Below are 68,641 nucleotides of genomic sequence, written 5' to 3' on the forward strand. Positions count from 1 at the left end.
TTATTTTGATAAAAAAATAAAAAAAATCATATGCAATCACTATTTTTGAGTTTTATTTTTTTTGATCAAAAATAGTGATTATTGGTGAAGAAAATCATAAAAACCATTATAACTTCATTAAAACTTGATTAAAAAAAAATAAAAGTGACATAAGAACATGAAATTAAAGCTTATAAAAACATTTAAACTTATTTTAATGAAGTAGAAAGCATTTTAAAGTTAGTAAACAGGTTATTTGAGTGCTAATATACCCTAGAAAATTTTAAACAGGATATATGCTTGTATTAAACCTTTTGATTCATATTTTCAACTTGTAATACTGAACAAATTTAAAAACTAATAAAATGATTAAATTAACTTTAGCTTTTGAAGAGTTTCGCTCATTATGTGTAACTTTTCAATTGCAAAATATTTTTAACAAAATAATTAGTTTCCTTGACTTTTGCTGTTTCGATTGTAAATTTCTTTCGTTTGTCTTGAATACAGCGTATCTTCAAGTTGTGCGTATACTTAACATATTGTTGCTTTCGTGTTAAAAATGAATTCTTTTGAACACCATTCTCCTCTCCATGCGGCGTTCAGTTGGTTCTTTGTCTTGTCGCACATGAGCTGCTGACAAAGATGACAGACTGAATGACAGTTGGACGGACTACAGCTGCCTTCAGCTTTTTCTGTAAGGACAGCTGACCACACACAAGCACATGTGCTTGAGTGTCTGCGTGTGTGTGTGTGTGTGTGTGTGCGTGTGTGCTTCACTTAACCAACTGGAGCCACGGGGAAGTAACTGTTTGACATTTGCTGTCATTGTCAACGTCCTCGACAATTGTTATTGTTGCTGCTGTTGTTATTGTTGTTGTTATTGTTGTTGTTGTTGCTGCTCGTGGTGTTATTGTGACCGCCTGCGTTGCCCTTGTGCAATTGCCGTTGTTTATCCAGAACCTTTGGCTAGCATTGCTATTGTATCTGTGGCCTTTGCTTGTACCTCATATATGGAATTTTAACCACCCCCTGTTTCTTTACTTTTCCTTAGGCTTTGCACTTTTCAATCGATCCCCCAACAACAACAAAAAAACAGCAGTAACAATAACAAGTGCCGCAGGCAAACAAATTCATAGTAGCAGCAGAATAACGGTTCGCCCAGTGTTGAAAGATGTCTGTTAAAGTAACAATTGTCTAGATTTTCTCTGATTGTTTTTATATTTCATATTTTGATGTTTCTTTGTACAGAAATTACTCATGTTTGATTTTTTTATATAACATTCTAATAGAAACCACATTAAAAATAAATATTAAAATTTTTGTGTATTTAAACGTTATATTGCATATATTTAAAAAATGCGCAAAAAAAAATGTCATAATTTCGTAACTTTTTTCAAAACATTAAGAAAAAGAAATACACTAATAAAATTGACAAATGTAATAAATACTTTATTAACATATTAAATAAACAGTTGATTTTAAGTACTCAACTCACTTATACGATTTGGATTTTTATATTCAGAACAAAATACTTTGAAATTAAATAGTTTATCATTTAAATTCAATATGCTGAAATTTTATTTTTAAACTTGAGTGTTAGTTATTTGGTCGGTGAATGTACTAAGAATGAGAGAACTACTTAAACTATGAATAAACTATGACGTCAATATTCATGACTGGCATCTCTAATTAATTTTGAATGCAATTTTTTTTTATCTTTGCAGTTAAAGAAGAAACAAAAGAAGAGTGAAAACCAGCAGCTAATCATTGCAATTGCTTCAAAAACGGAAACGGAAGTGACGTGCCGTCCGCGTCAAAAAGGGACAGAGTTGTCAGACAAATGTTGAAAAATGCAAATTAAAATACAATAAAATGTAAAACACGATACTGACAACGACAACAATAGCAGCTGGAGCAGAAAAGACTAAACTGTTAAAGACAGACAGAGAGCGAGAAAGAGGAATAGCAAGAGAGAATTGCAGATGGAAGCATGCGAAATGGAAATGAGACACGAAGTGGCGGTAACTTTTCCACTGAATTGATTTGAGCAATCGGCAACGACGTCGTCTACGGTCACAGGATACGGTATAGATAGCAGCATTAATTTGCATAATTTTCAGAGCATTGCAAGTCATAAAAAGGCGCCAAAAACAAACATAAAACGCATAAAAATAAAATTATAAATAAAAACAAAAAAAAAAACAAGGAAGTTCAGTAAATAAAAAACAAACCAAAAACAATGTAAGCAAAAGGTTCTGTTAACTGAATGCCTCTCGCAGTTGTTGTGCAACAACAACAATAACAACAACTAGAACAACTATAACAAACATCATTGAACTGGTCCCAACGAAAAAGCGCGAGCAAAACGCGCGTGAAACGCGAACAAAACGCGAGTGAAACGCTACATTTACGTGAAAAAAACGGACGCAAGGGTTGCCTATAAATGTACCAGGACAGCAGCTGCAGCAGCAGTAGTCGACGTGGCAGCGCAGCAACAGCAACAACAACAGCAGCAGCAGCAGCACTAGCAGCGGCAGCAACACCAACTCAAGCAACAACAACAGCAACAGCGAGCGATGAGGAGACGTTCGAGGCGCTGACAATAATTACAACAACAACGATCACAACGACAGCTGATGCTAAAATTGGAGCTGCCGATGCGACAGCAACAACAACAACAACTACAGTAATTACAGCAGCATCAGGTGCAGCAGCAGCAGCAGCAGCAGCAACAGCAACAGCAACGACAACAAACGCTACAGCAGCAACAGCAACAACGAGTGCAACTATTGAAAACGCCGCCAACAGCAGCAGCAACAATAACAGCGACGACGACGACGACGTTTACACCGACGCAGACGCTTACATTGACGTCGACGTTGACGTCGACGTTGACGTTGACGTCGATATTGAGTGCACGACAGCGCACGGTTCGCGTTTGCCATCATCGAACAGCAGCGGCAGCTGCGGAAATGCAACAGCAGTGTTGCAACAGCAACAGCAGCAACTATCGCAGCAGCAACAGCAACAACCACAATCCCAATCCCAGCAACAACAACAACAGCATAAGCAATTGCAACGGGCCGCCGCATCATTAAACGCCGATGTTCGGTTGCTGCGTAAAATTGGATATATTGCATCACGAGTGCGTTGCCTGGCAAAATATTACGGCGATTTTCATTTGGTTAATCCGTACAGTGCACAGCGGCAACGCCGCCAGCTGCAGGAGATATTGTTAAAGCACTCCATTTTTGATCCAGGACGGGAAAGTGAACGGGCGCTGCTGTTGGCCGCGGCAGCGGTGGCCGTTGGTGCAGCCTCCGCAGCAGCAGCAATCACAGCAGCAACAGCAGCGACAGCAGCAACAACACGCAGTCAAAGTTGCAGCAGTTGCTTTGAGGAGCACGAACAGCAGATATTCGAGGAGGAAGCAGCTGAGCCAAAAGAAGAAGAAGAGCAGGAGTTGGCCATTGCCACGGTGACAGCAGCGACCACAACAACAACAACTACAGCCACAGCAACAGTGCGACGCAAATCGTCGAGCAGCTCAGCAAGTGCAACAGCCACCGCATCCGCATCAACATCCGCATCCGCATCGGCAAGCGCATCCGCATCCGCATCGGCATCCGCATCGCTTTTAAACGCCGCCACGCCCATTGCGCTGCTGGAGGAGTTGCTGATACAGTTCTACGAGGATCAGGATCAGTGCAGCCATAAGCTGACTGTCATCAGACGACGACTCGCCTGCACCGATAACCTTAACAACAACAATAACAACAATAGCAGTAACAACAACAATAACAACAACAACAGCAACAACAGTCAGAGCAGCAGCAGCAACAACAACAGCGGCAGCAGCAGCAGCAGCATCATTAGCAACGGCCATAGTCTGACCATGTCCACATCCATGTCAAACATGGTCGAAGCAGCAGCAGCAGCAACAACAGCCGCCGCCGCCGCCGCGGCAGCAGCAGCAGCAGCAGCTGCTGCAGCAACAGCAACAGCAACCGTTGCCGGTGAGACGGCCAGCGGAAGCAGCAACCTGGCGGCAACTGGACAGCATCAGCAACGCCACACGTATTTGCAGCCATCAATTGATGCCGATAATCCACGTCGACGTCGTGCCAGCGATTGTTCAGCGGTGCAGGCAGCTGCCGCATTATCAAATCAACTGCATTGCATCACATTAAAGAACAACAATTGCACATCAGCAACGGCAACAGCAACCGGTAAGCTGCCATTTCATCGCGGCAGCTGCGGTGCTGCCGGTGAGCATCTATTGGCCGCCAATTCGATTGCCAATCGTGCCACCATCATTTTAAGTAAATCATGCAGCAATGTCGATGGCGATGCCAGTCTGATGACACCGAATGTTGTCAGCACCAACAACAAATTGAGGGCCAGTGCCACCGACATTGAAAGCAATTCGAATGCATTGAATGGTGCCAGGGATGCGATGACAACCATTGCAAATGCGGCCGCTGCTGCTGCCTCCAATAATGGCAACAATGAGTTTAGCATTCTTCAGTTGAACAATACGATCATCCAGTGTCATTTTAATGACGATGATTTTCGCGCCCTTGTCAAGGATCTCAAGTGCAAGGTTGAGTACACGGAGCGCATGAATTGGCTATGTAAGTATCATTTACATTTCTAATAACTAGCTGCATTTGATTCCCTAGTATTTATAATCTCCGAGAAGCAGCTTATAGTCCCAAGTGGTACTATAACTTTTCAGAAACCTAAAATATTTAAACTAAATTTTGTGACAATTATATGAAAAGTATTCAAAGCGTTATTTCCCCATCGTTTGTTTTATAAGTTGAACTAGTCGGAAAGGCTAAAGTCTAAATCCCGACCATTGGATACCCGTAACTTATTTTTATATATATATCAAAGTACTTTAAAGAAATTACTACCCAACAAAAACTACTGCATACTTTTAGGTGATTGTATTGAAATAATAACTTTATTATTAACTTTGGTTAGCTAATACTCCCGCTCTACTTGTCCGATCTTTCTGAGATTAAGTGAGATTATAGATAATATTAATAGATAACGTTATTTACCATAAAAACTGTATTATTTAAAAAACTGTGGATGTGGTGGTTTTTCGCGATTTCCGTTGGCGGAGGGGGGTGTTACTTACATTTGAAACAAACTTGATCTACCTCTTTTAGTCTCTGAGATCCTTTTGTTCATACAGACAGACAGACAGACGGACAGACGGACCTGGCTATATCGACTCGACTATTGATACTGATCAAGAATATATATACTTTATAGGGTCGGAGATGCCTCCATCGAACATTCCCTTTTACTTATTTTTTAAATATCGGGTATAAAAATGTCGAAGCGAATTGCAGCTTAGAAATTAAAATCAGAAAAAACTCAACACTTAGTCTTAGTCTGAGAATTTGTTATGTACATTATTTCAAAAACTAGAGAAAAGTGGCATATTATGGGGCTATTATGAAAAGGGGTTATTAAAAAAAATGGAATATGTTTTTTACTGACAGCACATATTCTTCGGGCTGGGAAGTATAAAAGTGAACACTTAACTGACTTTTTAATATTCCCGAAACACTGTCAGATGTAACTATTTACTTTGTGATATCAACTTGATTGACAAAAATCCATGAAATATACAAATGAAAAAGCATTTAATAAATGTTAAAAAAATATTCAACGGGCGTAAAATGGGCGTGCCAAGCTTGTTAATATAAAATATGTAAATTCTTAAAATTGAAATCGATAAGACCAAGTTCATTTTAAATATGTAAATTCCACCTAGTCAACACTATGGTTGATATTTCGGCATAAGCTTAAATGCCATCAAAGTTTTAAGAATCAAACTGCTTTAAAAATAAAATAAACATGAATTCATACAAAAAGTAAAATGCATTTGTATAACTTGCAACTGCATTTCATAGATTTCTTTGATATATTGTATACTCAAAGAAATAAAACCATTAATTATTCTACAATATGTGACAAACAAAAAATGTAAGGAAATATGAAAACCAAAAAAGAAACTCAAATGCAATTTGTATAACTTAACGCTTAGCATTTGTCAAGAACATTTCTGCCAACAAATGACCGGTTAAGTTTGATGCGTAAATGCCTCAAATGATCCGTAAGCGAAGTCTGCAGCAACCACAACAACAACAGCAACCACAGCAACAACAACAACAGGGAACAAGCTAAAAGCAAATGCAAAATTTTTTAAATAGAACTACAATGAAATGTAAAAATCATTTCAAATTGTGTTGTGCTCACAATTGCTAAAGGGGTCGCCCATTCGTAATCGCATTCACATTCGCATTTACTCGGTTCGCTGCATTCGGTGACCTCGTTGTTACCCATTTTTCGCCCACCCGGTCGGAGGAAGGCATTAAGCGATTTAGATCAAGTGTTGTCCCTGCATAAAATCATGCAAAAACCACTCTCAAATACGAGTTAAATTAAGCAACAAACTATAGATGAGATGTGACTTTCAGTTGAGTTCAGTTCAGTTCAGTTCAGTTTTACCCGGTACACAGATAAAAACAAAAAAATTTTATTTATATTTCAGCATGTATTTCATAAGTATGTGCTCAGAATATAATTGTCGAAATGGCGGATGTCAATTAAAAATTATAATAAAAGAAGTACTTTCGATACATAACTTATTTGAACGTATTATTTTTTGTCAAACAATATTTATTTGCTTATTTCTTCAACTCATGTTTTTTGCTAGTTTGTTTCTGCTTCGACGATGGTAATGGTAATGGATATCTCTCAGTCGGTCACACTCGAGTATAGCTTGCTTAGCTTGCTTGTTACGTGAACATACGTGAAGTTTCGATTACACAATTATTAGATTGAATCATAAAATAGATTGATTAACATTACATTTATGCTTCGCCTTTAAATTGAATTTTTTTCAATTAGTTACACAATTGCATCGTTGGTTTCACATAGAGTATGAAACCGATATGGTACATAGAAAGAAATCCAAATATGTTATTTTATACTTCTAGATAAAATGGTATTTTTTTATGAGCTACAAACGTGACACATTACTTTTGACCAGGGAATAATACCGGAACGCTACAATTATAAAAACTTTTCTTTAAACTAGTAAAGTCAGTACAGCTCGAAAACAATTATTATTTTTTCGAAAAATGAAACCCTATATATTTTCTGGGTTTTCGGTTGGTTTTCAATTGGTTACATTCGTTTAAAATAATTTGTATTTTATAATTTGTATCTAAAAACAATAAACTATTTTCTTGTTTATTTAAATTTGAGGTAAATTGCATTTAATGTGTGTTTGTCCTGTGTAATTTTGTCTGGAGAAAATGGTATCCTATACGTGACTCTTTTGTGAAGATTATTTTATGACACGATTTTCAGATGAGAATCTTTTTTCAAAAAATCACATTTTGATCATATGCATGAGTCATTTTAGAGACTTTGTTTAAAAGCCGCCTTAGATTAATCTGTTCGAAAAGTTCCATCCTGGTAATATTTTGTTGTTAAGCCAACCAGAAAAATTTACAAATATCCCATAGTGCAGTGTCCAAGTCTTTGTCTATGTCTGTGAATCCAGAACTGTGTCTATGCCTGTGTCTAGGGCTTGGTTCTCTCTGTCTTCTTCTTGTGGTTGGCACATTTTGCTTTTACTGCTTACGCCTTTTATGTGTTCACTGTACTGTATCCCATCACTGTGTATGTATGTGTGTGTGTGTGTGCCTGTGTGTGTGTGTGTCTGAGTTCATCCAAGGACAACGACAACGACAACAACTTTGTTGAATGGCATTAAAAGTTGTCTTTGTATCGACGCGCGACTTTTGTCGTTTGCCACGGTTTTTTTTTTTTTTTGTATCCTTACGTCCTTGCAATTGGCTAACATACATATATATATATACTTTTATTTATATATATATACATATATATATATATATGTATATTTCACAGAAAATACATATGCATGTATACTGCATGTGTGTGTGCTGGCATTTTTCCACTTTGTCGCATTTTAAACATTTCAATTAAATTGCCACGTTGCCTGGTTTTTTGTCGACTTCGGCTTTTGGCTTGCAACTGGAAAAGAAACTGAAAAATTGCGGGCATTGCAATTGTGTTGCCTACTTTTTGGCGCCTGTTGATTGCTTTCCATTCAATTGCTCAACAATATTTGCCCTGCCACATGACATTTTAATTTTGCCATCTCACTCGCCCGCTCTCCCTTTCTCCCTTCCTCTCTGTCTCAAATTCTTTCTCTGCCTTTCATTTTACATGCTCTACTACTCATCCCGCTGCCTGTCTGCTTTGATTTTTATTGTTGTTGTTAATCTCTTAAGTTGATTACGCGCTCAAGCGTATGACTCGCTTTACGTGTATGTGTATGTCTGGATGTGTGTATGTGTGTATGTGTGTGTGGCCACACAATTTTCTGAAAGCTGTTCTGGCAATCATCGACATCTTTACTTCGTTTTCTACTTTCTACTTTCTGCTTCCGCTTTCTATTGGCCTTGCATAATTTTATAGCCCGTTTTTAACTGTTTCTTATCCCCTTTGCCTACGCATACCCTTCCACTCACCATCCCTCGCCCACTGCCTTCACCAATCACGTCTTGGGTTGCATTTACAACCTAAAAGCTGCTTTCGGATTTAACAGTTAAGTCCAAAATACGCTCATCGCTGGAAAATCCGCCACAATTTTAAACAGCCAACTTTCTGTTTTCTCTTTTTAATTGAACAGTGTTGAGTCATAAATTTGCTAGATTTTATCGCGTATACGTGATTATGCCTGTGCATGGATGTGGGTGTGGGTGTTTTACAACACTGGTTCGTTTACTTTAATTACTTAACAATACTGCACGCAATTAAATTGAAGCAGTTACTATTTCTTCTTACAATTACTTTTATTGAATGTTGTATCTACAGTGCTCATCAGAGCTTGAAAATATCACTCAAATTTTAGTTACTGCCGAACACATTTAATGAAGAGAATTAACTGTGTCTGTTATCTGATTTCTGCTGTCATTGGTCAGGCAAGCCAATTTTCTTCATTTATATTATTTTTTTTTCTTTATAGGTTAAATTTGCTAGTCAGTGAGTTATCGAACTAATGTCATTTCTTTTATGTTCTTAAATTATTTATATTTTGTGTTGACTGTGAGTTGTGGCTTTAAGAGTTCAAAACAAGACTATCTTTTCTTCATTACAACCTCAGTAAAACTTAAAGAAATCACATAAATGTAATAGAAAACTCTTTCCAGTACAAGATATATCTGCCAGATCTTCTAATTCATCTCATTCCTTATTATGTCTTTAAGCACCTGCTTTATTTTGTTGACTTTTAATTTGCATTCAACGCAGCCCAAAGTAAATTTCAATGTCGATTTTCATATGACCGAAAAATGAAGTCAAATTTCACAGTATTCTCATGCGCGGTAAGGGGATGTGTTTTTAAGTGGGTCAAGCACGTAGCTCTGTGGTCTAGTCAGCGCTTTGTGTCGTAAATCAAAACACAGTTATACACGCACGCCGCCTTATTGTACGGGTATGTGTCAAAGGTCGCAAAACCTTAATTGCCGTGGGGGAAAAGGAAACGAGAGAAATATTTAAACAAAAAAAAAGCCCCTAAACGTAAAATGGCCATAAATTCAAAAACTCTAAATGGCTTGGCAATACTTACAACAAGCGGCCACAAAAATTTCAACACTCTGGCATCAACACAAAGAACGAAAGCAAGGAAAGGAGAAGAGCACAAAATGGTACAAAGCACGAAAAGATGAAGAAGAGAAGAAAGCATCCCCACGTAACACAAATGACAAATAACAAGAGGCAAGAAATATGTCGGAAATCTACTCGAGACAGCCGCAAGCCTCCAAATGCCAAACGCTAACCGCCAGGCATATCCCAACAGTCATATCACATGGCCAATAGGCACTTAAGGCCAACAGCTGAATGGGCATATAGAGGGGATGGAGAGCGAGCGGGCTGACTGCGACAAAAGCAATGGCCAAATGCTGAACAGCAAGCAAAAATCTAATAATAATAAAATACTTTATTGTTCGGTTAACAATTCAATTGTTTCACTTAACAGGACTTGGCTAACATAGCAAGAGAGAGAGAGAGGGGGGAGAAAGAAAAAGAGAAGGGCAAAATATGCGCAAATGAAATGAGAAATAAAAAATAAATTGCCACAAAACAACATTAAGTGATAAAGTGTTTGGCAAATCAAAACGAATGACTTGAATGACTGCAATACACACAATCACAAACAAAGTGAGTGAAAGGGAGATAGCATCAAAAGATTCTCAAGTAACTTATAACATGTGGTTGATAGACGGAAAGAGAGAGAGAGAAGTGAGGTAGAGTTTGGTAAAGCGAGTGGCCATTTCATTCATTAAAAGAAATATCCTTAAATGTCAGCCAGCAAAGTGAGTGTTGATTCAACATCAATGCGAACCATAAGAGCTTGGGTTTGAGATGCAATCGATTTCTCTGAAATACCATTTCACATGCTTAACTCAGGCCAGAACCTTGCCAAGTATACTTGAGTTGGATCTCTCTCAATGTGAAAGGTGCTCGAGGTGCTGTTTATTTCATTCCATTTCTTGATTGTATTTCAAAGTCTAAGAGTTTAGCATCTTTTTGAGTACTCAGAAAGAATGCAGATGGCAAACAGCAAAAGAATTACGTTGAGAATCGAAAACTCTACAACTTGCAGGTAATCGCCTTAACTAGCTATTGAGTGGACTTTTAAATGTTGCATTCGCTAATAATTTACTTATCTTTTGCATTCTGCCATTAAATAATACATATGAAAACAGTTTTACAAGCACACAAAGCACTTGTCAAGTGTAGAGGTTTTAAATAACTCACCTTGAACTTATAATAACACTTTGATCCAACCTCACAAAATCAAATGTGCTTAAAATGATTCAAGCGATGTAAATGCAATAAAAAATAGTAGTTAGCTTATTTAAAGCTGCTTAACATACTGTGTAAATAAACATAATGTAATTTATATTTTACAATTGTGTTACAGCATTACAGTTGTAATATTTGCCATTTCCTTTGCAGCTATTTAACATGTCCTGTAAAAGTTATAAACAGCCTATTTCCTACATCTATTTAACATACTTTCCAAATGTTAGCAACACTAACATCTACTTAGTTAGCTTTTTTTAAGCTGCTTAACATACTGTGTAAATAAACATAATGTAATTTATATTTTACAATTGTGTTACAGCATTACAGTTGTCATATTTGCCATTTCCTTTGCAGCTATTTAACATGCCCCGTAAAAGTTATAAGCAACCTATTCCCTACATCTATTTAACATACTTTCCAAATGTTAGCAACACTAACATCTACTTAACGTGCCTCGAAAATGTTAATAACCGCACGTCTTTTCGAAATGTTTAACATAGCAGCCAACATTTGAATAAATGCTCGCTTTTTATACGAGTATGCTTTGGGGAAATGTTAATGCTACTCATAAATAAATTTCCATTTCGGTGAGAGAACTAAACAGCTGCAAGATGGAAAATCTGCTTATACAAATATACATATTTTTATATCCTCTTCAGGACCTAATCAACTGCGCACTTTTCGTATTATATTTCGTTTTGGCAGACTTTATCCAACACTGCAAATTTGTGCATTTTGCATGTTTCGTGTTGCATTTATTTCACGAAATTGAGGAAACTCGAGCTTATAATGAATGGAAAATGAACACATTTTATTTTTTAATACGACTTCAGTTGCCAAGCAAAAAAATGGGGGTTTTTTTTCAAAGTAAAAGCTGTTTATAGCTCTGAGCTCTCACTTTCTCTCTCTCGATTTTTTTCGCTCTCTCTCCACTGTTGTATTTTACGCTATATAACATATTTATCTCTATTTTACTGGCATGGACGTGTGTATATCTTTACGCGTGGCATTTAATGCATCTACAAAAGGCGCATCAACAGCAAAGATACGAGCAACAACAACTATTTATGCACTTCAGCCTGCAGGGTGAGTGACGAGGGGTGTATGAAGAGAAAGGAGGAAGGCAACTGACAGTAGAGTTGGTATGCAAAATATTTGTTAACAAAGCACAAACATATTCATTTTATTATCTTTGCCTCTTTCTCTCTATCCCAACATCGAGCCTATGGCCTGACACTATACCCATCTGTCTCTTATTCTCTCTTTTACTTTCTCCCTTTCTTCCTGCCTGATGCCGCGCTGAAAAGTATGCAATGAGAAAGTAAAATGACATTGCATATTGCGCTTTTATTTTGTCCGTGTAAAATAAATATTTGACTTGGCATCGTTTATAAGAGAGACTGCAATGACTGTAGTTGCCACAACGATGGCAAAAAAGGTTGCCACAACGAGTTGAACGCACTTTAACAGCTAGTTTAAGTTGCATGTTGCATATTAATTTGCCAGAATGCACTGACACACAATTTTGTTTGTCATTACCAAGCTCTGGTTTTAACCAAGGCCAACAAACAACTTCAAGAGGCCATGTTTATGTTGCATACTCAACAAGACATGGGCCTGTTGCACCGACATGTAAAACAAGTTACCAAAAAAAAAAAAAAAAAAAAAACAACGCTGCCCAAGTTTTCCGCAGTAAGAGTACTCTCAATTGATTTCATCTCATTTATTTAACGCTTACATATTTCTAACTAAATCATGATAATTTCTGCGATAAACGCTCATGATACACTACTAAATGTAATTTTCTCTATTTCCACTTCCTTTCTCTTCTTTTTCTTTACACTTCACGACACATAAAGTCGAAAAATGTTCATAAATTAGAGAAAAACTGATTTTTTAATACGTATTAAATCATTTTAGATTTACTTAAATGTCAAAGTTAATTTGAAAATAGTAAAACGAAATTGAAATTTAAAATTGTATACAGACTATGGCAGAAAATGACCAAATTAGGAGAAAAGTTTTATCAACACTTTAAAATTCGCAATAATATGTTAGCATGAGTAAGTTAAGCCAAATTGAGCTATACGGAGCAGTGTGCAGTGTAATGCCTCTTCTTTATGGCTTGTTTATGCTCGTTTCGCACTACCTAATTTGCCACTCAGTTTTTGGTTCATGTGCAACCGAAAGTTACGATGAACCCGTCAAATAAAAAGCAAAGTTTGTTTTTTGGCAACAACTGCAAGATTGTTGCATTGTTTTCATGACTTCTGTTGGTAGTGCTGAGGGTGCTGTGGGTTTTGTGGGTGTTGTGGGTGTTGTGGGTGGTGCAACAGTTCCTAAGTTGTTGCCCGTTGTCGTCGTGCAACAGCTGGCACAATTCATTGACGTTTCAGACACAACCAGCTGAATGGCTGCCTTACTAAACGCATTAGCATGACAACAGGAAATGCTTTTCGCTATAAGTGACACACACACACACAGACACAAATACAAACACACACTTAACTGACAACCAAAGTCGATAAAGTTGTTAAGAATCATAACAGGATTGTCGATGCTGATTGTAATGTCTGCACATATCAACTTTGGACAGAAGCGGCATTTGATTTACGCCATAGATATTCACAGTTTAATTATCTTGAAGGAGAACGATCGATAGTGTTACAAGTCGATAATTAAGACATTTATGATAATAAGTGATAGGCTATCAAAAACGCTTAAAGTAAATAAATGCTCTAGAAATAAATAAAATAGTTAAATACTTAATTACTCGCATATTGAATTTTCGTTATTAAAATGCTTAATTTATATACATAAATATATATATACAGAAGAATTTGAAACCTGTTAGTCAAGTCAGCGTATAAAGCTCATTTATTAAATCAAATTTCTTTATAATGGCAACAGTGACAGATGCTTTTTCCAGTTAGTTAAACATTTAAGTTGTCAGCGCTTAAAAATATACTATAGTTTATTTTTCACTTCACAGAAATTTCTACACACAACACACAAAAGAAAATACAAAAAGAAAAACAAACAAACAGAAAAACAGAAAAACCACCCTCCCTTTGACTCTCTAATCTGGCTAACAGTCACACCTAGTCATGCACACACGCACGCACACACGCACAACAAGCACACACCTTGCTTCGTTTGTTCACTAATAAAGTTAAACAATCAATAAAAATGTTGATTATGTGCGCCAGCAGCGACAACAGCAACAACTAGAACAAAAGCTTTAAGGAACACACTCGCACACTCGCACACACATATACATACACGTGTACATATGTTGTATTTGTATGTAAATTTAATGCTATTCCGGCAAGCATAACACACAATATGATCAAAGTGTTGTTCAGCTGACGCCTTACAATCATTGTTGTATCTGCATACGACTATGTCTCTCTCTCTCTCTCTCTCTTTTCTCACTCTCTCTCTCTCTCTCCTTTTTCTCTTGCTCTTTCAATCAGCGCATTGCAGTTTGATATTCGCTAAACGATTTCGTTTGCTTTTCGCGCATATTTAGTTTAACTTTTTGGCTAATCATAAATTGGTTATTGACTTGCGTTTATACAAAAAGGCTTGGCACAGTGAGCAAGAGGGGGGCTTGGGGCGAGAGTAGAGTGGGACAGCGTGCCCAGCACTCGTAAATACATTTATGCTGGCAACAATTTTAATGAGCAATAAAATGTTGCATACTTAAGAGCGCACAACAACCGCAACAACCAACAACTTCCATAAATTATGAGCCTTACTTTCTCTGTGTATGTGGGAGTGCCGATAAGTATATGTGTGCGTGTGTGTGTGTGTGTGTGTGTACACTTGCTCCATGCTTTTGACACCTTTTCGTTAGACTTTTACTGGCGCTTTTCAAAAGTTTTGCAACAACAACAACAACAAAAAATAGCGGAACTGTCGAGCGCAATCGACAGGCTCTTAGATGCCGTTTGAATGCGGAAGAATTGATACCCTTGCAGAACGCTGTATAAAATTCTCAACTGATTGCTATGATATAAATAGTCAACTGATTAGGAACAAATTTGGTGAAGGAGTAAAACAACAACAATTTTCATACTAACCCTAAATTATCGACCAATCCTTCCCATGGCAGCTATACGATGCTGTGGACGGATTTGATTCAAATTTCGTCAGAATGTATAAAACCAACCCATATGCATACTCTGTCAGATTATTTGAGATATCTAAAAAAATAAAGAAGATTTTCATACAAAAACTTGATTTTCGACCTGTCGTTCCTATGGCAGCTATATAAAATAGTATATCAATTAAAACCAAACTTGTTCAGATTGTTTAAGACACGCCTTGTTCTGTCTGTAACAAACTTTGCATAAACTTAATGTACCCGCACAGGGTATAAAAAGAAAAATTGAACGTTTCTTGCAACAGACGCAAAGCTGCCAAACACCTTAACAATGCTCCAGTACTACTTATGGGTTTGTGTATATGTAAAGTAAAGTGTCTATGTGTGTGTGTGTGTAATACCCTTTTGGATATTATATTGCTTGGCTGTTGGTAAACAGGCATTTAACTTAAATTTTGTACAACAAATGAGCAAACTTTTTTCGTCTTGCGGCGCTCAAAGTGCTTAGAATTGAGTCAAGGTCAAAAAAAAAGCAAGAAATCTCAAAGTCCTTTAATGGGGTCTACTTAATTCAGACTTAACAAAGATACATAAGTCATTGAGAGCTTAAAGTTATCTTGTTGGCACTCTGTCTATAAGTTATGGTCTTTTTACTTGCCTAAATTGTCAGCGTACTTTCGTTGAGGCTGATCTTGTTTCTACCACTGTTAGCATTAGTTGTGTTGCTTTATTTAAAACTTGCACCAAAAATAAAAGCTACCATTAACTAAATAAATCAGTGCGAAAAAAATACGCTACAATAAAGTGTATTATTTTTGTTGTAATTATCGTTATCCACAAAAAAAAACTATTTATATGTATTGTATTTATATAATTATTTTATTTAATTTTTATTAACAATTTTTAAAAATATTGATTTTAGATTTTAACTACCAAGTTAACAACATTAGTTTATATTATTGGTTAACTTTTTTTTTCTATAAAATATAACATTATTTTTTGACAAAAAAAGTTGGTTTGTTTTTAAATTAAATACTAAAACTTAACTTTCTGCTTCTGTAACTGCTGCTGTAACTGTTTCTGTTACTGTTGTTTTCTTTTTTCTTTACAAAACTTCTAAGTGTGTTCTCTCACTAACTTCCCCTTGCATTTTCCTTATTACGCTCTCCACAATTGAGATGCTAGCAACTAAGTACGTATTTGTTTAGCTGATGCTTAATTAAACCAATAGACAAGCCACAGGCAAAGAATTTGCAATTTAGTCTTGCCATGTTTCGCATTCCCCATTAGAAAGTTAACAGAACGCTGGTAGTAAATTTACTTCTGGAGAGTACAAAGAATTCTTCTCATATTTGCTGATAACTAACTGTGGCAGTTGCTTGCCTTCACTAGCAAATTGAAATGCTTTGATATTAACGTATACTTCAGCAACAACTGGAGAAGCGACAACAACATGACGAAGAGAAGCAACAATGCTTACAAAAATAATTATAATAATTCTCGGGCAGACATTCCACTCAATTAAGGCGCCTGTCTGTTGCTCTGTGTATTATGCATATGTATATGTGAGCGAGGGGGTGTGTGTGTGTGTGTGTGATACCCATCAGCATTTGTGGCAAGGTGTCCTGTGGCAGTGAAAGTCTACACCTGCCCAACGCTTATTGTGAGTCCTTCGTCCATCACGACTCTTCAACATTGCTTTGTCATCAGGAGGAGAAAGCATGTGTCCGTCCATTCGACCTGCCACATTTCAGAGAAACAGCAATAGAGCAAAGAAAGAGAAAGAGAGAAGAAGTGGAAGTGGGGGATAACAAGACTTGACAATGATATTTATTTCAATATGAAGTATGTGCCATTTCTTTAATATTCAAATACTCCTTCCAATACCTTGACTCACCTTTCTACAGCTTTCTCCTATCGCTCCCCTTTTGGTTTCCCCACCCCATGGGCCTGGCTTGTGCCATATGAGACACACTCCGTTGCGTATACTTAATTTCAAGCCATAACTGCTTCAAAGAATCTTTGTGTACCATCAATCCAATTAGTTTCTTGCCTTTGTTTAACCAGTTTCGATGTGAACAACAGTATTTGGTTACATTTTGCAAAATAATTGATAATTTTAATTAAAAAAATACGAGTATTTGGTCTAAAGGTCGGCATATAATTTGCACGGGTAATTAAGATATTTAATTGCTAGGCTTAAGATTAGAGAGCTGATTACATATAAATCTGGTTAACAAGCAATTTGAATAACGATAACAAAACAGAACTTGTCAGAGCTTACCATGCTTTTTAAGCTTGTAAATAATAACTTTATTTTTTAAGATATAATCTCTTCAAAGTTGAGAGATATCTCAATACTAATAATTTTGTTATGGGCTTATGTAACATATGGATCGTATATATCAGTATGTGTTTTTTAATGATTTCAAGTTTTTGTTATAGAAATAATTTCTGTATACATAATGTAACTCATTATTATACATAATGGCTTCTTTTTTGTTTTAAACAGTTACACCTAATGAAGCCCAGTATTTATTAATTGTTTACCTGTTCTAAGAACCGTAAGAAACTATAAAAACCAAAATTAAGATTTTGTTTTGCAGAATAAATGTTGATTGAAAACAGTTACTTGACTAACTTATTATAATATGAATAAAACACTCTAGTATAACTACATCCAGAAATTTTCCAAACATATTTATAACATAATTACGATATAACTTACTCTCAGAAAATGTAGATTAATTTTAATAAGATAAAGTAACGTTATATCTAACTGTGCCTTAATGTTTTACAAAGGAACATCAAATTCTATAAGATACTCATAGATTGTCAGCTAATTGCTTACATTTCGCATAGTTATTTTTAGCCAACATATTGGAATATCAAATTTATAAATATATGTAAATTATTTCTATTTCAACATATTTATTTTTTTGTTGGTTCCTTTTAATATTCTCGTACTTAGAAAGTGAGTAGCTGTGTACAATGAACTATGTACTTTGTACTATGTTATGTTGGCACGTGCGATTGTCAGGGCTCATTGAATATTTTTGTGAATACTTGTATGTGCGCGTTGAATATTTGGTACCATGTTTTAGGCCTATAGCGATGCCAACGACGCCCACGCCTCCATTCCACCTGTCACATTTTTCAGGACGCGTGCCGCTTGCCCCATGCCACGATTTTGTTTTATTCATTGTAGTTATTGTTGTTGGCGCTGCTGTAATTTATACGTGTTGTTTATTTTATGCCAATTTAATGCAACTTCTACACTCCACACTCACACACTCTCACACTCACAAATACAGCCACTCACATTCACACATTGCCGGAAGGAAAAGGAAACAAACGAGCCGCGATTTGACTGACGATTCTGAGTATATATGTGTGTGTGCGGGAATGCTAAGTAGAAGCTCATGTGTATGTGTGCGTGTGTGTGTGTGTGTGTAACATAAAATATTTGACATATTGTCACGTTCACAATGAAGTGCAGCTTCGTAAGTTGTTGCTGTCAAAGCAGCTCAAGAAGCAACCAATCGAACAGCCACAACATAAGAGTTCACATTTACTTAGGAAAAGTATACAAATTTTGGACTAAAAAATACCTTTTAGTTACAAATGAATTGACAAATGAACTGACAAAGCGTTCCGTAATTTTCTGATATATTTCCATTAAATTCGACATCAAGTTTACCACACAAACAAGTAACTAATGATCATATCAAATAATGCTGTATAAAACATAAACATTTTTAAATGATAAATTTTACTTTTCGGAATATTAAAAAAGATACCAATTATAAAAATAATTTATTTTAAGACCTCTCTACTCTTAACAATTTAATGGATAAAATATCTAAGAAATTGTAAGTCTCTCAAGCAAGCAGTTTTACTGTCCAAGCGATTAAACTGAAATTTATTTACACGGTGTTTTATTTACAACCTTCAAGCTTGCAGGATAATTTGCTTGCAAATATGCAACATGTCGTTTATTCAACATAAAATGTATGTAAAATTTTTATGTTTATTTTTTGTTTATTTAAAAGTTAAATTTGCCATTAATTTGGATAAAAGGAAGAGAAAAAAAACAAAAATAATTTGCATGTCTCAGTTGTTGGTGTCGCCATTGGCGTTGCTATTCATTAGATGCGCTTAATCAACTGTATTTTGAGTTGTCTGGCATGCATATGCCACATGCCAAATTCCACATGCCGCATGTCGCATTAAAATTGACTTAATGCCACTTACGAAAATTTTGTGCTGCAAATAAATCTCGCACGGAAAAAAGAGACGCGTGGAAATAAAAATGAGCATGGAAAATGGCAAACGAAAAATAAAAAGTAAAAATAAACCAATGAAGCAATAAATGCTGACAGAAAAGCGATGGGAACGTTGCTATCGGAATTTCCGTTGCCTAGCAAAACGTAAATAATTAAAAATGAAAAATTCATGTTGTTGTGGTTCTTCTTCTTTTTCACTTTTTCTGCGCCCACCTGCTGCGTGTGTGTGGGTGTGCGTGTGTATGTGTGTCTTGTCTTTGACGTTTGAAAGGATTTTGAATCTGTAAAAGGTATATGAGAGCCAAGAACGAAGTGGACAAATATATTTACAAAATGCCAAGCCGAAACACAAGGGAACAAGGGACAAGAGACAGAAGACAGAAGACAGCAAGAAGGCAGCTAGGATCCCGGAGGAGTCGGGAAATGGATCTAAAAAGACGTCATGACATGACACTCTGAAGACGTGCTGCATCGCAACAAATTGTTTGTGGTTACGGCAGTTGCTTTCAAATTTAAATTTTTTGGCTGCGCACACGAAGTTGACACCTTTTGCTGCCCATTAGTCACACCCCCTCTGTCGCCCCCTCTGTCGCCCCCTCTGTCGCCCCGTCTGCTGCCAGCAAGCCAATGAAATCATTTGAGTATATTAATTAAAAGCACTCTGTAAATACGCTGGCAAAAAGTCCAAACCATGGTCATGGACACTGCCATGGCTGTGTCCCAGCTGTCGCTTCCAGGTACCCCAAAGCGAGAGGATACTGCAAAGGCAAATTGGATTGCTGCGGCGTTGTTGGCAAAAGGAAAGAAAACAACACTTTTAGCCAGCGATCCCAGAATGTTTGGCCCTAGAGATGGGTCTGGACATGTTAATATTTACATCAATCCAGGGAAACGATATTTAAGTCAGTAGCTATGCATATTTTTTTCAATTTATTCAATTCATATTTAAAAAAAAACCTTTAAAAAATCTTATTTGCTCAAATATTTTCACTTTTCGAAGATAAAATCGATTTGAACTAAAAAAAGGCTAAACTTAAATGCAATATTGATCTTATCGATGTTCAATGCGATAGGAGCAATGTTTTATTATCAAGAGTCAAGAGTCATTAGCTTTTTCCGGTATTTTCTACGAAAAATCAACACAGAAAATACTCTCAAATATGTGACTACTAATTTAAAATACAAATAGATTACATTTAAAACACTTTTTAATTTCCTTGAAGTGATATTTTGCATGTGTACATATTGCTATAATTTATGATTCCAGAGTTGAAGTCATAGTTGTTGTTGTCGAACTCACTGACAGAATTTGTCTGCCCACCCATGTTCTACAAGATACTTTTTGCGATGTAAATATCGTAATTTCTTTTGCCGATATCCATCCCTACTTACTACTAACAAAGCCGCTACCCAGTTGAGCCCAAACATCGTTACCGTCAGGATGCTTACCAGCAAATTATCAAGGCAAAAAGTTCAATAGCCAATTCCCCAAGCGCTGCTTTCAAGATCGACACCACAGCATTGGCTTCTCCGATTGCGCCATTTGCATTAATTGCGCACGACCCACACACACACACACACACGCACACACACACACACACACACACACACACACACACACACACACACACACACACGTAATGACGACGCCATTTTTTGGCCCATTGCATGCGATTTTTATGACAGCTGCGCACAGCTGCCGCACTTGCCTTGTTGCCTAGATGCGTCGATGCCTCGTGGCCTCCTTGTCCCGACAGAATTTTATGAAGGCCGCCACTTTGATGTCCTTTCTCAGCGTTGTTGCCAAGCAAAAGACTGCGCTAGTTTTGAAGTTCAACTAAATAGAACAGCAACTAGATATTTGCCTTGTAACTTTCAGCATGTTAAAGCCTACCTTTAAACTGACTTAAAACAGATTGACAGACCTAAATTAAACTAATTATCTAAGGGAAATATGTTAATAAAGCTTTTAATATTTCAAAAATTAAAGATATAAATATTTCAAAAAAATAACTTTTCTTAAAATAAGCTTGCAGTGAAGTTGGTTTATAGCAAAAGAAAAACGTGTTTCTTATTTAACTATTAATTTTATCATCATTTTATTATATCTTGATTCGATTTAATAGATTTCAATTTTGTTGATGGGAATGGATTCTCCATTTAACTAGTAATTTATTACTCCAACAATTTAAAAAAAAATATACTTCAAAATTATAATTATTACATTCTTCTTAAGGATTTTCTATGCCAATTTTCCTTAAACATCTAATAATGTATCTCCATTTGTAAATTTAAACAGCATATAAATATATTTCAGCTGAAAAGATATTCTATCTAAACTCTGTTATTAACATATAAAGCTAGCTTTAACCAAAATGTAAAAACGAAAATGGCAAATAAAGCAATATTATTATTATTATAATTATTAGATTTAGGCTTATTCGATTTTTATTTATTATAATAAGCATATGGCTTACACTCTTTGTTTCTCTACCAGACACAATGTCTTGAGAAGCTACTATTTTAATTTTTTCTTAAAATCAACAGAAATTTGTGGGAACTTTTCTTCAGTAACATGGAAATACGATTCAGCTCTACAAATGTCGCATTAGATATTTCATAGGTGTGCAGCACGCAGTCAAAGTGCTTGAAGAGTTTAAATAGATAGATATGTATCTGCTAGTTGTTTTGCGATATGAATTTCAAATTCATAATTTTAATGTAATAAAAATGTATCATGAGTTTCACTTTTCCAAGCGTTCTCAAACAAAAAGTTTGGCACGTTTCAGATCCGGCAATTCCCAAACGTGTTGTCCTTACACCCCTGCCACCCACACACACACACACACACTCACACACACACACCTCCTGGTCTTTTAGTATAAAAATATACTGACACATGAACCAGCCCATTTTTTTTATGGTGCAACTGGAGACAAGCTGAGTGAAAATTGTTGTTATCTTTTTTTTTATTATGTTGTTGCATTAATTTTTCAAGGTGCTTTTTGTGTCTGTGAACGGAACTGTATCATTATTATTAGCCTATAACTAACTACTTTGAGATGGAGCTTTGACCAGAGTCTCATATTTGAATTCTAAATACAAAATTCTAAATTCTAAACTCAAATTCAAGTTGAATTGTTTGCCGAAGCAACACAGCAAGAAATCAAATTTGCATTTTCGCCTTTAGCTGTGTTTCCACTGTGTGTGTATTGTTTGTGTGTGTTGATGTGTGTGTATATTGTGTTCTTGCGTTTTTGCGTTTTAGCTTCTGTTAGTGGCATTTTACTTTCATTTCACTTTGCATACACAACTCATACACTCGCTTTCACTTTCAATCTCTATTTCAATGTGCGACGCTTTTTAATTTACTGCAAATGCCACGCCCCCGAGTCCCCAAGCTGTATCACCTTACCCTATACCTTGGAGCAATATGCTGTCAATCAAATTCACTGCGGAATTCGAGTATATGCAAATCATTTTCCTTCATAATACCTATTTGATTTTTTTTATTACACATACATGAATGTTTATATAAAACTCGACCAAAAATCATTTAGATACCCTGTAAACCTAGAAAAATTGTATTTACAATTTAAGTCTGTACACAGAAAAAAATCTGAGATTCCGGGATAAAGTCAAGCTAATGCGATATCTGAAGTATTGTAATTCCGGATTTTTTAAACCAAGTACAATAATTATTATTCAAGCGTAAACTTTGTGGAATTTTCTTTCATTTATATTTATATTTATATAGATCATTATTCTTTTTATAATTTTTTGTGGGCAATATGCTATTATTTAAATATTTAATATACATTAGTAACTGTCTCCTACAGGGTGTCTACAAGTCCAGCATTTGCCTTTGACAGCTGCCACGTTGTTACTTTATTGAACTAGATTGCTAAACATTTTCTAATTGCATTGCAGAAGTTCATGGGGCTTTGTCTGTCAGTTATCCTGTGTAGCTGGTTATATCCTGTTATGCTGGCATTTTAATGCCAATCCCCCTCCCCCGCCCTATTCCTTCGACTTTGACTTGGCCCAGCAACTACCCCGGTCCATTTCACTCCGTTTAGCATCTTAGCTTGTTTTCATTAACTGTTTGGCTTTCAGTTAACTGCTGATGCAGGATTTGCCAATCAGTTCAGTTGCTCGTCGGCTACGTCCTTTATCCTGCCTCCTGGCTGACGGCATAAAAACACAAATTACCGCAAATTTGCAAATTTTTGCAGGAAAAATGGAAAGAATGAAAGAAATTCTGTTCATATGTGCGTGTATGTGTGTGTGTGTGTGCCACATTTTGTGGCATATGCGTTGTATTGATGCCTCCTGCCGGAAAGACATTGCAAAACATTGCGATAAAAATCCATTTAGATGCGCAAATAAGCAAAAATCAACAAGGAAATTGACTTTGATGAGAGACGACAACGACATGACACATACACACACACACACACACACAAGCACACGGACCAAATGCCTAGACACGCCCATTCCACACACACGCCCCCGCATATATGATGAGATATTTATTTGCGCTAATTTTTTTCGGCAGGCTATGAATGTTTTGACACGAGACACACACATGCCTACATACATACATACATACATACATACATACGTACATACATACATACATACATAACTGTCTCCAAGGATGCCAACAATTGTTTCTATTTTGATTTTTGCTCCTTACACAAATAAGTCCCTCTCTCTTTCGCTCTCTCTCTCTCTCTCTCTCACTCTCTCTCTCTCTCTCTCTCTAGCACGCTATCTTCTTATCTGTCGCTATCTCTGTCATAAGCGAAACGACTTTGACAGCTGTCAAAACTTGACTACAGGCCTCAACGGTCTCCGCACATAATTCATTTATTGACAGTGGAAGCAATTTAAGTGTGCTCCTTCTTCTTCCTTTTAACCACCTTCCTCTGCCTACCCCAACCCCCCTCTACCCTATCTGCATCTAGCTGATAACCCCGCTGTCAACTCATAATACGTTTATTTTGCATTAAATTTGGGGCAAAATAAAAATGGAAAGAGTAAAAGGGACGCAACCTTTCTCCAATTTTGAGGCCTGAGGCCTTGTTAATCGCATTTGGGTTTTTATTTCACATGATCGACTTGAAAATTATGTTTAAAATGCTTGAACAACAAAAATAAATAAATAAGGAAGTAAAAAATGTGAACTGAACGCGTTCTATAAATCGTTTTCGTTATGGATACGACACATTATTTTTTTAACTGATTAAGTCTTACATATAACCTACTCTGATAAAGTTTTTTTTCTCAAAACTTAGAAAAAAATTCTTAAAGTTAAAAAACACATCTTAATTTGAAGAACCTTTCTAATAAGACCAAGTTCTTTTAAACAAGATTCAATATTCTTATATGTTATTATCACAAAAGTAAGTAGGAGAGCAAATGTTATAAAATACTCAAGACATAAAAGTTAATTAATGGTGGTTTTAAATTAATAATATGTTTTTTTTTCAAATTAAGTTTTACATCATGAATTAATTATACTTAAGAGATACTAAACAAGTAACACTTATTTTGGCCAATAACGACTTAAAATAAAAAAGAGAATTGATTAAGTTGATGATTCTTGGCAAGGAAATTAATTTTTTGTTAATAACAATATTTTGATTCAAGAATCATTTAGTTAAAATCTGTGTCTGGAAATCAATCGATCAAATACTCGGCTTTGTTTATTTAATATTAATAATATTAATCCCTGTTTAAATGTGCATTAGTCAATTTTCGTTTTGATTAATATTTAAGAAGTTTGGTGCTTGGCTAAGTAATATTTAAGGTCATATATTGCTTGGCGAAATTGAAATTGCATAATTTCTGCAGCACAACGCAATATATATTTCTGTGTGTGTGTTTGTGGGCGTGTATATATGTAAGTGTGAGTGTGTGCCTTGACAGAGGAATAACCGAAATGACGCACATGAAAACTTCATTTGAGTTAAGCATTTAATTTGTTAAACGTACAGCAAGAGCGAACGAGAGAGGGAGAAAGCAGTAAAATGACAGAGAAAGAGGGAGAAAGACTGTGTCAAAAATGTCAACTAACCATATAGTGTGTGCTTGTGTGTGTGTGTGTGTGTGATGTGTGTTAGAAAGGAAAGGTGAAAATAGAGTTGGCCGGCTGCAAACTCCCTTAACTCATTTAATCAGCACAAAGCGTTTAATCTGGCAAAATGTAAAACACACACACACGCACAAACAATAGTCACACACACACACACAATAACATAAAACACAGACAGACACAACAAGGCATCATTGAGGATACAATATGATTACGCGCATATTAATCAGTGTGAGTGTATGTGTGTGTGTGTGTGCTGCCACCGTGTAAATTTAATCAGTTATAATACACTCTATTATGAGCCTGACCAACTCTTTCTACGGTCTCTGTTCATGCCTCAGCTCTCAGCTCTGAATTTGGATGTTAATGAGTGTATTGAGTGTGTGTATTGAGTACTCGTGAATAATGATTCGCATTTAAAATGCTTTAGGTCAAATGGAAAACCGAAAGAGAAACAGAAACAGAAAAGGAAAACAACAAAAAGAAAACAAAAACAAGAAAAATATATAAATAAATAAAATTAAAGATACAGATCAAGATACAGATACAGATAAACAGAATGCAAATGTGAAATCCACAAGTAAAACTTTCATTAATTTAAAAGTCAGCGAATTAATGAGACTCGTTTATCAAGTTCAACAAATTTAAGAAAATTTTTTTATAGCATTTTCATTGTGTCAATCATGAGAAGCCCAGAAAAATTCACTAAATGAAACTAAATGCTAAGTACCAAATATTACAATAGATAAGAGAACCTTTTTTAATCCTTATTTAAACAGCATTTAAAGTGAATTTGTAGCAGCTTTGCCTCGGATTAGCTAGTAATTGTGACACCACGGAGGGTAAAATAATGTTTATCATTTTGACAGCTAAGATAAGCCACTGAATTAGTTGTATAGTAAGTCATATTCAATCCACTAGCGAACCGCTAAAATATTTATTTAATTAATTTGAAAACTCTTACGATACTTCTGTATATGAAACAAAGTTAGTTTTTTGAATAAAAGATTCGGTTCGACAAAAAAAATAGTTACCTAAATTTTTGAGACCTCGAATAAAATACGTCATATTTATATCTTCAAAAAAATTTTGATTATTTACAAATTTTGATTTATTTTTAAATAACAAATTTAATTGGCTTAGGAAATTAAATAAAAATTAAAACAATAAAAATACTTTTTTGTATTTAATTGAACCAAGGTCCGAATCCAAACCTTGGTTTGCAGTCTTGATATCAAGTGACATTTCTTTAAAGGAAGCCAAAATAAATTTAAGTAAATTCAAATCAAAAATTTTAATCCCTGAATAAGTTCTTTGCACTCTTTGAATATTATATACATAGCTTTATTGAAATTATATTCCAATAATAGTAAGTTATTTTAGAAACAGTTTTCCAGGGTACTTTCAAGCAGGGAAAGCGAGAAAGTTTATGAAAACAATATTTGTAATAGCTATATTTGTAAAGCGCTTGCATTTCGCATATTAAAATTGAAAAGAAGATGGTCATGTTTTTGGTGCTAAAGTCCAAAATGCCAATGACAAGCTTCAATTAAGTGTAGAGACACATTCAAATATTCTTACCCACACAAGTACACACACACACGCACACATACACACACTCACATACGCTTGATTGAAACGTTTTCATTTGCCTCAGCTACCTTTGCGTTCTCCGTGTCCCCTCATTTCTTTTTACCCCTCTCTCTCTCTCTTTCTCGCTACATTTTTCGTGCTCATTCCGTTGCTTCAGCCCCTGTGGTGTTGTTGTTGTTGTTTGCAAGCTGTTGGCCATCAATTTGCAAATTTTTCACCCGCCTTCCAACATGTGTGTGCTTGTGTGGATGTGGGTGTGTTCCCAACCTTACTAGCGACTGCAGCAGTTTTGCTTTTGCTTTATTTGCATTAACCGCAAGCGTTTTTGTGGCTCTTCCCTTACTGTCCCGAAGAACCGCAGTAGAAATGAGTTTGTTGGCCAGAAAAATACAACGCAAAACAAGCAGCAACCACAACAAGCAACAAACAAAAACAACAACAGCACCAGGTAAAAAACAGCATTAAAAAAAAACATCAAAAATAACAAATAATGCATAACGAGAATGCAATAATTAATTTGTAGCTCGCACACAACGTGGCGTATGCGCAACGTCTGCAGTTCGTTGTTTCTTGCCTACTTTTGAGCGCGTCATCACAATAAATGTATGTACATACATCAATAAATGTAATGACGAAAAACAACACACTCTCGCACGCATTATATTATAGATAAAGTATGCAGTAGTTAATTATAAACATAGCGTGTACAAATCGAAGTAATGAATAGCCCCAGGATCCGAAATGTTGACCCTGTTTAGACGCGAGTATCGAAATATTGCACTGAACTTTGAAGCATTAAAAGCTAGCTGCTTATAGTAGAGTTTAAATAAATAATGTAACAGATTCCGAATTTAAAACTCCTCTTAAGATAGAAAGTTAATTTATTTTTATAATTTTTGTCTCTTTGTTTAATGTAAAAATAATAATGACTGATTAAATAATTAAATAATTAGTCTCACTTACTAAAGCATCAGCAAGTATTCAATCAAAATAAATAAATTATACTATATTAATGGGAACACTGCTGTTTGCAAATTCTTTTTGTTCCTTTCGTAACATCATTTTAATTAATTTTCAAAGGTTCATGCCAAATTCTTTGACGGAAAATGTTTTGATTATAAATATTTCAAAAATGCTAGAAATTCACTTACACCTCGGGGAATTTGTAGAAGCACAAGCAACAATTCCTTTAAGCTAGTAGAATGTCAACCAGACAAGCTAGCCTTGGCAATGTCTCAATTCTGATGGAGTAATCGGAACTCAATTCCCCATAAAGTGCTTGCTTGTTAAGCAGCAGTCGATTGACTTTTGCGGTTTTTCTGCCTCATTGTTTAGCCCAATCGGGCGAGCATTGCGGTCAAATCATATTCCCAAAGCATTAGCCCAACTAATTGGCAACAAGTGGGGCATTCCAGAGACTTCGCAACGACAACATCGTAGTTGTGGTTGTAGGTGTAGGTACCTATGAGGCAGGACTCTAGTATGCCAAACCATAAATTAAACAATTAGCCTTTGGCCTTTGGTGATAGAGGTACGAGAATCAAAACGCAAAAACAACAATAACAAAAATGTAAAGTGAAAGCAAATGGATAGAGGGAAAAAGGAAAAGAGGCAAGTAAAACGGTAGCCAGAGTTTCATAAATCAATGCAAGTCCAGAAGCCAAAAGGGCCAAAGGGGAAGAGAGGAAGACAGGCAGGAAAGGGCCACTTTTGGGCAGTCATTAATTATGCGAGTGTATAAGCCATCATTTCACGCCTAACAATATGCAATAAAATATGAGTTCTCTCTCTCTCTCTGTATTTGCGTCTGCTTGTGAATGTGCGTGTATGTGTGAGGCATTTAAAGCGAAGGGCAATGAAAAAGCATCCAACGAAAAAAGTCGAAAAACAACAACAGAAATACGTGGCAGAAAAAAGGGCCAACAAAACGTGCGCTGATGTTGATTATAGCCACATTATGTATACAAGTTGGTTGTAGTATCAGTTGTTGTTATTATTGCTGTTTTTGTTGTTGCCCTTTTTGGCCTGTTGCTGCTGGCTGTTTAGCCCTAATGACCCCCCTTTGCGTTCTCTAATTAATTAATTGATTGTAATTAATTATTTAACGCAATGTTATTCGTCGTATTTTTACAGCCGTTTCTTTTTGCCGTTATCTGTGTGCTTCTGTTCATGTCTTAGATACATTCAATATGCATGTTTGACAAAACGAAACATACTGCAACAATGACAACGACAACAACTAATGACAAATCTACAGTACAAGGAAACTTGTTGACACCAAACCCAATTTAGTTGCTCGACTACAAAAAATCCTATTCCTTTGTTTAAGTAACAATAAAATCTACTGAAAGTGCTAATTAAATGAAAAAATAATAAACGTAAATAAATTTGTAAATGAATATTTATGAAATTGTATAAATATCACAGTAAATATTTATATATTTTCGAAGATAGGTAAATGAACAAAAATGTAATGAACTCACATTGAACGAAAGCTTAAGATGACTTTACATTCAATGAAAGCGAAATTAACTATAACTGAATGTCATAATTATTCTAAACAAATTTAAACTTGAAACAAAAGATTCATACTTAATGAATGCGAAAGAATGAATTCCGAAATTCTTTAATTTTAAATGAACAGAGTCAAAAATGAATTTTTGTCTGAATATGTTTATCATTCGGAATTAATGTGTTATAAACAAAAGACAAATAAATTGAAGATGAACTCGCAATGAGCGACAGTTGTGAATACTCGTAAGTCAAACCGTATTACAGTGGCCATTACAATTTGCCTTCACTTGACCACACTGCATGCTGAGAACAGAGAATTCATTGTTCGCTAAGGGCGGGCAAATAACTTGCTTGTTCCTACAGAGAGCAAGGGAATTGATTAATGGCCAACGAGGTGTACTTGCCAGTACAAAAATAGATAAGATAGAAATGATAATGGAAATGAGTTGAAGGGACAAGAAATGGTCATGACAACGTGACGTATGCGCATTGTAAAAGCAACTGCAAAAATTTGGAAATCGGTTTGGTTAGCTCGGCTTGCCGCTTGGTTTAACCACATAATATTATGTTAATCTATCAAATAGCTCTCGTGTCCTGTGTGTGTGTGTATTGGGGATGGGTATGGTAAAAAAAAATATATCGATATTGAAATTGAAATTTGTAAAATTAAGTCATATCGGAAATAAAAAATAAATATTTGATATTTTGTATATACTCAGCTTAATCAGTTAAATTTAAAAATATTGAATATGCATCGTAGTTGATTTATTCTCTATAATAAATGTTGGACAAAATAACTTAATCAAAATAGAAGAAACAATTTTAACGAAAAAACTAATTTGGTTAGCATTTATAAATTTTATGAATAGCTTAAACTAAAATTTTTTAATTTTTCAGTTATAAATAAAAATTTTATAATATTATTTTAAGGTTACATTTTTATTTTATAATTGTTATAAATATATTTTCTTTCTCTCGGTTGACTGCTGTCGACTATAAATAAATAAAATAAAAAAAGTAAATATCGTTTCTCTGCAACGCTACAGCGGCACCTATCCCTAAAGTGTGTGTGAGGTGTGTGAGGTGTGTGTATCCTGGCGACAAATTGGCAAATGAAACTGCGATTCTCCTTTGTCTGCTTGGCACAATTACTTTGATTTCGCATCAACTGGCGAGCCGTGCGTCTGTTGGTGTGTGTGTGTATGTGTGTGTGTATGGTTTTGTGGTGCCTTACAGAATTCTTGACACTTAATACAATATAATTGAGGCTGCAGGTGTCAAAGGACAAAAACTTACTCCTTTAGCTTTCTAACCACCACTTGCGTCTATTTTTAACTGCTGCCTGTTGCTGGCAATTTGACATCTGTCATTTTGGGTGTCATTTGCAATTCTTGATGCCACACACACCACACATAGCACTACACATTCACACAATTGATGCATCAATGCATTCAACAAATGTGAATGCAATATGTAAATGCATGAATACCCCTACCACAATGCCACGTCCTTCGCTTGCACTTAACATCACGTACCCCAAAACGAAACATAATTGACAGTTAATATTTTGCAGCTGCCGCAAACAAGAAGAAGAAGTGCAAAGAAAATGAAGAAATGCAGTAAAATTGCGCCACAGTTTCCCCATTGCGATGCAAGTGCACTGTGGATGTGTGTGTGTGTGTCTGGTTTGGGAGTGGGGTGGTAGGGAAGTGAAATTCATCGATCAAATTGTCACGCTTCAAGTGGAAATACGGGGGGATGGCTATAAAGTTTGGGGCAACGTAAAAACGTGTAATTCAATTTTCCATTAAACCAACCCAAACACAAGAAATGTGCGAAAGAAGTGTTACCCAGGGTTGCCAAGTGGCAAAGAAAAGAAATAATAAAAATGGATGCAAGAACAGCACTCAGAGTTGTGTCACCGAATGAAGCACTCGTACTTCCATGAATGCATTTGATAGCATTCACTTTGTTGCATGCGACACACACGATAATCTACTGACAATTTTACATTTTTCTTCTCACTTTTTTTGTATTTTATTGCTGGTATGAAGAGTGTGTAATAAGTCAAGATAAGCTGGCCAAGAGAAGCAGCTTTGATGCTCTTAAAGCAATTGACAATTATGTAGATGCAAATTATTCTTGGAAAATCTTACAAAGATCTTTTTCTCAGAAATTGTACTTTTGCCGAAACTGTTATACGCAAGGAATCAATATGGTTACGGTTTTGGTTCCGGTATGTTTCGACACTACTATTTCGGTGAAAGGTTCCATTTCAGTTTTATTTTTTCGGTTTCGGTATCAGTACCGGTACCATTTTAAAATGGTAATTTGTCGTTTTATAATAATTATGACATCGAAGTAAATATCTAAATTTAGAGGAATACAATTTTTTTAACGAATTTAATAAAATTTGAATGCAGAATAAATTTATGTGCCAAACCATGAACAAAATGACATTCCACTTGAAAATCAGTAAGGATTTGCCGAATTTATGAAAGTTTGAAGTTGGTCGAACCTTTGACCTAGCAACTTTACAAGTCAAAATTTTTGTCCGATTCGACATGATTTTTTACAGAAAAATGAAAGGTGTCAGAATCAAATTTAAAGTGATGTTTTATACTAATTACGATATAAGGAGTCGATTAAAAGTAAAAACTTGAGATTTAAAATTTAAAATTTTTAAAATTCCAAAGGGGGGACCCTTAGCATCGAACCCATGATCTAGAGGAAAATAATTTTTTTTTTTTTAATTAATTAAATTTGAATGCAGAATGAATTTAGAGGCCAAAAAAAGATCAAAATGACATTCCGCTTGAAAATCGGTCCTGGTTTGACCAAGCTATGAAAGTTTGAAGTTGGTCGAACCTTTGACCTTGCAATTTTACAAGTCAAAATTTTTGTCCGATTTGACATGATTTTTTACAGAAAAATGAAAGGCGTCAGAATCAAATTTAAAGTGTTGTTTTATACTAACTACGATATAAGGAGTCGATTAAAAGTATAAACTTGAGATTAAAAGTTTTGAATTTTTAAAATTTCAAAGGGGGGACCCTTAGCATCGAACCCATGATCTAGATGAAAATAATTTTTGTTACAAAATTAATTAAATTTGAATGCAGAATGAATTTAGAGGCCAAAAAAAGATCAAAATGACATTCCGCTTGAAAATCGGTCCTGGTTTGACCAAGCTATGAAAGTTTGAAGTTGGTCGAACCTTTGACCTTGCAACTTTACAAGTCAAAATTTTTGTCCGATTTGACATGATTTTTTACAGAAAAATGAAAGGTGTCAGAATCAAATTTAAAGTGTTGTTTTATACTAATTACGATATAAGGAGTCGATTAAAAGTAAAAACTTGGGATTTAAAATTTTCAATTTTCCAAATTTTAAAGGGGGGACCCTTAGCATCGAACCCATGACCTAAAGGAAAATATTTTTTTTTACAAAATTAATTAAATTTGAATGCAGAATGCATTCAGAGGCCAAACTAAGATCAAAATAACATTCCGCTTGAAAATCGGTCTAGGTTTGACAAAGTTATGAAAGTTTGAAGTTGGTCGAACCTTTAACCTAGCAACTTTACAAGTCAAAATTTTTGTCCGATTTGACATGATTTTTTACAGAAAAATGAAAGGTGTCAGAATCAAATTTAAAGTGTTGTTTTATACTAATTACGATATAAGGAGTCGATTAAAAGTAAAACTTGGGATTTAAAATTTTCAATTTTCCAAATTTTAAAGGGGGACCCTTAGCATCGAACCCATGACCTAAAGGAAAATATTTTTTTTACAAAATTAATTAAATTTGAATGCAGAATGCATTCAGAGGCCAAACTAAGATCAAAATAACATTCCGCTTGAAAATCGGTCTAGGTTTGACAAAGTTATGAAAGTTTGAAGTTGGTCGAACCTTTAACCTAGCAACTTTACAAGTCAAAATTTTTGTCCGATTCGACATGATTTTTTACAGAAAAATGAAAGGTGTCAGAATCAAATTTAAAGTGATGTTTTATACTAATTACGATATAAGGAGTCGATTAAAAGTAAAAACTTGAGATTAAAAATTTTAAATTTTCAAAATTCCAAAGGGGGGACCCTTACCATCATTATACAACCATGGCTTCGATAGTCAAGAAATAATAAAATTTTCGAAATGAACAAAATATGAATACAAAAGGAATATAGAGGCCCAACCATGATCAAAATTACAATCCGCTTGAAAATCGGTACAGTTTGCCAAAGTTATGAAAGTTCGAAGTTACTCAAGCCTCTGATCAAGCAACTTTAAAAGTCAAAAAATTTTTAATTTTGATTGATTTGATTACTATGTGAAATAGTAATACTTTTTATTAAGCACGAGTACTATCAGCAAGTAATTAAAGCAGTAATCAGTTAAATAATGTATGCTTATATTATAAAGTAGATTTGTTTTACAACCTGAATAGAAATGCTATCTAATTAGATGCTAGAAACTCGAAAACTTTTAAGTGAAAAAAAGTCAAATAGATTAACTATTTGAACAATTCGATTTCCCTTTTCAAACCATTTAATGCTTTTCAACATTATTAAAATCATAATCTTTATAGGAGTAAAGCCTAACTAGTTTTTTTTGGTTCTATTCGGAATCTATGCGATTAAGAGCTTTATAAGTTTGCAGTCCATTGGTTTAAGCTTTTTGTATATTGTGGCGTTGTTGCGCGTGGCGTATACGCAATACAAATCCGTCTGCAGTTTATTAATCAAACGAAACGAGAATTAACTATTTTGAACATTTCAATTCACTTGGCCAAAGCTGGCAACGAAGCTAACAAATGGCTTTAACATTGTTGGAGCTAAAAAGAACTACGCTAGATGGTGGTACAGGTGGTAAAGGTGGTGCAGTTGGTTCTGTTGTGGTTTTAGTGGTTGGGGGGTTAAATAGAAATGCGCTGAGGACTGTGCTTAATTAAAAATTGTAAGTGGCAGTAAATTAATTATAACCGCGGCCCGCAAAGTGTTTGGTTTGCAGCAGAAGCAGCGGCCACAGAAGCAACTCCACATGTGGGCGGGCAACAGGGGCGTGGCTGTGTCGATACAGGTGCGCAATGGAGCAGGTGGATGATGAGGTCGTTTTCCCTGTTTAATGATGTTATATGTTTTCTTCTCTTCTCTTCGCCCTCTCTCTCCCTCCTCTCTCTCTCTCTCTCTCGCACTCGCGCTCTCCTCTTCAGCTGTCAGCATTTTATTGTCTTTGTGCATCAAAAGCAGCAATTTTAATAAAATTTCCATCGTTAATTATGTGTGCGCTCTTATGTATTTACCTATTTATCCATACTGGGAGTCAGATGTGGAGAAAGTAAGATATATGAGGGGAATATCTGCAGGTTTATCTCAACACAAATACTACAAGTACTCTCTGTTGTCAGTTGTCACTTATGGTTAGTATAGTAATCCCAAACTATTTAGTTAATAACCTGCCCCAGGCAAATTGATGTCAGTGCAACAAAATAGACAATTAAACATTTCAAAAGATATTGTGCAAGTGACTTATGAATTTTCAAATACAAAATTATCTACATCAAGACAATTGAATATATGTAAGCGTTTAACATTTTCACTGGAAATGAAGTGAACATGTAGGATATGTGACAGCACGTTTATAATGCTAACAAATGCAGGTGTTAATAAACTAATGTTGTACAGTTAAGTTGTGTCACTTCAGTAACCATGAAAGAAAAAGATTACAAAAATGTCATTCTTTTCTAATAGCGCGAAACTAATTGAGACTTTGTATACAAATCATAAAATAATAATAATCATAAAATTAAGTTAATTGTTTTTTAAAATTTGGTTTTTTTGGATTACAAAATTAATGTTCAAAATTAAGAAAAAAATTAAAAGGTAAAACAATTTTTTTTTACACCGGTTCGCGAACCGCTAAAGCGAATATCATCTTTAAATAATTTATTAATTATATAATTTAATTTAAGTTGTAAAATTTGATTTCGGCAATGCTATGAATGTAATGTGAACAACAGATATGAAAGGCAACTCAAAAGAAACGGACAATGTAGGACGCCAAAAAATACAAACAAAGTCCAAGTTATGTGCACTAATAAACTAAGTATCTGTGGACTATGGGCTATATGCAAAGTGAAAATTATGGTGCTCTATGCATACAAAAAATGGGCAAACAGGTGATATGGTGCAGGTTTGGTGGTGCTCAACTGTGGTGCTATAGAAATTCTATTCGATACGCACGGCTGACAATTTAAAACTCTGTCAAGTTTTGCCCCGGCGGCCACAGATCGACAGCTCAGCTGTCGCACCTCACACACACACACACACACACACACCTGGTGACCTACAAGATACACACATACATAACAAAATACCCCAAAAAAAAAAAAAAAAAAAAACATTTTTGTTGCTGGTTTTTTTTTTTCTTTCTTTCTTGTAGTTGTTTCATTTGGTCAGCGAAGCATGCGACCGATTGAAAATTTAATTTCCCGCCCATGGCACCAAAAACGAGACACTGTCCAGTTCAGAGTTCATCTCTCTCTCTCTTTTTCTCTCTCTCTCTCTCTATCTCTTTCTCTCTCTCGCCTCTGTTCGGCCTCTGTTTGGCCAGTGTATTTCCGCTATTTCAACGTTTGCAGTTCCGTTTCACTTTTCAGTGGATTTTGATTTGGTTTCTTCCCCTCTTATTCTATCGCTCTGTCCCTGTCTCTGTCGCTCTGTGACGTGTCAGTCTGTCTGTCGTTATTCAATGTGCCTTGTTTATGGCTCTTCATTTGCAATAATCCAAATTGCCATGGCTACCAGTCGACTTTCCAGCTGTATTTCCTGTTTCAATTTGCTGATTTATTTATTGCCACTGTCGACAACAACAACAACAGCAACAACAGCAACTACCACTTGACTGATTTCCGTTCAGTCACCAAAGTCTGCACAGCATTTCAGTGTCCCACAAAAGCCCATGTATCTGTATCTGTATCTGTATCTAAAACTCTATATTATATTTTGTGTATGTATTGTTTTGTATTTTCGTATTTATTTTGATTTCATGTTCTTCATTGTAGGTCTCTCCAATCGGCCATTGGGCCCACCACATCGCAAGAGCAGTCTACCAAAGCATCAGGAGGTGAAGCGTCGCTTCCTCGAAATTTGTGATACCAACTTTTCGGATGAGGTGAAGGCAGCATTGCGTCTGCCAGCGTTCGATTCATATGAATGGGGCGATGCGGATGTCATACACCTAATGCAGACCATGTTCCTCGAGCTGGGCTTCATTGAGAAGTTCAGCATACCCGTCGATACGTTGCGCGAGTGGCTCTACGAGGTCTACAAGCACTACAATGAGGTGCCATTTCATAACTTTCGGCATTGCTTCTGTGTTGCCCAAATGGTGAGTACATATGTACTGCATTTACTATATGAAAAACTAGAAGATTAGGTCGATAATATATCTAAAAAAAAATATATCTAAAATCTTAAATAACTCAAAATATGTTTCACAGCTTAAAAAGTTCAAATACCTCGCAATACAACTTAATTGATTGCATTCTCAAATATGAAATATTTCAAAGGAAAATTTAAGTAAGTGATTAAAATAATCAACACTTAAAAATCAAGTACATCGTTGATTGATAGGTTTTTTAAATGCGAATGCTGGTAAATTCTAAATCAATTATATCAATTTTGAATGCCTATAAATGCAATTATACAAAGAAATCAACTTTTAATATAATTTTTTTTCCAATTTTAACTTAAATGTCATTGAACTTACTATATTTACAAATACCAAGTAAAGTAAAGTTACGTAATCCAAGTATTTCAAATGTGAGCGCTAACAAATTGAAGATTATAAAAATGTTTAACACTCACCTTCTGTATTTTAATTAAAAATGCGTACAAATATGTATAATTAGTTTGTATTTCCAAAATTCTGTAAACTGTACCGATATATTTGGACAATAACAATTGAAGTATGCAAAGCAACATTAGCAATATGCAAATTTACAGAAAAACAATAGAATATATTTTATTTAGAGAGACTCTATAGAATTAACTGTCAATTTTAGCCATTTCTAGCCTTATAATTAGATGGCAATCTATTATTAACTGAATATATCAAATTGAACTAGTTTATTTATAAACAATGCCCCTGTGAAGTGACGTCCTTTCGTTTTGCTCGGCCTGAGTTCAATTTGAATTGCTTACGAGATGCTTTGCAGCTATGGGAAATGTGGGTATAGATAGTTTTATGTTTTGTATGTATTATGTAGCTATAAAGAATAAACCATGTCTAGGCCCAATGAAATCGATATTATCCGAATTTCTACCTCACTCTCTCCCCATCCTTCTGTCTTGCTCTGTCTATCTGTCTAGGAATGAGCTCCCAGTTGTATGCAACACAAAAAAATATAAGTATAAAACGCCAAAGGGCGACTAAGAACACGAAAAGCAACTAAACAAACGCATACACATGTGTGTATGTGTATCTATAAGTAAGAATAGGCCTATTTATAGCTGAAAAAACACATACACACACTCACACACACACACAGCCACAGACAAACAATAGCTAAAGAAAGCACACAACAAGTTTTTCAGCATTTAAAAATAGCAGCAACTGAAGAGACCAAGAAATGGACGCGCCAAATGTTGCCCAGTACGAGATACCAACAATAAAAACTACAACTACAACTACAACAACAATAACAACATAACTGTAACTACAACAACTGAACAACTGACGAACTGACAGACTGGACAGTAACCAAAAAAAAAAAAATATATATTCGTCAAGCATTTACAGCAGAGGCCAAAAAATGCAGAAATAATACAGCGACCCACTTAGATGCTCAAGTACCAACGAAGAATTTTCCAAGCCGAGTTTTTAACCTACATTTTTGGCAAATGAAACTTGTTTTTTTTTTTTTTATACAAAATAATACGTATACGTACATATATACGTGTACATATATTGTTTGTGATTTTCGTGCTTTCTGTGCTCCACATTTATATAAAATATTAATTCTCTGTTAGTTAGTATCTTGAGTTGTAGGATAATGTGGCGGCTTCTTTGTAGCATATTGTAATAGCGAGTTCAAGACAATGCAAATGAATAAACAATGAGATACCAATTTATGTCCCGATAAATCGAAAATTATTATATATTTAAAGTTTTAATATGGATTAGAAATTTTTCTATTATACTGTTGCCGAATTTAAATTCTATATTCGAAATTTGTAGTCCTGAGCTGAGGACATTTTAAAGATCAAAAAGGAAGTTGTTTCATACATACATACATATTTATATCGTGATCAAATTTGGCTAAAATCAAAGTACCATATCTTATAGCTTTCAAAGAAACAATAAGTCGACAATTGAATACAAAGCTAAGTTATTAATCAAATTTTGTTTTTGAGCAAATAAAATATATAAATGATTATCTATAAAATAAAATTAAAAATCATCATCATCAAATGTAAATTTAATATTATCAAGAGTATAAGAATTATTATTTAAGAATTTAACAAAGATCAGCAAATATTTGGAATTTATAATTTAAAATTTATTGAAATAAAAGATATATGCAAATCAACTTGATTACAAACTAAAAACACAGACGTCAGCTTTGGGTAAAACTATTAAAAACTTTGACAAAAGTTGATGGAAATACGTTAATTAACTGTTGACAGTGAGGGGCGTGACACTTTGACGGCATTCTGAAAATCGCAATGGAGTTACACAAAGAGAGATTAAGAGTTAGTGAGTGGCATATGCAACTGTTGCACTTGAGGCAGCGAACAGAAGTTTTTGGATCTGTCAAGGTCCTCTCAAATTAATACTTTGAACTGCACAGAGGTCACTTTAAATTACGCGCAATGCAGTCAAGCATTCATATCACGCTTTTCGGCTGATTCCTTTAATAAGCATACGCACTGTTGACGCATAATGCTGCAACAACAACAACAACCATATCGACGACAACAGCAACGACAATAATGACCACAATTGAATGAGAGCAAATGAGAGACTTGTTGTTGCTTTTGCCAAATCGCTGCCTTTATGGTTTCAGCGGAGGTTGATACTTTAATTTCTAACGTAAAAATAAGAGCGATAAATATTAGAACTGATATATTCTACTTTGACATATTAAAGACGCAAGCAACTTTAAATAGTTGTTAAAACAGCGAAGTAATCTACAATGTATACAAACTGACAGACTATAAGATATCACTTACATTAAATAAATTTGAGATATCAAAAAACTAAACATTGTAAAGAAAGAAATTTATAATTTTACCAAAACTTAATTGACTTTCATAAAAACATACAATTTTATTGAAATCTCTCTCAATTCCCTTGTGCAAAAATTTGAGTTGTGTTTGAAACTGATTGAGCAACCCTCGTGGCAGCTGTGTTAGTCGGCCTCTAAGCCTCAAAATGGCCGCTAGACTCGTCTGCATATGCGATGGTGCGTATTTTACAATTCAATGGGCGACCATTTGCATAGGCTCTCATGTATGTATAGCCCATGTATTTACTTCTTCCTCTCCCTCTGTCACTCTTTCTTTCTCACTTCCGCCATCTATCTATCTCTCTGTCTGTCTCCGGATAGGACTCTACAGTCGTTAAGCGGCTTTCGCTTTTGCCTTCCTGCCAACGACAATAACAACACAACAAAACCAAAAAATACTACTTGGAAATGCTACAGTCATGCAATGCCGACTTTAAGACACCCTGTACGAGTTGATTTTGAATAATCAAAATATGCTAAAACCCAAACAATGCTAACGTCGCAATACAATATGCCTATATAAATAAAATTAAAAAATATAAATTTTTACTTGTTATTCGTTTTTCATCTCCTTTTGTTGCTGAGTAAACTGCACAGTTTTAAAGATAGGACGTTCAGTTCGATTGTATACGCTTCCTCTTATTATTAATCACAGTCCCACCTTATTTCTACAAAATGGGTTAATCAAAATGGAGGTTATCGCGCCTAAATGTATGCAATTCTTTTAAAATTAAAAATTTATAGTTACAATAAATATAAGTTTTAGTTAAATAGCCGGTATCTTATAGTCGGGTACTTTAACAATTTTAACTTCACTTTGTATGTGTACTTTGCAAGTACAGAGTCTACAAAAACAAGTGGACGGCTACAGTCAGGCACGCTCGACTGTAGGATACCCTGTGCCCAGGTACTCTTTACTAAATCTTCATTTTCGATGTAACGTTCCTATGGCAGCTATATGATAAAGTGGACCGATTTTAACCAAATTTAGTCAAGATGTATAATACCAGCCCAAATGCATATTCTATCAGTTTGGCTCTGATATCTTAACAAACAAAAAACTTTTTCATAATAAAACTTCATTATCGATGTATCGTTCGTATGGCAGCTATATGATATAGTGGTCCGATCCAAAAATAAAAACAAACTTGATCTGCCTATGGTATCCAGAAACCTACATACCAAGTTTGAAGTCTCTAGCTCTTATGGCCTCTGAGATCGACGCGTTCAAACAGACGGACGGACGGACGGACAGACGGACAGACAGACGGACATGGCTCAATCGACTCGGCTGTTGATCCTGATTAAGAACATGCATACTTTTGGCGACTGCCACGACCCCTTCAGCCTGTTACATACATTGCCAAACACATTATACCCTTCTTGGGGCATGTTCAATGGGCTCAGGGTATAAAAATATTGTTGAATTATTGAGTTGACAGTGGACCATGGCGCACACACATATACACAAACACGCAACCATACACACACACCCATACACACACGCACACACACATACACCAACACATTTTGACAAATTCTTGCAGGCAAATGAGCGAGTCATCGTCTGAGCTTTTCATTACCAAAGTGCAGTTTTTGTCAGTTGCCGCTTGCAAGTTGCAGTTGATTTCCTTTGGGTGTTGACGCTGCAAAACTTTTGCCAGTAACACTTGAGGCTTGCCTGAGTATTGCCAGAGGGTGAGGGTGGGGGTGGTGCTGATGGTGCTGACGTTACCGCTACCCACTCGCTCTTCTTTTCGTTCCCATTTGCCTGTTTGTTGACAATGAATTTAGATAAACTTGTGAAATTCGAAATGCAAACAGCATTTGCATTTGCATAAATTTATTGCACTTGCACAGCGTCAAACGCACAGTCATGCCAACCTCTTACCCCACCCCTCACTCACTGCTCGAACACCCTCTGCCTCGCATTAGCGACTAGACCCCGCCGGCATTACCCCAAAAGATTTTGCATTCACACTACCCCTTTCCCGTTCCCGTTCCCGTTCCCTTTCCCGTTCCTGTTCCCGTTTTCCGTTTGCCGCTTTGCACCTGCCCCCGTTTAATGCCAGAGTAAACGCAGCAAAATCCAAAGTTTTGCTGCAACTTTTATGACCTCCTCCTCCCACTCCCCCAGCCCCTACCCCCGGGCATGGTGCAAGTTTGGTGAGCAGCAAAGCGCAAAGCAAACTTTACGCTGCTTTTGTATTTCAAAAAGCTTAAATTGAACGCTGTTGAAATTCCTTAAGGGTCTCAACCGGCCAAGTCATTTTCATTTGCAGCGACGACTTGCCTCATAAAGGTGCGGTGGGTGGGGGATTGGGGGAGGGTTTTAAGGTGAAGTGTGAGGGGTAACACTAGGTGTCTAGCTATGCGATAGCGGTTGGTAGGGGAGGGGAGTGGGGGGCGCTTCTAGATATAGCTGCTTGGTAATTGCAAAGGTTTCGCAGCAGTTTGCAGCAGACAAATTAAGTTGAAATCAACTTTACCTTTTGCCATTAGCTTAAGCTTTACCTTTTCTTTGCCTTTCATCTCTGTCCCTCTAGTGTTGATCTTGGCCACGTTTAAGCATCAAATGTGATTTGGCTTAATGGTTAGCAACATTAAAAGTGCTCCTCTGACAGCGACCAAACCATGGCAAGACATTGCCGTTTTTCAAGATATTTAGAGCATCGACAGTGCAGCAAACACTTCATTTAATTAGCCAAATTGAGAGACAAAGACAACAAAGACAGACCAACAAAATTTGTGTGTGTGCGTGTGTGTTAGAGTGCGAAAGAGATAAGTGTTGAGCGATGGCCAACAAATAGTAACGACTAACTAAATGAATGTCTATGTAACTGAAAAGCAGAATTATAAATAATTTGCAGTGATCATTCGATCATAAAAACTCTCTACTAAGCTAATTATTACATCATTAGCGTGTTTTATTAATTTAATATAGATTTATATAGCAGTTATTTGTTTTAATAATGAAAAAATCAGTCAAAAATGTAGTACAGCGTTTTGCAAGAGCATCAAATCTTGTTCACTTATATTACTAACAATAGAAATAAAAATTAAACGCTTATTTTCCGAAAAAAAAAAATGTGTTTGGTATTTAAAAATATTTACTGACTTATCAAACCACCCTCGTACAAAAAAGAAAGTTACAGTTAAGAAATTTTGGAACATGAATTTTCTTAATCATAGATACTTACAGACATGATTATACAATCGACACAAATAAAATATACAACTTAAATATGATTTTTTTTTATTAAATAATCCTAGAAGGGAACAAAAGTTGAAGGGCATTTCGTAGCCTACTATATAACTTTATTAAACAGGAATATTTGATCTTCAGGTATTTAGGTTAGGTCAATATCAATTTAAGTAAAATTTAAGGTAAATAAATACAAAATGTATGGAAATATTTGTTAACAAATTGCAGATGTACGCTATAACACGTCAAGCGAATTTACTGAATCGTCTGGGCGATCTGGAATGCCTCATCCTGCTCGTGTCCTGCATTTGCCACGACCTCGATCATCCAGGCTATAACAATATCTATCAGATTAATGCACGCACCGAATTGGCGCTCAGGTAAGATCAAGCCAAAATTAATTGATAAGTTTAAATGTAAATAGAAATCTATATATTTAATGATTGATACAGATATAATGACATCTCACCGTTGGAGAATCATCATTGTTCAATTGCATTTCGTCTGCTGGAGCATCCAGAGTGCAATATATTCAAGAACTTCAGCCGGGACACATTCAAGTGAGTAGCAAACACCTTTCTTAATGACAGCGCTATTTAAGCCTGGTCTATTTGGGTCAGTTAGGAGGGAGAGAAAGAGAGAGCCTTTTGGGTCGTAGCATTTAATTGCCAAGTTTTGCTTCGCTCTGCTCGTATTTTATGCGCGGCACGTACAAAATGATGTTGCATTAAACGTCGGACCACTGCCGGGTCTAATTAACAGGCAACAGGCCAACAGCTGCAACCGTTGAAGCCATGCCGCATGCCACACGACTGCATGCCATGCTCCTTCAAGTGTATCGATTTGTTGTCTAAAAACTTTAAATGGCGAAGACACAACAAAAGCCAAACTCGAAATACAGCGTTGTCCTTGTTATTTCTATTCAATTTTAAACAGGATCCTCTTGGCCAAGCTGGCAGGACATAAGAAACAACCGAACAGAAGTTCAACTTTAGGAGATAACAAGCCAAATGAATTCTCACAAATTGCACTCAACGAGTTTTTCTGGGTTACTTAAAATATTACTATGTACATGTACACAGACATTTCCAATTTTCTTCCTCATATATAAAACAAAAACAGTTACCATTTAATATTTATAAAATAGTTTGTTTTAAAGTTGCGATAATTTAAATTATAGACTGTCAACACAGCAAAGTAATGAAACTATAACTTGAAATTTACTCCTGAATCTATCCTTAAAGCGATTAAAAAATTGTCTGAATACTCCGAGTCTTAACTATACATCAGATTTTGTATCTTGACAGTTGTTATTTTAAAATAATTCAATTTAATTGTTATTTTGTATTTTGAATTTAAATAAGATTAATTACTTTCTGTCTACGACAGATAATGCCCTATTTATCTTTAACCAAAGATTGCTTAATTATTCATTCGTCTCAATATAGATGTAAGGAGAACTAAAATATGTCGTGACTTAATCTGTGACTCCTATTTCACAAAATGAAATAAAATTATGCCCCAAAATAAATTGAAAAAAAATCTTATTGTGCCTCAATTAAAATAAAATAGAGCTTCTTTAACTGATTGTCTTGATTTTCAACGGAAATATGTTTTGAGCTTATTTATTCTTCAGAAAACGATTTAATTTAAATTCAAGTAGTTGCTTATATATATAAAATCTTATCATCTTGTTATTTTTGTAACTAATGCAATGTCTTTAAGTAAATTCCAGAAAATCTACTGTAGTTAAATAGCTTATACTAATTGCAATTCAAAAAATTCTTTACTTTGCTTTGTACTTGTTTTATAATTTAATCTAGAGCTTAAATAGAATACTGAAATTTTCTTGAGTTGATTTCTTATAATTATCCTAATTTAAAATGCAAACCGAAAGTTATATTGTGTATACTAAGCTAACGAATTTTGAAACTCCAAGTGCCTCATTATTTATGATAAACAATATAAAGATATTATAGCTTAAGCTGATTCTTTGCAGTTGCCTGTTTCTAGTTTCCTTTATTTATTTATCGATTCTTCATCTGTTGTATTTAATCTGGTCTATTATTATGCTTATGCTTATAGCTATAATATAAAGCGCAATTGTGCAATATTCATTGCAACGGCATCGGCAAAAATTCCACAAACATTAATTAAGTGGATTAGGAGGGGAAAATGTTTTTGACTTTGAATTGCGCACATCACGTAGACGAAGAAAATCAGGGAAAGACAGGGAAAAGCGAGGCCATCATCATCATTAACAACTTCATAGTCATTATTATTCCATGCAACATCATCATCAGTAGCAGCAGCAGTGGCAGCAACAGTGGCAGCAGCAGTGGCAGCAACAGTGGCAGCAGCAGTGGCAGCAACAGTGGCAGCTGTTGGTGGTGTGGCAATGCCCTAAAGACTTACCATACTTCTGCCCATTGGCTCCTACCCCTACCCCCACCCCTGCTTCTTCCTCCTGCTCTTCCTCTTCCTGTTGCTTTTCAGGCCGCACTTTGGGCGCCTTCACGTCGTTTTGCTGTCAAGTTTGCGTGCATAAACTGCTGCATACTTTTGGGAGTTTTTGATGGCAAAACTTGACTGAAATGCCACATGCACAATATGCTCGTAAATGTTATGCAGCAGCAACAATAGTAGCTGCCACCAAAAGTGGCAACAACTTGCCAGCGATACTCTTTGCCTCTTTTCTGTTTATTTAATCATACACATATACATAACACACACACACACACATGTGTGCATCGTTGTTATTGCTATTATTACTATGATGCATTAAGTAATCAGAAGACGACAACAACTGACTTGTCAGATTGTGTCGCATATTTCAGTTTTTCTGGCTTTTCATGTCATCCATAAACATTAAAATGCCATTTGTAAACAATCTGAGAAATGCCGAAAAGATACAAAATACAAAGATACAAAGATGTGTCTTTATAAAATACTGAGCTTAATTTGCAAATGCTTTTCATAAAATTCCTTTAAATATTAACACTATTTCATGAATTCGAGCAACACACGAAAGTTGTCTAATTGTTAATTAAAATATCTGTGAATTTGCGAATCGAATAAAAAACATTATGAGGTGTACACAAATTTTTATTTTGCATATTCAACAATTTAATAATTCTCCGATTTAATGTACCAATAGAAAGTTTCCACTAGCTGGTATGATGAAAAATATGATAAAATTATTTAAAAATGTTCTTAACATTTTTGTAACTAATTCAAAATGTATTGTTTCTTTTCATACTTACTTAAAAATGTTAAAAATTCGACATTTTACAAATTAATTTTCTCCTTTCTCATAAAGAAATTTTGTGGGAAGGAGTGGGAAATTCTAGGAAGAGTACACAAAACTGATCGATTTTTCAATCGATAACTCAACAAAATAATAACATCTGCCAACCCTCATATAGATATATAGTATTTCCAGTGGACAGCTTGCATTACGTTCTATCTTTAAATTCACTTCGCTTAAAAATTCTGTTTGTGAATGGATTTGGAAATCCCCATGTCAGCTTTGTGCAGTTAGCTTTGTGTAAATTATTGCAATTAACACGTTATAGAAAATATTTAATTCTGTCTCACTTTTTTCTATGCGAAAGCTGAAAAGTGTTGTAAGAAGTGTTGTAAACTGAGCAAGTCACAAAAATAAAAAATATATATTTTAAACTATTTTAAATTGAGTAGATTAGCTGGCTCGAGGTCTCAAGAATTTAACAATTAGAAAGGTCGCCAACCAACCAATTTAAACTATTTTATTTAGGAAATCAGACCGGAACCGTTAACCGAATCCAACCGTTTCCTTTTTAGAAACGGAACTGAAACAGTAATTACTTTTATAAATTTTAATTTTAGAACTTAAAACTTTTAATTCACTTCTTTTATCGAAATTAGCGTTTCATGGTTTTGTAAAAAATCCTGCCAATTTGTATAAAAATATTGACTTGTAAAGTTGCTAGATCCAAACTGTCATAACTTTATCGGAATTTTATTTTTAATTTTTTAAGTTTAATTTTTTAGTTTTAATTTAATTTTATTATTTAAATAAAATTTAAATAAGTGTTTCATCAATATTCGATTTGACTTGTGTTTTTCGATAATTCAAAGCTTTAAATGCAATTTAAGCTATTATTTTTGTCCTGAAGCAAACCCTTTTTAAAACATCGACCCAAAGACTTTAGTTCATCATTCAGAGAGTAAGCTCATTGTTGTCATAAGTCAGTATTAAGCTTGCTCGCCACATAAGAGAAATCTCTGCAGTGGTCAAGTGTGTATTGCACTCGAAACTTGCCACAATATGTGGCACACCTTTGCCCAGCTGTAATGGAAATGCATTGAAATTGAATTTAGTTTAGCCGTTCGATTCGCAAACACTTTAATCTTAGTATTGTACATGATCACTTAAGCAGCTTCACACAGTTGCACAGTTGCTCTGCTGTGTCTGCCACATGTGGCAGCCTCACCAAATGCGGCACTTGTTGGGCGGATGCATCAAGCTGCCAGCTTTGCAGTCAAAGGTGTCGGCAAATTCCGGAAAGTTGCCCAAAACATTGTTGACACGCTCCCAATGCGAGGCGTGTTGCTGCTGCGTGCCGCTAGAGAGCGCTGCCGCATGTCCACACCAGTTTTGCGCAAATGCCACAAAGAAGCTGCGCATTGAGGAATGATCCGATTGTGGTGGCAATGTCTGTTGCAATGTCTGTTGCGACTGCAACTGCTGCCGATACGCCTCAAAGGCCAAGCGTAATCCCTCGCTGTCCGCAATGTTCTCGTTGATAGTCAAGGTCGCGTTGCTGTATCTCGCACCCAAATAGCAGCCGGCCCGCAAACCGTATCTGATGATGGCCCTCGCCGGCCACTGTCCGCCTGCCACATGCCCCGTGGCATCATAGTTGATGCCATCGTAGTCAAAGCCGTGCATCATCTCGTGTGCCAGCATATAGCCCAATCCGCCGTGCAGACGTGCCAGCTGTGACTGTTGCAACGTTGCACTGCAGTCAGCATTGCTGCCACAATTGGAATTGGAGTTGGAATTGGTGGCAAGCAGTGGCTCACGCAGCAGACCCAACGGCAGCTCAATGGCATTCAACTTGAGTCGGTAGTAAACGTTGACATCCAACGGACCCAACGAATGCTCCGAAGAGGCGCCTCCGGTTGAGGCGACACAAGGCAGCTGCAGGCACTCCAAGGCCGCGCGGAATTGCAACGTTGCCTGAGCTTGCGACAGACGCAACAATTTAGCATCGTAGACATCGCTCTGCAGTTGTTGTTGCCCCTGTTGTTGTGCTTGTTGTTGTGGCGGCAACAGCTGTTGCTGCTGTTGCTGCTGTGGCAACAGCAGACGCATCGCTCGCAGCTTTTGCAACGCCAACGTTTGTGTTGCCGCATCCTGTTCGAATATGGGCGTGGCATTGATCAGACGCTCGAATTGCAACTTCAACGAGTCGAACAGTTGCTGCAACTCGACCTGTGTGCGACTTAGAAATGCGGCTGCTGCCGCATCGCTGCCATGCAACAGACGCAGCTGCAGTTGCGCCAATTGTTGTGGCAACAAACGATTCAGCTGTTGCAAGCAATGCTCACGTTGCGCCGACAACGTGGCATCCTCATGCAGATGCAACTCAAAGTGGGCCGGCAATTGCAACAACAACCAGCTGGACAGAATCATCGAGTCCGCTGCACTGAGCACACGTTGCAAGCGTTGCAGGTACTCGGTGTCGGCCACAAGCAACAATTGTGGCGTATAATCATCGCCGAGCAGCAACTGAAAATAGTCGAGCAACTGCAGCTGCGGCAACTGTTCGGCCAGCTGTTGCAACGTCTGCGGGGCATGCAACACCAGCGTCTGGCCACTGGCCGGCATCAATCGGCGCAGCTGCTGCTCAAACTCGACCAGCTGATCCGCCAACATGGCGGCCCGTCGCACCCGCAACCCCAACTCGAGCAGCAGATACTTCAGATAGCGCTGATAGAGAAACTCGCTCTCCGCACTCGTGCCAAGCAGCTCGAAGCTGGGCGACAGCAGATAGAAGATACGCTGCTCGGCCGCCTGCCAATTGGATTGGACGAGTAGGCGCCACAATCCCTGGGCGCCAAAGCGACGCACCGCCGCATTGCCGCGCGGCCAATCGAACTGTGTGGCATTGTTGAGGAGCGGCCAATCCGGCAGCACTTGCTGCACTGCGTCCATGTAAACGTGCAACGATTGACGGCTGCTCATGCAGCTGCCATAGAATGAAAACAATTGCTGTTCCCCGCCATCCTGCTGCTCATCGTGCTGCTCAAAGTGTCGGACAAGCAGCTGCTTGTTCAGCGCCCGCAACTTGGAGCGCATATCATGGGCGCCGAGGGCGCGCAGTCGGTAGGGGGCGTGCCAGTTGCCACAGGCATGCTCATGGAAATTCTCGCACGCTGATTTACTCACATCCATTGCATCCTCGTGTGGCTCCGGTTGCAGCGGCCAACCAAAGATGCCGCCATTGCAGCCGAGCAGCAACAACAAGAACAACAGCAGCCCGATGCACGTGCACGTACACGTATGTTGCATGCCACACAGCATGCTGTAAATCAACATTTGCGTCTTTGCTCTTTGCTTTCAATTTTCTACTAAGCTGTGTTCACAACAAGCAATTGATAAGCTCGACACTCGAAAGCTTATTTCATTTTTTTTTTTTTTTTGTTTTGATAAGCTCTGACATTGAGGTTTATGCAATGCCAATGCGCTGATAGCTCAGCTGCGAGGGTTGCTCGAAACGAGAGCAAAACCAAGACATGTACATTGTACAAGTTTGTTTTTATTACAAGTATTTTACTTAGGCATTGACACAAGTGATTAGGCCTACAAACGGAGCCACAACCAAGGACAGCGAAAAGTAATTTGCAATTAAATAAAAGCCAGAGACAGAGACAAAGATATAGAGTGGAGGAAATTAGAGGGGAAAAGAAAAAGAGAGAGAGAGAGAGAGAGTAAATGGCAGGGAGCCCACGTGTAATCAATTAATCATTACTTATACGCCATGTTAAACCAAATTAGCTACACATCTTCGTCTTCGGCTCTCTCCCCTCAATACATCTCTCACCTTTCACTTCTCCCGCAGCGCTTTTAATCAAATTGAAAGCCAAAGTTTACATTAGAGCAACAAATTCGAAATCAAATTCAGAGATGGCATGGGGGAAAACCTTTAATCACGAGTGCTTGAAAGCTGAAAAAATCCAGCAGATGCTCGTTGAAATCACATAACTATTAATGTTAATACAAGCAGGCATGTTACGATTTTCACTTTCAATTTTATAGGATTGCATAAAGTGTATTTTTTACGTTGAACTTAGGCTAAGCATATAAAAAATATATTTAATCAGACTTAAATTCACCAACTCAATATGCAAAATATTTACAGAATGAATTCAAGCCAGTTAAGAATTATTACTTTCGTTAAATATATGAAGATATATATGTTATTTATTTTTTTTAAATTTTCTATCAAATTGGGGTTTAAATATACTCCTCAACTAAGTTCTAGATTTACTGACTCAACGACTGAGCTTTTGATGACGTTCAAAAGAATACGTATCTCTGAGATTGACGAGCTTGTATCAACAACTGAATTGACTATGTCTATCTTAATTATAAACAAAAATTTATACACTTTATAAGTTTCGGGATGTTAATAATATTTAATGGGTATATCTTGTAGACGGAAGACAATATAAGTAGTATAATTTTGAAGGTAGATTTGACAACTAATATTTTAACTTTATCAAATCCTTTCATTTTTTTTTGCAATGTATGTTTCATATATTTATAAACAAAAATAAAAGATGGTCTACATGTTAGTACTACAGGGTATTTAACGCAGCTTGCATAATATTTATTTAAAAGTAAATAAGGAAAATAGTTATTTTTAAGTGTGACCTCTTATTTTATATTTATATGTCATATACAAGAACCTTCTATAGCTCATAAAGATCCAGAAATCGAAAACCCAAAAGTATTTTTTGCAACTTAAAGCATAGCAAATATCAAATATGTATAAACATTATGAAAATAATAATAGTATATCTAAGTAGCTAAACAATTTGTAAACTAATTGCGAACCATTTTTTAACTAGTTGTGAACCAGTAAAGTTACAGCAAAGATCCAGTTAGTTGAACAGTTTTGTGACCAAATTTTAAAGCACACCAGCCTGAATTAACTGAAGGAAAATCATTGCAGCTGCAACTCTTTCAGCAGCTGCCATGGAAATTCATTGAAATGGAAAACCTGCCGTTGAACAGGTGTCAAACAATTAACGCGACTCTCAAGTGACCCCAAAAATGAAGCTGCCAAATAAGACCAAACGCTGTCCGAATACCAAATGCAAATGAAACTGTCAATGGGCAATGTTTTGGACTCCGACAGAGACGGATAGAGATAGAGCCATAGAGAGCGAGAGAGAGACCAACAAATTATGCGATAATTAAGCTGAAAAATGCTGGTATTTCATTATAATCAAAACTGAAATGAAATGCCAGGCAAATTAGTTCAATTCAGCGCACCGAAGATGACGCTTAATTTCAATCGAAATTCAGTCCATAAAGTAATGAAATATTTGCAGGAAGTCGGCAATGGAAGAAGAGGGAAATATTTGACTTTAAAATGCAAACTTGAAATTAAAAATTAACAGATTTCTAATGATGAATTACATCAGCTGACTCTTCGGTTGCTGTGGCAAATTATTTGCTCATAATTAGGCACAAGCTTTGAAGCATGCAACAATTTATCAACTTATCATTTTACAGTTGGCTTAAAGTTCATTTTTCGAAAGAAAAACGTGAATCAGCTGTGTGTGTAAAAAATATATAAATTTCAACAATGGGGCAAAGTTAAAAGCACTGATAAAAAAATATACGGCTTTAAAAATATTATCCTCAAGAATATCTGAAATAAAACACCAGCTTACAATCAAGATATTTTCTTTTATTTAAAGTAACTAGTTTCTCAAATTTTGGTTTGTGATCCTTTGCCTTTAGAGGGCATAAAAAATGGGTAAAGTAGAGTAATATTTTTCATGGACGAACGTGGAAGCGGAGTCAGCTTAACATACGTGTATTTTTGACGCAGTATTGTTATGGCAACATAAGCGGATGCCACATGTCGCAGATTGCGACCTGCAACAATTTGCTGCAGCTGCAGCTGATGCTAAATACCCCCTCTCTCCCTCCACCCCTTTTGCAGCACTTGCTGGCAATTACTTTGGCTCGTTACTTGCTGCGCTTCAATTGAAGGGATAAAAACTGTTGCATGCCTTTGTGAGCTTTATGAACACACCACTACGTACACACACACACACACACACACACACACACACACACACACACACACACACACACACACACACACACACACACACACACACACACACACACACACACACACACACACACACACACACACACACACACACACACACACACACACACACACACACACACACAAACACACACATGCAGAGATATAAATACCATGCAAATCTTTTACAAATCCTCTCAACTACTCGAGCATTAATCGCCCACAATAATTAATCCCCAATTCAAATGACAAAACACTATTTTCCTTCAGCTTCTCAGTTTCCATGGTCAGAAGTATGCATAGTAGAAGTGCAAATCCTTGCAGCTTATAATTCCTCGTGTCCGAGCTTTGTCAATATCATAAATATTCTAAGCATAGGTACAATGGAAGAGTTTCAAGTATAGAGTATATTAGACTATAATAACTTAAGTTGCATCAGGCAAATAAACAATTTTGTTCCATAAATAAACTCGTTTCACAGAATTATATATGTAAACACTAAATTTGCCCCTGTGAACTAAGTATTCTGATGAATTTTTACATGAGATTGTTTGAAAATCTATTTTTATTGTTTATAACTGAAACTGAAACTGAAGCATGAAATAATCCGATTCAGTTTAGTTCCTGGAACTGCAGCACATTCAATGCGAACTGAAAAACTTTCTTTGAACATTTTCCCAACACAAACAATTAGTAAAGTATCTTTTTAATAAAAAAAAATAAATATATTTTTGAATTAAATTTCTTAAATAAAATTAAATTATAATACCAAAAGCATTAAATGCACATAAGAATTGAGAGCTTTAAAAAACGTAACCTGGAAAACATATACCATATAGTAGCCTAGAGGAGTAAGAAAAAATTTCGATGAGATGACCTAAGCAGGATAAACAATTTACTTTTAAATTTTTTTTTTATCTAAATAAAAGTTTCGAAGCAATTTTCACAATTACTACATGTATATATTTTAAAATTATAATAAATATACCTCTTGCTATTTTTTAAATTTTAAACAAATAGTATGATAAAATTCTAAAAAAATTTCAAATAAGTACCAAGGCAACCAAAAAAATATAAACAACATTACAAAGATATACTGAAAATATGCAGTGAACCATTTTTAAGGCTTACAACATGCTCACCGGTTTGAGAAGAAGTTAGTCAAATCTTCAGCTATATTAGGCCAAAATAATGCGACTACAAAATGTGCAAGTTTTCTTGCTTTGATGCAAATAATATCCGTTAAAAGAACTAAATTGTTAACCCAATTGAAACTTAGGCTATTTAAAAAAATAAAATTTAAGTATAAACGTGAGAGACGAAGACAAAATAGTTGAAGACTCGCCACAGGAAATATAATAGCTTTGTAGCCCTGTAGCTAAGGATGTGCCTCTTCTTCTTCGCTCTCTTCCTTTCTTCCTCTGCTCGTCTGTTTGTCTGTCCGTCTGTCCGTCTGTTGGTTTCGATTCGCACATCTTCAATGTATTTTCAGTGCATGGAAATGCATGCAAGGTTGAGCGGGAATACAATAGAGAGAGTTTTTCCAAGGAAACACATAAATACAGAGACATGCAGTTGTAATAGTCGCAAAGAGGATTACAAAATGTGCAATTTGAAATTTGAAATTTTCTTTTGTGCGAAATTCGATTAACGACACACAAAGTGATACCACCAAGCAACCGACCTTGTTTCACTTGTTATCTCTCTCTCTCTCTCTCTCTTCTCATCTAGTCAGTACCCGTGCTCTGTCCTTGTCTTATATTGCCCTGTCTGTCTTATTGTGCGTAGGTTTTCCTAATGCCAGCATAATTATCATAAGGAAAAATCACAAAATGAAAAACTCAATTCGTTGCCAAGTCGAGTGCATAAAATGCTGCGCTCTATTTGCAGTATAAACGTGGCAGGTGTTGAGTTTCCAATGCACTGACTCAAGTCCTTCCCTAGCATATATTCTATACCCTCCTTCAGCTCATCTTCTTCTTCCTTCTCCAGTTCCCAGTCAGAAGGAGACTAGCTGCTGCTGCAGCTGTTGACTGTGCTGTCTGTGCAACGTCAATGCTACTTGACACGAAAAATTCAATTTTCTGCTTCTATATGACGCGACTTTTTCACATTTTTCATTTTCTTTGAAATAAAAATAAAACCGAAATGCAATTTAATATTTACGCGTCGCATGCTACTTTGTCTCTCTCTCTCTCTCTCTCGCTCTCGCTCTCGCCACTTTTATTTCTTTCTATCTACCTTTCTCATCCGCTCTGTCAAAATATATTTGCACTTTTACTGTTTAGCAGCCGTCTCAAGTTGCACGTGAGCCAAAACATCGGTAAACAACACACAGCACACTTGGCGTATACGCAATGTGCACAATATGCACTGCGTTATGGCCTCTTTAACGGCATTTGCCGCATTTTCCTTCTCTTTTCCTTTCTTCTATTCTTTTCTTTACTTTCTCAGCAATATGTTTTATCACTCGGAAAATTTGTCTGTGGCTAAATGTTATGGTTGAATATAGATTTTAAAGTATTGAATAGAATAGAAAAACTGGGAACTTAACTAAACGTCAACAAATTGAATAATTCGACGTATTGCTTTCGTGATTCTCATTTTAAATTAGATATTTATTGAAAGTAAACACACTTATTTGTAGTTAAGTTGTAAATCAATTTCCTGAATTGTGTTTTGAGATTTGTTTCAAATTTATTTGGCTAAATGTTAGTTTGACAAATTAAATCATTTGACTATCATTACCAAACATTTTTAATGACATGATTGCTCTTAATGTATTCAAAATGGCAATTAAAAACTTCTACAAACAATTAAGCACAAAAAGAGGAATTTTTGACGTGAATTTGAGGGATAAGTTAATAAATGCACGAGAAACTTAACCTATTCTATAAACATATAGCTCACTCCTCATAGTATTAATGTTTGTACTCCAAAATGTGTGTGGGCTTATTCATTATTTTTTTTTTTTTTGGTTCGTTTGAATTGCAGCACCATTCGGGAGGGCATCATCCGTTGCATCCTGGCCACCGACATGGCGCGCCATAATGAGATCTTAACGCAGTTCATTGAGATAACGCCCATCTTCGATTACAACAATCGTGCGCATATTAATCTGGTAAGAGAAAGTGAAAGTGAATGTGTAGAGGGGCAACATTTCAATGTTATATCGTTTACAGCTCTGCATGATACTCATCAAGGTGGCGGACATATCGAACGAGGCCAGGCCCATGGACGTGGCTGAGCCCTGGCTGGATCGTCTGTTGCAGGAGTTCTTTGCCCAGAGTGCTGCGGAGAAGTCCGAGGGGTTGCCAGTGACGCCATTTATGGATCCGGATAAGGTTAGCAAGCCCGGCTCACAGGTGCGATTCATTGGCCTCGTCCTATTGCCACTTTTCGAGGCGCTGGGCGAACTGGTGCCCGAATTGACCGAGCTCATCATCATCCCCGTGCGCATTGCCCTCGAGTACTACAGGTAAGTGCAGCTAAGCAGTCTATCAGGAATCGCAAACACGAATAAAGTTCAGCAAAAATACAACCAGAAAAATAAGCATCTGTTTAAATTAACTAGTCCGATATATTCTGCTTCTGCATATGATATCCTAAACAGTATACATGTTCTAACTCAAATTTTTTATCTAAATACAAAATCATGCAATAATAACTACATTTTTGTTTCTATTTAAAATCATTATAATATAACGTGTGCTGGAACTTTTAATATAATATATAAAATACAAGATTGATTGCAATTAAATCACAACATTAAAACAACAATTATTTAATATAGGTTCTTTTGCATTCTTAGTTTTTTAGTATTTATTTTCACTTCAAATTATAAAAATTATTTTTTTTATTTAAAAAACAATAATTTTTGTCGAGTTACTAATAAAAATAAAACAATTATTTTATTTTTTATATTTTTTATTACAAAATATATAGTTTTTATTTGCGATACCCAAAGAGTGGAAGATAGCTATAGCTTGAAATTAAGTTTGTAATTTTTATTGCCATCATTTTATTTAACACTGATTTCAATGAAAGCTTTATTTTCTCTTTTCGTTATTTCTTTTATATAATTTATAAAATGTTACTTTTGTATATTTATTAATATTTGAACAGTAAATGGGTACTGAGTATCTGACTGTCCAGCACATTTGACTAGAGCCATTTTATTTGTGTGTATTAAATAGTAGAGTATCTGATTTATTTATTAGGCGCCTGAACGATGCACAGACAAAGACGCGCAAATCTGTTGCAGATAGCAACACATCTGCAACATCGGCCACTTCGGACAGCAACAGCGGCAACATGGACTCGAATGCGGCCATGGTCAGCACACCGGGCAACAGTAGCGACAAATTGTTGATGGACAAACAGGGCCAGTCACAGGGTGGAGGTACAACTGCTACTGGTGGCAACACTTCTGGAAATGTCCAAGGCTCAGCTGCCACAACGGGCAGCAGCTCACCACAAATGCCACGCTCCGGCTCCGGCATAAGTTCGAAATCGCGACGTAGCATGCCATCACAGAAATCCGCATCTCGCACATCCGTGGATGAGCCCGGTGGCATGGCCGCCGAGTTGCACGATCTGCCCGAGGGCAGCGAGAGCGGAGACTCTGAGACGGCCACCGAGGTGGATGTAAGTTGAAATTGCAACAGCTTACTTACTAGAGATGGGTATCGACCAGATTGTATCGATATTCACATCAGAGGAGTGTACTTTACACAGCAAAAAAAATCGGAGTTCCGAATATCAATCCAATGTTTAGGGTTACCCCGAATTTTCTTAAACCAAGCACAAAGCACCTAATTCAACTTTTTCTTCAAGCAGCAAGTTTTAGATTTTCAGGGTTTTGTAAGATTTTTTTTAGTCTCTTTGATTTTTTGTAATATCCGGAATACATACTTAATCAAGTGGGAAAGGCTATAGTCGAGATCCCGACCATAGGATACCCGTTACTTATTTCAATATACATAAAAGTACTTTAAAGAAATTACTACTTTATAAAAACTACAGCATACTTTTAGGTGATTGTATTGAAATAACATATATATATTATAACTTTGGTTAGCTATTACTCCCGTTCTACTTGTCCGATCTTGCTGGGGTTAAGTGAGCTTAAAGATAATATTAATAGATAACGTTATTTACCATAAAACTGTATTATCTTAAAAACTATAGGTGTGGTGGTTTTTCGCGATCTGCGTGGGGTCTACAGAAATCTGTGTGCCAAAGTTGGTATTTCTATCTCTTATAGTCTCTGAGATCTAGGCGCTCACACGGACGGACATGGCTATATCGACTCGGCTGTTGATGCTGATCAAGAATATATATACTTTATGGGGTAGGATATGCCTCCTTCTCCCTGTTACATACATTCCAACGAACGCAATATACCCTTTTAGTTATTTTTTAAATAACGGGTACAAAAATACATGCTCTAATCATGAATTTTTAAACTTGAATTTTTGAATGATGTTTATTTTCCTGAGTACCAGACGGAACAGCGGTGGGCACTTTCTGCAATATTTTTGATAACCGGCGCCAAGAAGTCGCACAAGCACAAGCTGTACCGATTTGCATTGATTGCTGCAACGAATAGCAGTCACATTTCCAGAATTTAACTAGACTTCGATTTTATTTTAAGTTCACTCCAATATACTTAAAAAATATGATTTAAAATGATTAAATTTGAGTATAATAAGTTTGCTGGGTTTTTCTTAGAGAATTTTAATGGTGCTTTTTTTTAGCGAAGGACAACACTTTTGACTAGTGTAGAGTATTTTCCGATATATTGTACTTAAGATCGTGGATCGTCTGAGTAGTTATTTTAACAAAATCGTTTCTCTGTATTGATACAATATAAGCAATCGATACCCATCTGTAAGTGCAACAATTTGCAAAGCTAATGTCTTTCGTATTTCTCATCATAATGCTCCAGGTGGCTGAGAAGACATCCAAGTTCAAGGTGGACACGGAGGGTTGCAGCAATCGCAGCAAATCCTCGCACTCGACATCCCGCAAATCGTCACGGGAGAAGCGTCCCTCGATGATCGGGGAGCTGTGCAGCAGCGGTGGAGGTCAACGCATGCGCAACTCGTATGGCAACATCCATGGCTATCACAGCAATCGTTGTCACTTTGGCAGCAATCGGGCCGTTAGCCTGGATCAGTATAGCACCAGTAATCGTCGCTTATCGGATGGCTTGCCGCAGGTCATCTCGGACAGCAATGTTTTCTATGGCCACAATCGCCACCATCGCAGTGGCATCGAGTCCTCGAATCAAGCGGCACACACTGGACGGGCCAACGAGGATCTCATGAACATGAATATGAATATGAGCAGTCTGGCGCAAGCGCCACCTGTTGTCCAGCAGCCGCACAGTCAGTTGGCAACACGGCAGCACGGACAACAGTTGCAGTTGCAATTGCAATTGCAGCAGGCAACGGGCGATGTCAATGTCGATGTCGATGTCGAGAAGCTGTTGCCCGTTGTGGTTGCCAGTGTTGCAAGTGCAACTGCGGCGGCAACTGTTGCTGCTACGGCTGCTGCCGCCACATCCAATGGCAACATATCGCCCACATTGCCACGGGCGAGCAATGGCAGCGCACGCAGCAGCAGCGGTGGCACGAGCAGCAGTCGTATTGCTGCCGCCGTGCAACAGCAACAGCAGCAGCAGCAGCAGCAGCCAAGTGGCAGCAGCAGCAGCTCATGGAAATCACGACTGCGTCAGTTCTCGGACTATTTTAGCTTCAGCTTTGACAAGGGCAACAAACGCTTTGGCAGCACACGCAGCAGTCCCTGTGCCGCACGTGGCAACAACAACTCAACAGCCAATGGTGCAGGAGCAGGTGGCGTTGTTGGCACAGCCGGTGGCGGCGAAGGTGGCGGTGGCGGTGGCGTTGGCGACACCAACGTGGACAGCAGCAAGTTGCAGCAGTCGCAGGGCACATGTTGCACCATTTCGAATAGCATGCCATCGCCGGGACATCAGCTCGTTGGCCATCAGGCGGGCGTGCCCAGCATGGGGGGCGTGGCCAGGCATCGGGCGTACAGCTTGGATGTGCCGTGCAGTCGTCATGCTGCCACACGCTACTCATCCGGCGACAGCAGCAGTCGCAAATCATCGCGTCACGACGACCACAACAACAGCAACATGAGCAACAACAGCAACATTAGCAACAGCAACACCAACAACAGCAACAACAGCAACAACACGTTGCACAGCAGCAGTGGCATGGTCGGTGAACTATCGACAATTCGAATACGCATTGGCAATGTTGCCACTGAAGGTAGCGTCAATGTTGCAAGTGGTGCTGGTGGTGCTGATGCTGCTGGCGGTGCAATTGCATTGATGCCACCCAGTTTGAGCTGTGAGCTGGGCATGGCCAGTGTCTCCTCATCGGAGGCGGTGCCAAAGATTTGACAACAGGGGAGCTCCGATACGACGAACACCACCAACAATTCGCTCTGCAATCAGGCGGCATTTCTAACGTTACGCGATGAATCTGAGGCCATTATCAATGATTGTGATGATGTCGATATGGATAACGATGTCGATGTCGATGCTGATGCTGATGCTGATGCAGATGGGGCAAGCGAGGCAGATGCCCTACAGCAGCAGGATAACTCCAGCTGTGAGGTATCATCCATGTCGATGACCGTGTGGTCTGCAATTGGTCAGCGACTCAATGCGCTCGTCTGTCATTGCTGTGAGCGGAAGTTGCCCGAGCCGGAGAATGTGTAAGGAGGTGGCGCATAACAGGATCCATCTATCAACCAATCCACCAATCAATCAACCAACCAATCAACCAACCAATCAAACAGTCTATCTATCAATCAATCATTGCCATTGCTATCGTTTATTGTCTCTTATCCAATATTCAATACCCTGTATCCATGGCAAGTTAGGGTATTACCACATTTTCAAGTCAAAAAAACTAGATAAATATTAATAGCGTGAATTTATTTTAAAGAGCTTTTTTTTTAAGCTACTTTACTTTTTATTAAAAAAGGGTTTTCAAAAGATCAATCGATTCGTTCATGATTTTATAAAAACAAAAGAAAGAGAAATTCTTCATTTTTTAACTAGATTCTTTTCATTTGCAATAAAAAGTTAACACATTTCTTGTTTTGCCAATACTTTTTTGATTGATCTATATTAAAATTATAATTTAAAACTCTATTCAACTCTACTATCTTTAGAATTAATACACACTACTAGTACTTTATATCAGCATTCTCCTGTAAGGACACACCTGTGTCTGTCTGTCTGTCTGTTTGTCCTAAAATCTCAACATATTTTATTTTTAAACATAAAAGTTAGCAAAGTTTTTTTTTTTATTATTATTGTATGCAATATTATTACAGGCTCTACGCTGGGTACAGGCTATCTTCTAGTCGAGCACACTCGACTGCAGCGCTCTCACTTGTTCTGATGATCCATTCATGCCTAGCAAATATTTTAAATCAATTTTACACACACACACACTCACACACACCCAACAATTTATTTGACATTATGAGAAATACAATTAATGATTATTTTACATAAATATTATATGTTATATTATATTACATTACATTATATTATACAATTATTAATTTTATTTTCAAAGTCTTTTTAATTTTTCTATTACATGCCAATGATGTAATTAGCATCAGTCAACTATTTTCCAGTCTTCTACCTGTCGGTGCATATTTATTCGATTTATTTTATGCAGAGTTTTAAGGTCGCTGAGTTGCATTGAGCCTATGGGGTTGAAATATCCAAAAAAAATTTGCGAATTGTATTTTGAAGCGCATTTTTGATACAAGTACAAGTATCTCAGATGTATATGAAGATTTGAAAACGTTTAGAGCTATTGTCGATTGGCAGACGCTGTACGCTACATGCCACATGCCACATGCCACAATCGCAATAGGACATTAGCAAACTGATTAGCCAAAGGACTCGGTCATCGATTCATTGTTGCATTCAACCTGATGGTCATCAGTTGTTGAACATCGATTCGTTGGCGGCATGACATGGACATTCCGCTCATTATGGGTAGCATGCAACATGGCCCCTGGTTGCCAGTTGTCAGTTGCCCGTTGCCCGTTGCCAGTGCTCCATTGCGTCCATATGCCGCTCACAAGCCGCATGGCCACGGATCGTTGCACGCGTTTCGCGTTTAATTACGCAAACAAATTTTTGCATTTTGCATACGAAAAGCCAAAACGAAGTCCCCATGAAACCATGCAACCATGCAACCATGCAACCGTCCAACCATGCCACATGCCTCCTGGCCCCTTATCCCCAATTGTAATCATAGTGCAGAGATAGAGATACTCGACCATGTACGCCTAATTCCATTTGCTTGTATGTGGTTTTTTCGGGGACTGTGGGGCAGCAACTCACTGTTGCAGCTGCTGTTGAAGCTGATTTTCGTGGATCCCGCGTGGAACGTTATTAAGAGTCATCGTGTGGCTGAATTCGATTTTGCAGCCGCTGTTGCAAGTGCCGCTGCTTGCGGCACACAATTAAACACCGAGTTATGTCTCTCTCTGTCTCTCTTTCTCTCTGTCTCTCTCTCTCTATCTCTCTCTCTGAAATCGAACAACTGCCCCGAAGCCTTTGTCATTCAAATGTGCCACAAAATTTTTTTTTATCTGTTGTTGAAGGGTATCCTAATTGCAACTAGCCATGTGCCCCATGCATCGAACACCGAGCATCGTGCACTCCCCCTCCTCCACCCCCCCAATGAACTTCCCCCTTCCTTTTTCTCTTGTTCGTTAAAACTTTTGCGTTAAGTTCAAAATTGGTTACAACTCGATTTTGTTTTAATTTACTCATTCGATTTGCAAAAGTTTACAATGTATCAGGGCTGCCACCCTGCAAATAAATATGGCAACATCACACTTGGCATTAATTATATTATGAAACATTTTCATTAAATTAGTAAACTTATCAGTAAAGCGCTACCAACTTTTGATCTAGCGTTGTTGGAGTATTATAAATTTTAAAAAACTGCTATTTTGAAATTAAATATCTATCTTTAATGTCACATTATTTTGATGCTCAAGCATTTGCTATAAATTTATTTATAATTAACAATTCTGCCAGACATATACATAACACACATATAAACAGACAAAAAAGTACTTCTACCCACTTAAAGAAAATCAACTTCAATTACTCCAATTGCATCCTTCTCTCTCAGAGTTTTAACTTAAAAGATTGTTATATATATTCTCCAATTCGTTTTTCTTTTCATTAATTAACGTTTAATATTGAAGTAACCTTCCCAAATTGTAAGGATTGGTTCGGTATTTATTTTGAGCATATAGATGGATAGATTTAACACATAGCTCATATTTCAATCCAATGCTTAAGATACCTGCTACACACCCAAACACACACTCTCATACACAAACATCCAAGCATGAAAAGTGGAAGACACATCGCTTCGGTGCTGTGAAAAGTGCATTTCCGGTAAGATGGCAATGAAGGAGCGAGTTAAACAAACCCCCCGATTAAAGAATCAATTACAAAAGAAAAATAAATTTACAACACAACTGCGACACAGAAGGCAGCTAACAAATAGAAAAATAAAAGCATTTGTATTGCAAAGGAAAACAAAAGAAAAACTTGAAATAAAGATGATGACAACAAATCCCAAGCTGGATGAATATTCAAATGAAAATGCAAAAAAAAAAATGGGCAAAATTGTGTCTAAAATAAAAAAAAAGAATAAATAAAGAGTATGAAAATATTGTATTATTAATATGTCAATGTAAATTTCTGTATGTAATTATGTTTAATGTACGATACTTTGCATACTTACAAACCCACACACACACAGATACACAAGTCATGTTGAAAATGCATTGCATACTTTTTAGCGCCAGCGCCACACAGTGGCAATTGGTTTTAAGACGGGGTACCGAAAGGGGAAAGGGAAGTGAATATAAGGGAAATTAGAAAAAAAAAATATATATATATATATGTGTATATTTCAATTTATGCGAGTATAACAAATTTCAATTAAAAGTTAAGCGCAGCAGGCAACCAAGCTGGTACTTGGCCAAAAAAAACACATACACACAGACAGACACACTGAAAAATGCACACATACTCGTAGTAACAAAATTCTAACTGTTTAAGTGCAACTATGTGAATTTGAATTTTCAATTGAATATTCCTTTTTATTTTGTTCTTCTTTGCTACAAATAATAAGCGAATAAGACAAACAGTGAAAATAAAATGAATTAAAATTTAAGACAATTCACACACATAAAAAAAAAAACAAATTATGCAAAACAAAACAATGGAAAAACGGTGGAAAACTGTGGAAATTTACATGTTTACTGAATGTACACTTAAATGTCTAGCTAAATGGAAAATTATTAAGAAATATGAATAACTAAACGATATAAAATCAGATATATATTTGTGTATGTATATTGTTATTGGAGACGATAATCTTTATTTCTGTTTGAAATCGTCAACGTCATCGTCCTTATTGTTGTTGTTGTTGTTTTTAAAACGAAAGCTGTAAACTGTTATTAACTAAATCTCAACAACACAAAAAACAAAACGATTTAAATGCAAGTAAATTTTTTTTTTTTTTTTTTTGTAATAGTTATAGTTGACATCCAATTAATGTCTACATATACCAATACTAGTATGTCGAAAGAAAAAACTCTTTAGGTGTATGAGTGTATTATGTATTAGCTTGAGAATGATCTACAAATATCGCTTTCATTAGTTTAACTAACACGATAAATTCATTTTCAGTTGTTGCCTTAACTGCAACACAATCACACACACACTAACACACTGAGCGTTGCGTGTGTATTGGTGCATCTAATGGGAGCGCACGCTCGCGTTGCCATCTGTGTGACGTGTGCGTGTGAAAGCTCTCAACATACTATGATACATATAATTTTTGGTTCATGTCCATTGCAAATGCCACAACTTCCCTTGTTTAATGAAAAACATTAAGACTAATACTTGAATTTACAACCTTTCCAACAAAAAAAAAAACAAAAAACAAAAAGTCTAACAACTATGTATGTTTAAATAAACGAAATAATAAAGGCTCTAGGTGTTTTACAAATGTATAAAAAATGTCAAAGAAAACTTACAAAAAAAATATATAAAAACAAAAAACTAAATTTACTTTAATTTAATTAGTTTAGAGGGAAATGATAAACAATGAAAATGCTTTTCAATGTACAATTTAAATATTAGTCAACATTTTGGCAGTCAATTAAAAAAAAGAAATTTCAAAAAAAAAAAAGAAAAGATAAAACACTGACACGCTTCCCCTTAACCTCCAAAATGCAGCAAAAATAAGTATAAAAAAAAATTTGTTAGAAAACAGCAAAATGTAACAATTACAATATGATATAGATAGATATGCAGGTGACGAGTTAAAGTTATCGAATGGGCAAATGTTTGTTTATAAATATTTTGTAGAACGGTAGTACGAATAGTTAAGATCAAATTGTGTACGATATGTGGCTAAGCAGGAGAACGTAAAACAAAAAATTATAATGAGCAATTTGGACCAACTTACTAAACTCTCTCTCAACACTGAAAACAGCATAAATACATAATATATACAAACATATATATGGCATATGAATACATAGATATATTACTTGTTCTGATACTTGTACTTGCAACTAAATGCGATAGTTAAATGTAAACTTGCAACAAACATAAACCACAAACCAAAAGCAAATGAAAATGCAAAAAAAAATATGAAAATAATAAAAACTAAACGCTAAACACGTATCTCTCAACCACAACTACCTGTCGTCTATCAACAGCACAGCTAGCTGAAGCCGAAGAATTGATAATGAGACCGACAAACGATTGTTGAGATCGGTTGAGATATCGAATTGAAGGCATAGGCATCTACTTTATACTTTTCTACGTATCTTACAAATGGAACGGCAGCAAAAGAACTTCCAAAACGGTTTCCAAACCACAAATCCCAAATAGACAGCACCCTAGAAAAAAGAAACTTCAGAAACTACAAGTACACACACACACACACACACACACACACACATACATACAATAGACAGGCGCAATCAGGACGTATATAAAATTCAACATTCAACCTCAAGGCGTCTCAATAACCACCGATAACGGACCACAGTAGTGCATCAAGAACTTAAGATCATTCATTGTTATCGAGACATACGAGATATCGATTGAAAATGTTGCCTGAGACTATCGAATATCTGTTAACGGTTATCGGTTATCGGATGTCGGATATTGTAGATTTCCAACCGTATGCCGAGTTTTGCGTAACTATTCCTCCACCTTTTCTCTATATATCTAACTATCTATCATTTTCTCCCTCCCTCGCACTCGACAGTAAAGAGCTCTTAGAGAGAAGTACGTTTAAGTGCATAGACTATATATACATACTAATTATATACATACCATATACTATATACTATACTATATATACTAGAGACCCTCCTGAACTTCAAAACCAAAAGCCTTTAATTCAAAAACAAAAACAAAGACTACATTTTATTATACAAATGGTGACAAGATGAACAAGAAACTTTAATGCAATTTTAAATAGAGTAAACGAGTACTATAACTGTTATTAAAGCATTCTTCGGCAGGCCGAAGCTTAGATGCTCTCTTTAAAGGCCCACACTTATACACACCCATACACACACACACACATAACAGGTAAGAAGTTTCAACCCAAAACAAAGATACTACAAGTATGAAAGTCACTTTACCTATAAATTTGGAGTTTTACGAAACTCTGATTTCTTCAGTGGATTGAAAATTCTTAGAATTACTATTTCTGTCTAGTAATGATTTATGTTTTTTTTTGTTCTCAAGAGTGTTTAACATATAGCGTACCTATATAAATAATGCTATATTTTAAAAATGTATGTCAATGCAAGAAATCTCTACATATATATGTATATACACTATATATATATATATGTATATATGTATAGTAAATGGACAAATAGTTATTATTTTTAAGCAAACTTTTTGAATGGAAGTCCCATATGAACGATAGGAACTTTAAGTGTATTGTTCAAAAACAAATAGATATGGCATCAATTATGTGGAAAAGTGGCAGAAACTAGCTTGAAAGGGGGTAGGTGAACTACTATTTATAAATACATATATAATAAAAATGCCTATTCAAAGTATAATACTAATTAAATCATACACAATATACAAAGATACTAAAAATACTGCAAACTCTCCATGCACGTTGTATAAGTGGCAAATACATTCAAAAAATACATATATTAGCAGCTGCAAAGATTATGTGTAAAATACTATATCAAATACCAACAACAAATACTGAAAAAATACCAAATTAAGAAATACATAAATGTGCTATGCATCTTTTTTCCCCCCAGTTTATCATGAATCACAAAGAAAGAAAAACAAAATACCACAAAAGAAATACAAAGAAGAAGAATACAAATAGAACAACCGTAAATTGCAAATGATGGGAAATTACTAGGAAAAGCAGTTGGAAACTATTTACAAGCGGTATGAAGTACAGCACCCACAAAATATAAAAAAATTAAACTATGAAACTATGAAACAAAAAAAAGAAAACAAGTCAAACTTGTCAAAATGGAACCCAAAGAAACATTTCAAATGAATATATACAATATATATGATGATAATTATGATGAAGATGATAAATAATACCAAAGTGAGCAAAGCAAAAACAAATCTAAGTGTACAATGAATCAAGTTAAATGCATTAACGAAAACAAGCAACAATAAAACTTAAGAATATGCATATACATACATAACATACATACATACACAAATACTAAAATTATACTCATACATTCAAACATTCTTAACTACACGTATTGTACAACTACACTGTGGGCCCGCTTAAAGGCCACATTAAAGAGCTATTCGCTTAAGCTGTATACCAACAAAATACTAATTATACAATGTGGACGAGTATTTACTTAAGCTCCCAATCTGCAAGAAATACGACAAAAAAAAAGAGTGAAAACAGCAACAAACAACCAAAACAGATACATAGTTAAAGGAAACAACAAAGGAAAAACAAAGACAAAGACTCACAAAAAAAAAAACAAAAAAAAAAAAAAATTGACAAAAAAATACAAACCAAAAAACTTTTCTGAAATGCATTTAAATGGAAATCTTCAAATAAAAATTGTATTTAAAATTTAAGTTATGTCCGATGGGCATTTGGGGGGCGAGTCAATGAGTGCGAGTACTCCTGAGTACACTCGTTTGTATACCTATGTAAATTGCCAACGAGTGCTCGACAATTACGAGCTACACTCACAACATTCGCTCACTCACTAACACTTACACACACGCACACACACACACTCATACACTTAAACACACACTCACACACGTATTTTTGTGTAAAAGTTTAAAACAAAATAAATAAGAGCAGAAAATATGAACTACTGATTAATATGAAATATATTGAAATAAAATAATTTCCAAACTAAACTTTCAAGCAATTGTAGTTTTTTTTATTTGAGTTATATCTTTGAAGGAGTACATTAATTTTATCAAAAAACTCAAAATGTTATGTATTCAAAATTGGCGTTACAAAGTCTTCTTCAACATCGTCAATGAATAAACAACAACATACAGCAAATGCGCTGATTCGAGTCGAGGCGCTGAACACAATTAATTTATGACCCTACTCACAGTAAACTGTGAATTTATCTCATCTAATACCTTATGAAATTTATAATATTATAGATAAATTTTGTATACATATAGTATGTATATCAAGATTTTCAATTTTTTATTCGATTTCGAAAGAAAGAAAATCGTTGTTCGATCATCAGCAAGGACAATTAAATGGTTTCTGTCAAACACAGGAGCTTTATGTGCCACAAGCTTTCTTCACATAGCTGTACTTGATAAGCTTTAAGTTGTTTAGCATTTTCCATTGTCCAAAAGCTACCTTAAAGCTGCACGCAGCGTAGAGCTTTCAAAGTCTCGCAACACGCTGCATTAGGCAATGATGAGGTAAGTTCGAGTTTGAGCCGTGTGCGTGTCACGTGGTTTGAAAGAGATGCTTAAAATTTCTTTTAACATAAATAACTTAAGAATGTTTTATATAAATATATATGTGTGTAATTTAAATCCATTACAGATTGCTATCAAAGATTATCAAGTAAACCAACAATTAATATGTAAAAACTAAAATTTACATAAACATTTTAATTAAATTCATGAACAAATTGAATGTAAGTATTATTTTCTCAGAAATAAAAAT

General features: G+C 36.1%; 2 protein-coding genes across 3 annotated transcripts; one reads left to right on the top strand and one right to left on the bottom strand.

The window, feature by feature from the left end:
- Nucleotides 1-2,115: 2,115 nt before the first annotated feature.
- On the top strand, nucleotides 2,116-60,305 carry LOC117794124 (high affinity cGMP-specific 3',5'-cyclic phosphodiesterase 9A). Of its 2 annotated transcripts, XM_034634611.1 has the most exons (10): nucleotides 2,116-2,728; nucleotides 3,473-4,613; nucleotides 36,576-36,901; nucleotides 43,237-43,388; nucleotides 43,461-43,568; nucleotides 55,344-55,470; nucleotides 55,532-55,827; nucleotides 56,570-56,996; nucleotides 58,300-59,919; nucleotides 59,958-60,305. In XM_034634611.1, exons 1-9 carry the CDS (start codon nucleotides 2,423-2,425, stop codon nucleotides 59,782-59,784), a joined length of 4,368 nt encoding a protein of 1,455 aa, XP_034490502.1. In that variant the 5' UTR covers nucleotides 2,116-2,422; the 3' UTR covers nucleotides 59,785-59,919; nucleotides 59,958-60,305. The 2 variants fall into 2 exon arrangements, with proteins under 2 accessions (XP_034490502.1, XP_034490501.1); XM_034634610.1 differs by having other exon boundaries at nucleotides 2,116-4,613.
- Nucleotides 47,361-49,548, bottom strand: LOC117794125 (neprilysin-11). The gene has a single exon (XM_034634612.1). It carries the CDS (start codon nucleotides 49,448-49,450, stop codon nucleotides 47,480-47,482), a length of 1,971 nt encoding a protein of 656 aa, XP_034490503.1. The 5' UTR covers nucleotides 49,451-49,548; the 3' UTR covers nucleotides 47,361-47,479.
- Nucleotides 60,306-68,641: the final 8,336 nt, after the last annotated feature.

The sequence above is a fragment of the Drosophila innubila genome, chromosome X (genome assembly GCF_004354385.1).
Source record: "Drosophila innubila isolate TH190305 chromosome X, UK_Dinn_1.0, whole genome shotgun sequence".
Taxonomy (NCBI): domain Eukaryota; kingdom Metazoa; phylum Arthropoda; class Insecta; order Diptera; family Drosophilidae; genus Drosophila; species Drosophila innubila.

What these genes read in the sequence shown, in the direction of transcription:
- LOC117794124 (XM_034634610.1), top strand. Translation starts at nt 2,423, where the DNA reads ATGTACCAGGACAGCAGCTGCAGCAGCAGTAGTCGACGTGGCAGCGCA. An exon ending in GCTTCTGTGTTGCCCAAATG is followed by an intron (nt 36,902 to 43,236) that starts GTGAGTACATAT and finishes AACAAATTGCAG; the next exon opens with ATGTACGCTATAACACGTCA. An exon ending in AGACGGCCACCGAGGTGGAT is followed by an intron (nt 56,997 to 58,299) that starts GTAAGTTGAAAT and finishes ATAATGCTCCAG; the next exon opens with GTGGCTGAGAAGACATCCAA.
- LOC117794125 (XM_034634612.1), bottom strand. Translation starts at nt 49,450, where the DNA reads ATGGATGTGAGTAAATCAGCGTGCGAGAATTTCCATGAGCATGCCTGT.